At 35.3% G+C, this 56,788-nt stretch overlaps 3 protein-coding genes across 7 annotated transcripts; 1 reads left to right on the top strand and 2 right to left on the bottom strand.

Annotated features, from left to right (window-relative positions):
• Window positions 1-530: 530 nt before the first annotated feature.
• On the bottom strand, window positions 531-10,385 carry LOC128232645 (solute carrier family 40 member 1-like). Of its 5 annotated transcripts, none has more exons than XM_052946325.1 (9): window positions 10,370-10,385; window positions 9,588-9,626; window positions 9,011-9,081; window positions 8,360-8,519; window positions 7,498-7,743; window positions 6,778-6,996; window positions 5,616-6,317; window positions 4,741-5,232; window positions 531-4,154 (listed from the first exon to the last, which is right to left on the bottom strand). In XM_052946325.1, exons 2-9 carry the CDS (start codon window positions 9,589-9,591, stop codon window positions 3,805-3,807), a joined length of 2,244 nt encoding a protein of 747 aa, XP_052802285.1. In that variant the 5' UTR covers window positions 9,592-9,626; window positions 10,370-10,385; the 3' UTR covers window positions 531-3,804. The 5 variants fall into 5 exon arrangements, with proteins under 5 accessions (XP_052802285.1, XP_052802283.1, XP_052802282.1 ...); XM_052946323.1 differs by having other exon boundaries at window positions 10,125-10,370; XM_052946322.1 differs by lacking the exon at window positions 10,370-10,385 and adding an exon at window positions 10,263-10,366.
• A 6,818-nt stretch (window positions 10,386-17,203) lies between these two features.
• Window positions 17,204-24,234, top strand: LOC128232054 (isocitrate dehydrogenase [NADP] cytoplasmic-like). Its single transcript, XM_052945390.1, has 11 exons — window positions 17,204-17,315; window positions 17,404-17,443; window positions 17,969-18,075; window positions 18,476-18,562; window positions 18,788-18,948; window positions 19,375-19,521; window positions 20,229-20,296; window positions 20,770-20,990; window positions 21,298-21,438; window positions 21,793-21,955; window positions 22,377-24,234. The coding sequence occupies exons 1-11, from the start codon at window positions 17,300-17,302 to the stop codon at window positions 22,459-22,461; spliced, it is 1,236 nt and encodes a 411-aa protein (XP_052801350.1). The 5' UTR covers window positions 17,204-17,299; the 3' UTR covers window positions 22,462-24,234.
• Window positions 24,235-25,165: 931 nt separating this feature from the next.
• On the bottom strand, window positions 25,166-56,441 carry LOC128231320 (uncharacterized). The gene is made up of 9 exons (XM_052943978.1): window positions 56,112-56,441; window positions 52,186-52,374; window positions 36,435-38,035; window positions 36,038-36,086; window positions 35,385-35,482; window positions 34,694-34,819; window positions 33,470-33,615; window positions 29,864-30,018; window positions 25,166-29,629 (listed from the first exon to the last, which is right to left on the bottom strand). Exons 1-9 carry the CDS (start codon window positions 56,152-56,154, stop codon window positions 28,872-28,874), a joined length of 3,165 nt encoding a protein of 1,054 aa, XP_052799938.1. The 5' UTR covers window positions 56,155-56,441; the 3' UTR covers window positions 25,166-28,871.
• Window positions 56,442-56,788: the final 347 nt, after the last annotated feature.

Genomic DNA, 56,788 nt, shown 5'->3' with positions numbered 1-56,788 from the left:
TCTTGATAGGTGCGTGAAAACTGTTTTATGGTGACATTTGAAGCGAGAAATAATAGGTTTCCATGATGCTACAGACGACAGTCTTCAACAAGGGAGGTAATTTCAATGTGGTGGCCATTAAAAAGGAGTTCCATACGGGCATTTTATCTTCGCCCGTGGGCAAGATAAGAATTTCTAGCATGGTTAAATTATTGGATCTACTTATCTGAGGTGGGAGAAAATGATATCTAAGAAATTATAATTTTTCCTCATCTCTGACTGATACTGCCACCTATGCTACATAGATATGCACCTCTCATTTAAGCTCACAATCAATTGATATGATGCTTTAAGCTAGTACCGTCGAGAATTTACTACATTTTTAACCACACATATTGAACCTAAGACCAACTGTATTTCTTTTGTTGGGAGTTATCACGGGACTAGTAAATATTTGCATTTGTTCAACAGTTACCATTATGAGTATTTATATCAGGTAATTCAATGTCTTGTCAATTGACAGTTTTAATACAATAAAAGAAGCATCCAAGAGATTTTTACTTTTTATTGTTGTTTCAAAAAAAGTGACATTTCAAATTCTGAATGACCCAGTGTAGTTATTAACAAAATTATGATATTTGTACAACCTCCATGTGCAAATGAACAAATATGGAATAGATAACAGATGATATAGCAGTAATGTATAAAGGTAATAGCATTTGCAATATTACAGCAGTATATCAGGTTTGTTCTCCGACTTAAAATGACCAGTACCAAAATAGGGGGTGAAAGATATTTATGCAGTTGATAACATAACTATTTGGGGAGTAGATCTCGGACAAAAACAGAAACATGTCAAGCACATTATATATATTAAACAGGTTCTTGTACTTTTTGTGCAAAAATACAGCTATATACGGGCAACATAAAAGGTACATATGACATTAAGGAACATCATGTTAAATGATCACATTGTAATAAATGAGTTGAGTTAAACAATATTATTTCCATGGCAATTGAATACTGCAAACCATCTGAAATGTTCAGATATAAAAAAATGAAAACTACTACTGTCAAATAAAGTTTTTGATCCCATTTTTATACCCTATTCAGAACTAAAGGAAACACAGACATAATGCTCTTCCATGCAATTGAAAAACAGAATAACATAGAGTTGAACAATATGTGGAACTGCAACACTTCCATGCAGCATGGTGAATCTCCATGGCAAATTTTTTGAAAATCCTATAATGCATGGTCAAGATACTGCCCGGACAAATTCAGTCCAGACAGACAGAGGCACACACGCACGCAAATACAAGAAATCACCATTGTGACAACTATGTCTAGCTCAAAGCAAGTTGGCTCGATTAAAAGTGTAATAATGCTTTTAAAGTGTTTGAGATACATCTCTCCCCCTGGTAGGGCTAATAAATTGACCTGAAAAGACAATTATAAAACTCATATTGGTCATGTTTGAGGTGAATATCATAAATTTATACGAAACATGCATTACAAACATAAGGCAAAAACGTTTTCGAGTGATCCTTCCATTCTATTCATTCTACATCTGTTCATAAATAGATTCAATTCCTATTACATAGTTAACTGGGACCAATTACAAATCCCACTCCCAGATGGAAGTGGTTGAAATGAACACAAGCCCGCATAAGGCTTGTTAAGAAATTTGATGCCAAGCAATAATACATGTATACGAATTCGGGCTTGTCCATCCAAGAGTCTAATTTTGATGACTGAGATGGTTAATGAATAGTTATTGAATTGATACAAAGTATTGAGTGATGCATCTAAATAATGAGACTCACAGTTTATTTTGTAGAGATTTTTAAAATAAGAAAAAGTTAAACTTGCAGATGTGCACTAAACAGCAAACAACAAAACGTCAATGTTAAAGTCATGTACAAAGACCCGTGTTATCTGTGAGAATTTTAACATGAGAAAAGTAAACTTGTACATGGTAAACGATTAGAAAATTACTATAAAGATCAACTTCTGTACAGTGAGATTTTAAATGTAAGTAAAATATACAAAACATCACATAAGGCTGAACATTTCAGAGAAGTACAACCTCTGTATAATCATATATATATATATCCAATATACTAAAATGTTCAAGAACAGAAATCTATAAGGGAAGTTATTTCATACATAAGAAATTAAGTATTAAGTAAAACTTCTATTGATTCATATGTGCTCACCGGTATATTAAATGACATTCAACAACTTTTCTGATATAAACATGTTCATGTCATAGGCTCAGAGCAGGATGCAGCAAGTCCAGATATCAAACCCGGGACCCCCTGCTGGCAAGTCAAATGCTCTACTACATGAGCTAACTCACCCAGATAACTCGCATACTTTCTGACCTGTGTGAGTCAGTATCTGACATACATTCTATACTACATAATATTTTAAAAATTGTTTCTAATGAAATCTTGTTCGTCAAATCCTGAAGTTCTACAAGAAGAAGCACCATATTGTTAACATGATGGCAAAGCAACATATTGTTAACATGATAACAAAGGCAACCTGTTGTTAACATGATAACAAAGAGTCATATTTTTAATATGATAACAAAGCAACCTATTGTTAACATGATAACAAAGTGTCATATTTTTAATATGATAACAAAGCAACCTATTGTTAACATGAAAACAAGTGTCATATTTTTAACATTATAACAAAGCAACCTATTGTCAACATGATAACAAAGCACCATATTGTTAACAATACAACATAGCAACATATTGTTAACATGATGAAAATCACCATATTGTTAACATGAAAACAAAGTGTCATATTTTTAACATGATAGCAAAGCAACCTATTGTCAACATAATAACAAAGCACCATATTGTTAACAATACAACAAAGCAACATATTGTTAACATGATAAAAATCACCATATTGTTTACATGATAACAAAGCACCCTATTGTAAACATTATTACAAAGCAACTTAACAAACGAGTAATACGCTCAGGATATGAATGAATACTTTTTAAAATCTAACAACAGCTAAAAACAAACACATTCTACTGTGTATAAATATTCAAATTGCAATGAAACATTACAGAGATCGTTGTCAAACATCACAGTCAAGGTACAGGGTTATCTCTTCTTTATTAAACATGCGCTTGCAAATGGTTTAAAATCAAAGTTCTTAAATAAATAGTTTGATAAGTTGAAATGAACAAATAACATAAACCAATATCACATTTCAATGAATGAGTATGAAGTAAAAAATAATTTTATTTACAGTTTTTACATGTAAAAATCTTGAAAGAAAACATATTCCAATAATTTGTCATGAACACAACAAGAGTGCCACACAGTGGAGGTCAACTCTCAACATTCTTTTTATCTAAAGCGAACAAAGGGCATAGATTGACAATTATAAAAACCAGCTTTTATAGAGTATTGCAATGCATATGTGTATTGCCTGCTGTATCATTTTCTAATAAAACATAATCTTAAAAGCTTTTTGAGTTTAGGATTAAAAAATGCATTTTTTTTTAAAACAGACCAGCTAAAAAGACTTAAATTCAATTATTAAATTTTCTATGAATATTTTTTCAGGCTGTCGAAAACAATTCAAAATCAATCATTTAACAGGTGATACAACATGTCATGATTTGTAAAATAAACTTAATCAAATTTATGTATAAAATTATAGAAGCAAAACCAACAAAATATACATAAAATCATAGAAAAAAAGAAAAACAACAAATGTTCAAGTCACTGCAGGCTGAGCGTTCTCTTCATCTGCTTCTATGACATGAATATTCCGTCTGTTACCATTGTGTCAAGTCACTGCAGGCTGAACGTTCTCTTCATCTGCTTCTATGACATGAATATTCTGTCTGTTACCATTGTGTCCCTGACACTGCTTTATACGGTCAAAATGGAACAAATGTCCTCGCACCTTGTACGAGTACCGAGCATAAAGTACCCAGCCCAAACAAATAAAAGCGAAGGAAACCAGGATGAGATAACCAAATTGTTCCTGGTGAGGAATGGCGATAACTAGAACAAACTTGACAATGTCCATGAGCTTGTTGAGAGATGTCTGGACGCCATTCATGATGCCGCGCTCCGTCTCACGAACGTTCTCAAGAAACAGCTGGGAGATGGTCAGGTCAGCCATCCATAAACCTGCAGGGAAAGATGTGTACACATTACATGAGCACTGCAGAGCAAACGCCAAAACTTGTCTGTCTTTTTTTTTCCTTTTTCAATTAAACAAGGGGCATTATTCTACAATTTCTTATTTTTTCATTATTCTCGCTAACTATGTACATATTTTCTCAGACAACATCTGTACCAAGTGTCATTTTATTGTGCACATTTTTTTTCAGTTATGGCCAAGGATCGAGGAAATTGCACTACTGCTGCCAACAAAGTAAACAAGGCTTTGGTAACACTTCAACTCTTTTTCTTCAAAGAACAGATAAGCTTATAGAAAATAATACATATTGCAAACTTGTCACTTTGTAAAATACATATCCTACAATAATTTTCAATATAATTCCAAAGACAATGTAAACTTTTGAAAAGTCCTTTTTGGAAATAACTCAAATGACCTTTATTTCATCTGTGACAAATTTTAAAATTTGTTTGATCATAAACCATGTTTTTAAGCTCAGCAAACATTCTTCAGATGTCTGGTCTGTAAATTGTGCCAATTTAAACCCCTGTTCTCCTTCCATAACATTGTTGTTTAGGTACTAACAGTACTTACCACATCTTGCTCCAATGATCCCAGACATCAATAGAATAATGGAAATGTAGGAATGTGGACCAGTATGACACGTCTCTGAAACTACCTCTCTGTCTGTACTATTCATATCAACAGAGAGGTTCTTCACTTCCCCAGAAAGACTCGTATTATCTTGTAATGGCGTATAGATCACAGATGTGGTATTAGTCATGGGTACTGAATTATTTGAAATGGTATTGACAGAATTCACATCAGTATGACTGCAGTTTTTCGTTGTGTCACGCTTGATCAAAGAAAAAGTGGGGTCAAATGGCGATCCCGGGGCCCACACTGAGGCGACGCACAGACACAGGAAGCTGATCTCAAATAGGTAACTGAAGAGGCCGGTTCTTTGCAGGCCTATACGTCGGTGGAAGATCGGGTACAGGACAGTTCCCAGAATACCTGTCACGGAGCCTGCAGCCATCATAACCCCCATGATGGACTCATTGATGCCCTGGGTGTACCCATAACCTGTAAAATTTGGTAGATTGTAATTAACTATAAAGAAAAAATCATGAAAGTGACCACTTTTATAAACACTGTGAGCACATGATAAATTCAAGCATATTCAAGCATATTTTTTGCTTATGTTGGTTTATACTAATTTATTTTAGCTAGATTGTGAAGAAAGCTGATAGCTAATAGAATCACTCCTGAGTCCGTTTCCTGGGCAGAAACCAGTACTGTGTCCTTTTTGAGAGGCTATGAGAAAGTACCCCTGGTGGGGATCCAACCAACAACCTCTTGGGTGAGAGGTGGACACCTATACCACTAGACCACTCTTACCCTTTTGCTGATGTTCACATGCATGTAATACTTTTACAATCAGTTATCATCATTACCACAAAACTCACCAACAGTGATATTGTCAAATCCCAACACAGTCATGTAGAGACAGGCCAGCCCTAGACCAGCAAAGGCAACCTGATAGCGCATGTACACTCGCCAACCCCGGTACAGCACAAGAATACCAGAAAACATCCTCGTACAACCTTGGTCCTTTTTTGGTTTCTTAGAGGGTTGGGTTGGTCTATAAACAACTGTAATATCCCTCTCATCAGCTGGCTGTAGATGATCTTGCTCACTGGGTTCTGACTGACTAGCTATGTTACCAACGTCTTGCTCACTGGGTTCTGACTGACTAGTTAAGTTCACCATGTCTTGCTTACTGGGTTTTAGTTGACTAGTAATGTTATCCACATCCTGCTCACTGGTTTCTGACTTACTGGTCAAGTTCACCATATCTTGCTCACTGGCTTCTGGTTGACTAGTTGCTTTACCTAAATTTTGCTCACTGGTTTCTGACTGACTAGTTATGTTCACCATGTCATGCTCACGGGGTTCTGGTTGATCATATAAGTTACCCATGCCTTGCTCACTGGGTTCTGAAAGACTAGTTAATTTATTCATGTCTTTGGGGCTAGTCAGGTTATTGATGGGGCCATCATTCATGGTTGGTTTGCCATCAGTAGCTTCTGTATCCATATGTCCATTTGTCTGTATCTCAATTTCCAGGTGCTTTGCAGGTAGACAGACCATCTCCTCTCCATCCATGTCTGCAACAATCATTTCATGTGCATGTTGCAATTGTTGTTTGCAAGTTTGTTTTTGATAATGCTGAATGAAAAATTGAATATCATGCAGACTTAAACAGTTGACAGAGAGTCTGAGATATAACCAGCAGTCCATGATGACCAGGACTAGACAATTGTTTATATACTATTACCAACTGTTCTTAGTTTACTTAATAGACTCTGATTGCATAATTTTTGTGCAAACATTCTGAATGGAATCATTGAGGCCTGTCTAAGGATAAGCCTGTCTTTAAAAAGATTTTAGTCGAACTTAGTCATAAATTGAAATAATCTTATTGTCATAACTTCATTATTTGGATATAAGTTTGTGTGAATTTAACTTTATTTAGCATAAAAAATGAACACACTCGTCATGGTTAAGGAGGTAAAACAAAGAAACTTGTCGCCAATTGTGATGTTTATACAGATGAAAGGGACATACCTTCTTCAAGAGGAACATCAGATTTCTCCTTGGCCAGTGCAGGACATAGGTTGTACACTTTCTTCAGGAGGAAATATTCCAGAAACACTGACACAAAGTTCCATCCAGCAATGAACAGGGCACCAACTCCCGGTGATGCGAAGTACATAATCTGGCCAGTGGCTATTGGGGCCACAAGCTTGCTGATCAGGTCTATTCTACGCAGGCTAGCAGTCATTGCTGTAATAAATTGATTAAAAATAATTGGGTACTGTTTAATACCTTTTTGCAATATCAATCATAATATACAGTCATTGAAATTAGACTTTTGGATGAACAAGCCCGAACTCTTGTTTTATTGCATGGAATCATATTTATGAACAAGCCCTGCTAAATAAAATTCAGAATTTGAGCAAGCCCGGAAGACATTTTACCAGAGCAGGGCTTGCGGGCTTGTGCTAATTTCGACCACTGAGAACATTTTTGAAATTCTGTCAATACAGAATTTTAAAGCCGTTATCAGATTTCGTTTTCAAATTATTATTCAATTTACTGAGAATAGTGTCTTAATGTATGTGAACACTCCTGTTACCAGTAACACTGACCTTAATAGCAGGTAGAACATTTACAGTCAGTCTGGTAGTGTAAAGTTAGGGCTCAGAACAAATAGAAAAGATCTTCTCATTACATTTACCGGTTTTACACAATTAAACTAAACTATTGGCACAAACATGGACCTACTTGCCAGCATGTCTTTGTCTCTAGCACAGATCTCCACAATCCAGTCCTTCTGGACAGCGATACTGGTCCCCATACTGGCCAGGGTTGACACGATAGCCACAAGAATGATCACTGCGTAGCTCAGGTAGAGAAGGGCATCGCCTGGCAATGCCCCCTCGATTTTTGTTTTTAGAGTGATGACAGTAAAGATGATGCCAGCACACACGATCACACTGCTGTTCTGTATCACCAGACTGGTGCGGGCAGCTGTAATAGGATATAAATTAGAATATCTACATTCCCCCAGTCGATTATATAAAGTAAAGTTGCTATTATTGGTTTTTGTTTTATACTCACCTATTTATATGAAAGCCTTTCTTTAACAATTACTAATCAGTTGCAGAAGATTTTACTAATTTTTTTATATCAAATATTTTTTTAAGAGTATATATAGGGTGGATTGCATTTTTGTGTGTGTTCATGCAGTAAGGACGCAGGAGGCCACGCTTTCAAATTTCCCAAGAATCCATAACACTCTTCATGGAATTTGCTTGCATACCCTCCTGCATTCATAAAGCATGAACAAACAATAAAATGTGATCAATCCTTAAGTAACTATCTTGTATGGTCTTGAATGCCCGGTTCCTTTATTAATTATTGTTTTAGAAATTGGTAGGTCATCCCGCATGTTTAATACATTATTAGTTCGTGCACTTATTATATTTAAAAAGTTTAAACAACATCACAGTTGTTGGTATAATGGATCATATTTATAATTTAGGCAAAAGATGTCAATAAATATAAATTCAAATAATCTAAAATAACTCCAGTAAGCTTTAGTATAAATATATTACAATGACTTTGTATACCAGTTAATGCACACCTTTAAGCCTGGGAGTTTTGTCCACCCAGTCACCAACAAGTGCCCCAAACAGCAGCACAGCCCCACCCATGGAGAGGCCATAGATAGCTGTCACCCTCAAATCATCAGGCGAAATGATGACCATAAACAGCCCCACACCAAAAGCCCACATGCGATCACCCTGTATAGAAATTCAAGGCAATAATTGTTATGGTTGATGGTTTTCAGGTCCAGGATATATTGCTCAAAGAATGCAATTGTTTATATCTATCACTAATGAATCATCATTGAAAAAAAATTGAGGATAAAATTCATTATTATTTTTAAAATAGACCACAGAAAAACTCATATAATTATGTCAGGCACTGATCCTTTTATCAAAATAATGTTCTACATAATTGCAACTGAAAAGTTTCAGATGTTTTTTGCCAAAAGAATATAATGTTGTGGTTAATGTTAAATGTAAACTGTATTACTCTCAAAAAACAAAGGTGTCACATGGCTTATATTTCCAATAATATTAAACATATATTTTTTTATCAAAAAATGAAAAGGGTAGGGACATAAAAATAAGGTAAATCAGGTAAACATTACCAAGCAGTGCAACCACAACATTAATTTTTTCGGCCTTATTTCAATATTACTTCAGACAGATTTTTAATAAAAACCTACCCATGTTGAGAGGGCATGGCTCAGGTAAACAAACCACCGAACCTTTCTGGGAAGGGCTCCTGAGGGGGTACCTGAAAGTTTAATCACATCAAAGAATTAAGATAAAGTTCTATCTTAGGTTCACTCAAGAAAGTGATAACAATTACTTATATACAATGTCAACCAAATGTTTACAATAGCCTTGAAACTCTTCTGGTCAAAACATGGTGAAGTTGAGAAAAATTGAGAGAGAAATTTTCACAAAAAGGGAGAAGTTAAATACTCCTCCAAAGGCAGTCCTCAGCTTGATTCCTGCTTGATCATTTTAATTGCAGATCAGCACCAAAGATGGCTTCAGGTTTTGACTTGTACACAGAAAAGTTATTGAGAAAACTGATAAAATGATAAATTGTTCAACTTCTAAATCTTTGTATGGCAGCCAAAGGTACTTTTTAACCTTTGGTATTGTGTTATAAAAAACATGCTATTATATTCCACTCATTATGAGTATGTCACAGGAAAAGAAGACAATAGCAATAAATGCTGTACATGTAGCAGTTTTAATAATCTATAGTGAGTAATCAATTCACACTCTTACCCATGTCATAATATAGTTTAAGCCAGGTGTAATCACATTCTGAAAATAAAATAAAACATAGCACAATAAAGTCAATTATCATTATCAATTCTAATTGTTTTAATTCTTATAAATAACCATGATTTGGGATGAATAGTATATTTTTTTTAAAAGGTGTGCATTAGTCTTGTTGATATATTTCTAACTAATGCTAAGCCTACATGTAATTAACACTCAACAGTGTATTACATTACATTATGACAGTCAAACTCAGACATAAGATTCAATAATTCATACATAATTTTACATTTTCCTTTTGGTAGATTTGCTAAAGGCATCTCATGATCTGTACACATTTAAAGACAATTCAACAAATAACATTATTGTACACCAGAGCAATGATGCTAGACATACGTTTATCAGTATCAAACCTCTGACAATTGAAAATGACAAATTACAGAACGTTTCAGTATCACAGACACAGAACACCAGACTTGCAGTGGCAAAGCAGGGTGAAGATGCAATTCAGTCATTAAACAGTTAGGAGAATTATCTCACTGTGTTACCAAAACGCCAAGTCAAAATGGTATTTCTGTGTTAATAAACTGTCCATTATATCCGAAATTTTACATTTGTCCGAAAAACACAAACTCACGTCAATACATATACTTTTATTATTCAAAACTTGATATATACTCAAAACAACAGCCATTGGTTAAGAAAATAATATAAAAAAATGTACGAGGAAATTATTATTATCAAACAGTAATGCAATTAGTTGTATTCTGTGAAAATATGTTTACTTATTTTTTGTTGACAATTTAGTAGCAGACAACAGTTTTTTGGATATCAAGCTCATTACTACTAATCTCCAAATCGCATACGCAGTGATTTCCCTTTACCAGCTGATTTAAAACAAAATATCATGATATCAAAAGTACAACCAATGGATTCTATACTTATTATGTATAACTTAGATTAATTACACTGACATTCTTTAGAATTATCAATATTTCGAAAACAGAAAATAATCCTAGGTGACGCATCCAAAATGTCTTCAATTGATACATGTACATGCTTTTGAATCTTAAAAGTTATACTAGTTTATGTTCTTATTTTTTAATAAAAAAGCAATGTCTTCATTGAAACGTAATGAACAATATTATATAAAATTACAATAAAATATTCGTAGTTATTTTGAAACTAGTACTTCTTCGCATCTCATTAAGCATACTACACTAAGTCAATATCGTTGTGCCTTGATTTTCGTTTTCCACTCAACTGTATTAGTTTGTCGAAACACTGCAACTAAAACTTGATAATGTTATATCAATGTACAAATAATTCCCTAATCAGTGTTCTACTAATAATAATGCCGGTGCTCATAAGTATCCATAAGCCCAAAGTTATACAGAAGAAAGAAGCACTGGAAATAGAGTTATAGCTATCGTCCTCCAATACACCTAATGAATAGGAGGTATCATGCAAACAAACTCGAGCAGTTATCTCAGCATCCGTAGTTAAATGAACAGTAAATTCTCCATCAAAAAGAAATTTATCTTCATCTATGAGGTATAAAATTCTATTTTCCGAAAGCAGCTCTATTTCACTCGAAGCGAGCTCTAGTTGTTCGCAAAAGTAATGTTTTGTTAACTGGATGAAATCCTTTTCAAAAAGAGATGATGTTTGATAAAGGGAAAGAGTTTTGGACGATAGCATCCCTGGAAGCAGGTCTTTTTCGTTAAAACTGTTCATCCAAACGAATTCAAACTTTAGGAAATCATCGCTCTTCCGTTGTAATGAGTCTGTAAGAAATGGTAGATGCTTTGCAGTGCAGGTTATAACACCAGTACCAAGCACAACAGTCCATTCTTCTCGCAGAGCTTGGCGTACGGAATTTTTTAAACGCTGAAAATCTGTTTTCTTCCCTTCAAGTTCCAGGACAACATAAAACACAGTGTTTTCAGAAGGTGCAACCTCATCATCGATATACACTGACGATACGCTCCATTCAGGAAGAGGTTTAATGATGTCAAATTTATTTCTATAAACGTTTTTATTTGTAATAGATTTCATCCAAATGCTACGATGCGAAAACGAGGTTGCGTTAAGTATAACGAACAACATGAACCTGGTTTTAAGCCAGACTTGCATGAACGCCTCACATCGCTGATAGCCTCTGTACTCTTCTCCAATAGGACAGTGAACTGATTTGCATATTCTAGAGCCCTGTAAAATAAATATGACCATATATCTATACACGAATTGCATGTGAAATAAACCAGTATTATTATATAACAGGGTTATTACTATACAATAAACATCCAAATATAATTAACACACACTCATATACATGTACCGTTCAAACAACTCCAATGACAGACATATAACACATGCAAAAATCGTTGATCAGAATACTATTCATAATTTTGGAAATGTGTACTTCCAATAAATATCCTTACATTTGAATGCTCTCGACATGCTTCCCGGGTGGCCAGAGATGTGAAATGGCCATGTTTTCCAGAAAGGATTGTTGTGAACATTGTTACTCCAGTACGAATGTTAAATGTCGGGTCGGGACACATTTTATACCTTGAAAAGTATTTGGCCACGTGATCACCTGAACACAAGTAGCAAAACACATTTTTGTACACATCAGTCCCATGAAAAAACAACGAATAAAAGTTACTTTCGCATGCACGTACTATTTCACTGATGTTAAGATGGATGTCGCTCGATATTTCGCTGGGAAACACTTCGCATTTGTTAATTGGGTTTTGAGAACATTGTTTTATCTGCAAATCGAAGTTGATATCATTGATGTAGAAAAACGCAAAACATTCAGGAATCAAGTAATTGTTTTGCAAACCTCTGTTCAATTGGTTGATTCCAAAGGAGTTATGTTTGAAACTACACACAATGTACGTATCCCAGCGTTCAAAATCAGAGTCCTCCAACCCGTTGCACTGAGCGCATTGTTTGTTAAGGTAAATCCGTTTGTCCGAGTATGAAAATACAGGATTAAGATATCCCCATGCTGATTCATTATAATCTCTGCAATCCAGTATCCCATTTGTGTCCATCTGAGGGCATTTGGTCACCATTCTGTAGGCCGGTAGACGATTATTTCCGTCGTGTGCCAGTTGGCGGGAGTTTGTATAGACACACAGTTCCGAGGGTCCCCATTCACGCCCTTCTTTCCTAAAACAGCATTCTCCTTCGGTACATTCGTCATGACAGGCACAATCTGCAAAACGACATACATTTGACAACTTAACTTGATAGATATAAAGTATGTTTTGTTACTGAAAATGTTTTTGCATAATAAATAACTTTTACGTCCAGTAAATTATGTTTGAATATAAAAAAAAAACCAATGCATGGCTCAATAATAACAAACGATATTATACTACTCGATCGTACCTGCACAACAAGGCACATAGTCCACCAGCTTTCGTCGTTGTGCTTTTATATCCGTTTTGTTTTTGCCACACACATCTGCGTATGGACAAAGATACTCTTTATTTGCTTGCAATACATCTACAAGTTCTTGTTTTGACATATACGTATCTTCTTTAAGCAAAACTGCAAATGTGCTTGTATGGATATTGAAACAGCAAAGTAAAATGAAAACCGTTTGACTGAACGGTGCCATAATAACTTTTTGTCTGATTACAGATATCCGAATCAGAATTTAGTTCACGCCGGAAAATATCCGGTAATCTTTCATTATGGACACAGCCTAGCGGGTTGTTAGTGGGTAGTTATAAGACTTCAGCCATCTGTCTTCACAACTCTCTCTATAACGATTAATTCAAGAAATATTTCCAATATATATTATCGGTCATTACCAGGAGTATTTATTCAGAAGACGTAGTAAATATTATATCCGATGATTGGCCGCCTTTTCCCCAGACCGTGTTTAGACTTTAATTAATGAGAACTCAATCCCTACATGAGTCAGATTAATTAGTGTACGTGGAGTTCACGGCGTACACTACAGTGAAATTATGATACCATTACTGGACACAATGGGAATGTCCGAGAAACGACTTCGGGGATCGGTATCCAACTATTCGGGCTAAGGCGCCCATATGTACCCACAAATTTCGGGGGAAACAAGTTGGTAAAATCTCACTGCGGCCGCAAGGGAACTGGGTAACCTGCGGGGCATTTGTGTTCTTTCATTGTCACAGTGCGTATCGGGAGATTTTAGTGCGGAGTGAAAAGTTTCCGATGTGTCGTAGAAACTTAAACAGGCCATAAGCTCGTAGAAACGACGAAGGAAGAACCGCCCAGGCAACGCACAGGCCACTTGTTGTACGGATGCCGTACGATTTAAGGACGAAATTTCGGGCCCCTCAAATATTTCCCAGACTATCGTATACGTACTGTAGAATGTCTGCGCGAGTCTCTAACGTGCCCCGTACCATGTGCAATAATCGGCAAAAAAGGCAGTGACAAGGACCATTCTGACACACGGACAACAAGCGGACCCAGCACAACATGTGCAGTTTATGATAATGATGCTGAGTATTATATTACTGTTACTTACGCCCAAGTTTTGTTGTTCCTGCTTTCTACATAGCTACTAAATAAGTAAATCACAGTGTACTTTTACTTCTTTGTATGGCTTCTCGTACTTCTGTGACACTCAGTTCTCCCGTTATTTTAATAAGATTTATTTGCTGATAAGTCAAACTCATCAGAACAGAACTCCAACTGGATTTTCCAATCGGAAGAATCTGCTCGATGTCACTTATAGTACTCTCAGTGTAGTATGATAGTAACTTTGGTGTTGGTGCTGTTCTCTCTGTCGTTGTACGTCTGTTGCAATAGGAGTGCTGGTCTTCTGCAAATCTTCCTTGGTTTATCCAGTATTTTATTGCAGAATTTATTGAACAATGTGAATAAGCATATGGATACAGAAATTCATAACATGCATACACAATGGGGAGTGGTGAAATGCATAAACAGAGAGTAAATCACAGAATTGAGTTGAGAATTAACCATAATTGCAGCTCTTTCTTTTGGTCGAGACACATGTACACGTATTGGCTCGCCTCGACCATTACTCTAGATATTACCCCAGATAAACATCCAATCAGGTAGACAAATTTCCGATTAAATAATTATATTTAGATATTCAAAAACACATATTTCAGGTGTGGACTGTCGAGTCAAAAATAGAAACTGAAATAGAAGTTTCATGTATTTTCTGCCTATGTTAATGTATAATATTGGTTAACGTCTATAAATGCATCTCTGTATACACACGACTGACCCACTCGACTGCAGGGTAACGGAATATACGTATTTTTCACCATCGTCGGCATCAACGGTACAGTTTCCGTAACACTTTAAAAGTGAGCGTAGTAGTGTATCGAGTTATCCGGGGGTCGGTATAAAACTCAGCGATTAATGCAGCCAATATTAACATATATATATATAGGGAAAACGCAGCAGTTGCGCAGCCAATATAGACATATAGGGAAAAGATTTCAATAGCCCTATTACGGGGTTCAAGTGTCATTTATTAAACAAATTAACTTTGGATTCATTTATTAAGTGTCATTCTTAACAAGAATAACATAATGACAGAGATATTTGAGAAATGTACACTATTTTTTGAACAAATATAAACAAATGACGGAGGTATTTTTGCATTTGCAAAATTAATTAAACAAACTAACTTTGAATTCTATTACAAAGACACTCATAACTCTTTTATTAAGAATCTTAATGGAAATGCAAATTGAAACGATCTAGATCTGTCTATCATTAAGAAGATACTTCTTTTACCGTTTGACTTCTTTTACTTTTGCTAAATAATGCTGTCTTCGTAAAAACTTACAGAAATTAGTATGGACATGAACGAGCATGTAATAATATTTATACAACAGTATTAACAAAGTATGATAACAAACATTATATTTCAAGAGTTTTATATTATAAAACAACACGTATAGTAACACAAATATCACAACAGATTAGTGTTATACAACTATAGTTAGATACCTGTTGATTTACCTGCATGGTATATTAATATGTCACATATCGAAACATTTTTTTGCCAAAAATACAGATATACAAAGGTAATGCCACAAATTGACATTATATTTATAAACAGATGAAGTAATGAATATGAAAATAAAACGTACTGAAAAATATGATACATAACAAAGAAAACTTTATTATATGAAAGGCGTAGTACACATGGCGCAATTACGAAAGAAATTGGGATGAAAAAATCTCTCGGGGCTTACATGTATCGTATAAATAAGTATTGAAATAATAAATAACGTATATCAGTTTATATTTAATGATGTATATTTAACTCATTTCTGTTAAATTGGTTTACTTACAAAGACCACCCATATACTCGGCATTTGCTAGCGAAACGTCAAATGGCGCATTTACACAATATTTGTTGTACCATCTGTTGCTTTGTTTATTTGAGTTTATCAAGGTCTGCCCGCGCCCATTGGCTGCATTATGGCTTGACCCCGCCGTAACGCTTTTTCACATGTATGCGGGGCAGATGGAAAACACCGACCATTACCCAGTGTGTGTATACCACGTGATAAATTGTGTCATAAATGCTACGTCGGAAGGCAATATTTTTATTTGAAAAAATACTTTAAACAAAGATAACTTCACTATTTCTTCACCATTTTAAATGAAACATAGCGCAGTCAACGCCGCTTACGGAGCCCCACCTTCGGTCTTTTACCAGAATTTGATTGCGAGTTTAGTTTCTTAAAACACTTCGACAAACTTTTTCACAATACGGCTGTCTGACGGAGCACTGTCAACACATTATTTTGAAAACAGGTTTGTCGAAGTGTTTGATGAAACTAATGGCCTCATCAAATTTCGGAAATAATACAAATGCGGGGCTCTTTAAGCGGCATAGACTGCCCTTTGTTTCATTTAAAATAGTGTTGTAAATGAAATGTTATCTTTGATTTAAGTCTTCATTTTAAGCAAATGTTTGCCTTCCGACGTAGCATATATGACGTAATTTATCACGTGGTATACACACACTGTTACCAGCCACGCAGCGTTTCCGGAGTCGATTTTTTTTTCATTCGCCCCGGATACATGTGTACGATTTTTTTCCTTAAGTGCAATTTAAACGGCGTAAGTTTATTTTAGATATTCCATCGAATTGTGCGTGCAAAGTTGATTATTGACGCCAGCGCCATAACCGCCAGTAATTTGATGCAAACGTCAAATAGTTCCCGATCGACGTCGCCGTTTTGGTGTTTTTATTTAATGTTGCAATAGTATTTTTGTTGATGCACATTGTTCTGACTCTGCTCTTCTAAATCGTTCCGTATTTTTTAAATTAGTATAATTAGCTTGGAAAATATTCTGAAGATGAGCGAAGATGCACGTGAATCGTCTTACCCGGGGTGAGTAAGACAGCATTTTCATGGTCCGGTAAAAACGCAGATCCGTTATGCAAGAATGGGTCAGTGGTATCCGACGATGTATCTTTTTTAGATACCGTAGATTATAATTATAACCCACACGGCATATAATGAAAACTGTTGTCTGCCCCTTAGACTTTCGGGATTTTCCGACTGATGACGTGTTGCTTCATGAATTCTATTTTTATCGATGTTGGCAATCTCGACCAATAAAAATCACGAGTCAAAGGTTATCGGTGTCCTCCTTTCACGTTTGTATGCGTTACAGCTGGTTTAGAAAATTAAGCACGTCTCAAAATGGGCAAAATAAACGGTAAATCCGCTACTGATAATTTTTATATTGTGCTACATTTGAAGAACTGTTTCATGTGTAGACAATGACCATTTTTCTTTTCTTGCAGGTGGTCCCGTTGTGGAAATGCAGGGAGATGAAATGACCAGGTATGTAAGCTCATTTGACAAAATCTCAAATTTGAAAGATAAACGGGTAATTTTCCGCTGCCTTGAGGGTTCCTAATGTTCGATATTGTTATCTTAAAGCGGGAAAGTAACTGCAGACTAGGGATTTTAGGGAAACTATGGTATAAGCACTGTAGTACTTACTCGGTCTACTTTGTGACCTGAAAAACAGGTGATTGACCTACTTTAACAAAAATGACTCAAATATTCCACACCATGATGAGAGTTTAATATATTATTGAGGACGAGACTCAAAGAAATCTGGATCATTTTGTGTGTGTCTAAACTTGAGTTTTTAAAAAAACAAACATCATTTAGAAAATATAGCAAGGCCACTAACTCTACCTTTGGTGTAATTGTCCAGTTGTGCTCCCCGATTGAAAAAAAAAGACAATTGTTGGCATCTACTTGTGAATTTGCTGAATCTGGGCCCAATAACAAATTATACTCCCAGTTCCAATGAATGAGGTTACTGTTTTCTTATACACTCTTTTTATTCTTCTACAGGGTGATTTGGGACTTGATTAAGCAGAAGCTGATCCTGCCTTTTGTTGAACTTGAGTTGCACACCTATGACCTTGGCATTGAGAACCGAGACGCGACAGATGACCAAGGTAAACAACTTTGTTATTTCTTATTATTTGCATACAAGTTATTCCCCTTACTGGCTAGTACTGTTACTTAGTGTTTACTGAGTGATTGACAAGTGGACAAGTTAAGAAATGATGCAATTAAATATCTCTCAACAGAATGAAAACTAAATTAGTGATAAAAAGGTAGGCAACTTAACAATGATTTTGCTAAAGTTTTGTATAGTCATTCTAAAACGCCGTCCAGGCTCAACATCATTAAAAAACTTCATTTTAGAATGACTTAAGTTTTGTATAAAGTAACTTTGCTAGCGAGATTCAGAAGACTTCTTCTCCCAAACTTCTTGTAATCTAGTCTTTGCAGATTTGGGGGTAAATTATATTGTACATGTATCCCTATATTGTTGAAATTTATTAATTTCAGTTACTATTGATGCAGCAAATGCCATCAAGAAGTATAATGTTGGGATTAAGTGTGCCACAATCACTCCTGATGAAAAGAGAGTTGAAGGTAATTACAATTCATTTGCATTATCTTCAACAGAGAAATAACAAGCAAGAAAAAAAATGTTTGAACAATGATCAGGCAAGCAAATTGCAGTTTAATTCAGACACAAATCTCAAATTCTAGACTGTAGATTGTTTTTAAATAAAACTCATATTAGTAAGAGCATGCTTGTTTTTTGTTTTTTTTAAATAATACACTTACACTAAATATTTTAATTGATTGCTTCAGAGTTCAGTCTTAAGAAGATGTGGAAGTCTCCCAATGGAACAATCAGGAATATTCTGCGAGGAACCGTGTTCCGTGAGGCCATCATCTGTAAAAACATCCCCAAATTGGTTCCAGGCTGGACGAAGAGTATCATTATTGGTCGTCACGCATATGGGGATCAGGTGAGTGTAGTTATATTAATGTGTACTATGTACTGGAGATGATTATCTGTAAAAAATAAAAAAAACACACCATCCCCTGACTAGTTTTTGGCTGGACTATTAAAGAGCATTTATATCATCGGTTGTCATGCATACGAAGTCCAAGTTAATGTAGTGATTCTAATGTGTTCTGGTGTGAAGTGGGTTTTTATCCATTGTCAGAGTAAGCATTCTGTTGCTTGCTCAGATCGTCTTGGATTTCATATATTACATACCTGATATGGTCAAGCATATTGTTTCAACTTAAAGAACAAAATCAGTATCTTAATTTTTCCTTACTATTATCATTTCTGTACTTTGCAGATATGAACTTCAAAAATGAAAAGAAATTCTCTTCTAAACACATGTCAGTTCTTGAAGATTCATTTTATTGAGTCGCTATTTCAGTACAAGGCAACAGACTTTGTAGTTCCTGGAGCGGGTAAACTGGAGATCAAGTTCACTCCAGACAATGGTGGTGAGCCAATGGAATACACCGTGTTCCAGTATGAGGGAGAAGGGGGCGTAGCCCTCGCTATGTACAACACTGATGAGGTAATGTATATGTATAATAGATATTTTATTCTTAATTTTAATTTGATTTTTCAACATAATTGATATATTTGGTGAAATGATTCATTCTCTATACTAAGCAAACCTTTCTAACTGTTTGCTTTTAAATGTACAAATGAATATGCACTTCTTTGTATTTCTATCAATAATTGATTGCTATTACATGTACTAATGTATATGCACTTCTTTGGATTTCTATAAATAAAAAAATGCATATCACTTTGTTACATTTATACATATAGGATCTACCATGTGTTGCTATTTAATACAAATATTTATGTGACAATTTTAGGACATTTATTGAGCCGAAGCTTTCGGTAGCTATAGTTTTCCATTATAAGTTTCATAAAACCTTATTTTTAATGGCAACAAATGTTAAATTCTTTAATCACATGATTCATTTGTCACCAAAAATGAAGATTTTATTCAATTTTGGTAAAAAGTTTGACACTATATTAGTCTCTGAAAAGACGTCAATTTGGAGTTTAGTTTAATTCAAGAAAATACTTAATGTCTGTATAAAATCCAACAAGGAATATCAATAAAACTCATGTGATAAATGCATCTTCATAAAGTTCATGTAACATTTTTATACAATTAACAACTTTTAATAAAGGGATTTCTACTTTAATATCATTATTCAAAATACATTGGCAATTTTGTTAATTCCATATTTATTGGTATTGCAGAGTATCAAAGAGTTTGCTGTTTGTTCATTCGAGTATGCTTTGGGGAAAGGCTGGCCTTTGTACCTAAGGTATGTATCGAAAAGTTTTTGATCTTCAAAGCTTGCCAAATCAATTGTTGACGTAACATGCGTTCAGAAATTACTTCATTGAGTTTTTGCCCAAGAGCGCACACTAATGCTTGATATATACAGCCAAATGAGTCAAATGTTATTCCTTTAGTTAACATAGTGGGATATCAATAATTTCACACTGATAAATTTCTATAAACCACCTAAAAGCTAGTAAGCATGTAATAAATGCATTTATTAACAAGGCAGATAAGAATTACGAAGCACTTAAGCAAAAAAAAATCTAATTGTACCGGTAATTGCATTGTGTAGGCAGTATAGGAATCATTCTTTAATGTATGTTGCGTTCTGTCAGAACTCAGTCTAGACTTACATTCGAAACATAAAACATAAATCTGTCAATGTATTCAAACTGTACCCTATTTTGCGAGCTGTATATGAACAATAATTACTTACAATGAACATGTTTTCAGCACGAAAAACACCATTCTGAAGAAGTATGATGGTCGATTTAAAGACCTGTTCGAGGAGATTTATGTCCGCGATTACAAGACGAAGTTTGAGGCGCAGAACATCTGGTACGAGCATCGTCTGATTGATGACATGGTGGCATATGCAATGAAGTCTGAGGGTGGATTTGTTTGGGCTTGCAAGAACTATGATGGAGACGTGCAGTCTGATTCCGTAGCTCAAGGTATGTTTGTTGATGGTTCAAAGCACCGTTTTATTAGCTCAATTAACTCTTTAAATGAAACTGAATGCCTCATATTGAAATTCAATTATAGGTTATTGGGTTAACAAATGATGTCATGGCTATTGTTTAGAGAATACTATTTACATTTGAAAGATGAATATAGAGGAAAAGTACATCTTTATTTCATAAATTTAGCTGAGATATTTTGTCAATCGCTATTCTTCAATTTAGGAATTACATAATTCTCTGAACCATCATTTGCTGTTTAGCATTAATAAAATGAAGTAAAGTAACATTACTCCTTCAGGATTTGGCTCTCTGGGCATGATGACAAGCGTGCTTATCTGCCCTGATGGTAAGACAATAGAGTCAGAGGCGGCCCATGGAACTGTGACCCGACACTACCGCATGCACCAGCAGGGAAAGGAGACATCCACCAATCCAATAGGTACACCCGACAGTCTATACAGTTACTTTGTATATTACTTTGTATATGAATATCAATGATTGTACAATTTGTTGGAGTTTGATATCGGGAGACTGTCGAACCGTCAAAAGAAGTAAGTTGCAGTTATATATTTATGACTGAATTATGAGAAGGAGGCTTTGAACCATATACTTAGTCTTGCTTCAGTGATCTAATTGAAAATAGATATTTTTGTGATGAGACATGTTGAATAATATTTCAACTTTTGATCAGTACTTGTATTTTGACTTGTCGTTGGTGTCCAGTACATGTGCATGACAGCTTTGATGTAGTTCATGAAACACAAAGTTAAAGTCTTGTTAATAAACTATTCAGCTTCCATCTTTGCGTGGACTCGCGGCCTGGCCCACCGTGCCAAACTGGATAACAACAAGGAGCTAGGACAGTTTGCTGACAGCCTGGAGGCCGTGTGTATTGAGACAATCGAGGCGGGAGGGATGACCAAGGACCTTGCAATCTGTATCAAGGGCATGGCCAGGTAAGTGCTGAGAATTATTGATATGTATACTTCATTTTTTATCAATCAATTAAGATTATTCATATGAATTAAGACATAATGCGGCACTTCCTTAAAAAACGCATCTCAATATCAGATATATCACAACAGCGGTACTCTTGATTATTGCAGAGTCTGAATCAATTTTTATGTGGTTAATGCGCAGCTTACATCATTTTGAGAAAATAATACTGGTATGAAAAAAATATATGAATAAATTTGAAGGATATTTTGTTTCTTTGATTGTATTCATGCAAGCATATCAGCAAACAGATTTATTGATATACATGTGTAGGAACATATTTAGAATGAGGGATTTTAAAAAAAGAAGAAATATGAAGCAGTATCACTCTGTACAAAACAGTTTGCTCTATGATCAATGCTGTTCCGTGTGTGATTTCAGTGTGACTCGGCCTGACTACTTGAACACGTTTGAGTTTCTGGACAAACTAGCCGAGAACCTTGTTAAGAAGATGGGACAGAGTTGACTAAATACTGCCCGTCTATAATCAGTACAAATCGGGACCACCTGCCTACCAGATAAAAGGCCCTTAGACGTTTAACAAAATCTTCCTGCGTTTTACTAACCTCCAATCAAAAATATATAATAGAAAGCTTTATTCCACACCATTGTGATTTTGGCATACCCTTGACCAGTTGTGATGCTTTAAATGTTTGTCTGTCTGTCTGTTTTCTTTAAGTTTGTAAGCATTCAGTTATGCATTTGTAATCCATATCTGTTTGTTAATGCGAAAATCTGTTTTTACGTGATACAAATTTATATAAAAATATAATTATATACTTATTCAGTATTTAAAACATGACTTTTGATACATTGTTGTACTACACAATGGTTTCACTTCAGTCTTTGTTCATAAATTATTGTGTGTGATATTTAAGCATATTGCAATTTACAAGTCAGTTTTTCCTTATTGTTAAATTTTTCATGTACCTTTTTCTAAACTATGTCCTTATAAATTTTGATGTTGTTTTTGGATTTACACATCGAGAGATGAAAGTTGAAAGGTCCCATCTGCTTCTTTATTTAATGCCACTTTGGCCTTTTTTGCTTAATTCCTTGACATGCACATGCATCACTGTTGATTCATTACTTTTATACTTTCAATTTTATCTTTTATAGTTATTGAAGTCATGACTGTGATTATTTTAGCACTTTTTAGCACTTCTTGTTCAGGTAGAATAGACCATGTTTTCCGTTTAAATAATTGTTTACCCTGTTTCCTATATTTTATTCTTGTCTGTTTGTCCTTTTTAATCTGTACATTTTGTATCTTAATTCTTATAAACAAAGAAATCTGACCTACAACTAAGCTATTTTTATCAAGGCAAAAAATCTGTGTTCTATTTTCGATAAAATCTTAACATTTTTTGGTATGCGCATAAACACCTTTCGATTGTAAACAAATAATATGGTGTCATCAGCCTCAGGCATTTTAAATTCACATATTTGTGTTTTGAATACCTTTTAATAGGTTCACTGTGGCATTTTCAATGTTTTACCAGATGTTTGCTCATGCTTCGACTTACATGACAAGTGATCTCGCTGTACAACGCATTCTTCATAAACATAACATGTAATCCAGTGTTCAAATGATAAGATAAAGAGGGAGTATGTTTACATAGAGTGTTTGTATCTACAAAATGAATCCATGTACGTGGTGTATGGTAAAAGTAAACAGTTTAGTTATACATGCAGAATTAAATGTTTTTTTTAAATAAGAGATCAGTTCAATTCTTTTAAAGAAAAGTGTGCATGTTTGTTAAGGTGGAATAATTAGCTTTATATTTCAGAAATACAAAATGTGTCATATATTTTATTCATATTCAGATCATTCTCATCCAACAGAGCATTAATGCTATGCATACATTCGATTTATCATTGTCAACCTCTAAGGAATGAGAAGGGTTCAGATAGGTTTGTTTCATTTTTTAACTGGAAATAAGATTGTCAGCTTTTTCTTTTAAATACTTGATTCAGATAAAAAACAATGATGTCAGCCAAATCATGCTTCAGAATAACCACAAAAATTTACCATTCAGTCTCATTAAAAAGAATTACTACCGGTTGCATGCATTATCATACAAGTTAAAGGTATTAAATTTCAAGTTCCTAAACCTTTGAGGGCAATCCCAGTGTGAGAAGTTTTGCTATGAATATAACAATGTGTATGACAGCATAATTATTACCAGCGTATCCTGTATTGAATATGGTTTTGAATAAAATTTGGCATTTAAATAAATGTGTTGCAGTTTGTATATCTACATATTTGGAACAAGTGGAAAGGCTCTGACTCATCAATATGGTCAAAAAGCTCAGTAAGTCCTTCAAGTTTGTGGAAGGTTTACAAGAATGTCAAACTACTAAGGTATATTACATTTTGGGTCAAGAGTTAATTTATATTTTGAGGAAACCTGAAAAAAAAATATCAAGCTCCACACTGCATCTGAACCAATTTTATAAAAATAAAGTATTTGAAATGCCTGTATGAATAGCCCTTGGTGTGCGATTTCCACTCTACCTGAAGTATACTTCTGTTCATTTTTTATCAAACTTGGTCACAATATTCAATGACATGATATCAAGAGGTTGTTTTCCAACGAGATACCTTCTGTCTATCCAGAGTCATGGACTTTGTTCAATTGATCTTGTCAGCTCTCTAATATTAGCCGTTTTCACACAACCTGCTCAAAATGTTTATATGCATATTTCGGAGGATTTCATTACCCAGCCAGATGTTTGTTAGTCTGTTAGTTTGTTCTGGTATACCAACCTTTTTAAAAATTGGACCAAATTGAAATATAAGCTGAACCCTGAAATATAACCTGCATCCCACCAACCAATTTAATGGCGACCCTAATATATCTTTCCTCCTTTCCAAAACTGCAAAAATAGTAAGATATAACACAGAAACTTGTTTTGAGAATTGTTTTTTTTTTGGAATTAGAATACCAATTATTTGACCATTATTTATATTTTGGCAGTCAATAGCACATGGTTGCATATTCCAATGGATAACTATGACCATCAACATCCGACATGTGAGAAGGCATCGCTTGATTACCGTCCATTGAACTGAACGCGATCTGTAACAACTCGCTGTTTCTCTAAAACTTATTCAAACCTTTCAAACATGCATGTCCATAGTTCATTGTTCACAACAACAACAACAATTACAGTTCTTAAGCATATATTTACGTTTAAGATGATGATGCATACATAACAAATAAATTTAAATGTCTTAAATGTATAACATACAAGAGCACAACTTCATTTCACATAAAAAGGAATACTAGTACTTGCATGTAAATATAACAATGCACATGCTTCATACATGTACATGTACATGGATATCCTGTAGCATTTATCATTGTAAATTCGCAATGATGTTTGCATACAAATTTTTCGCATATTTGCATAAAAAATATTCGAAAAATCACCCCTGTACAGAACTTCATTGTAGTATTTAAACAGAATAGGTCAGAAAAATACAGAAAAGACATGAATGAAAATGAGCTGTGACAAACAATTTGGGGCCTCATCAACATACAATGATTTTTTTATATTATTTAATATTTCTTTGAAAGGAATTCTATAACTGCTTTATATCAATAACCTTAATCATGTTTCAGTGGAAACCAAATTTATAAAACCCAAATTGTTTAAAATGAATGATCAAATCTGCACGTCATTTTCACTTTACAACAATTTTGTGTTATGATAAACCTTAAATTAAAAGGCAACTGTAACAATGATATGTTAATAATGCATCAAATTATGAATATTTTTAATTGCGACGTTGTATGGGCAACTTTAAAATAAGCTGACAAAATGTGCACTGCACTGTAATGCTTGTGAAAACATTACCTTGCAATATTAAAGATATCATTTTCAACATTGCATCCTGACTGTCACTTAATTGCAATATATAATTAAACATGAAAATCAAAGCATGTCTGAAGGCCAAAATCTGTGTGTCACGACTCAAATAATAAAGTATCTTTATGCTGTTTTCTCTTTCCAAAAGACCCATCAAATAATTAAAATAAAAGATAAATACAAGTGGAACATGTTGCAAATATATAATTTAAACAGAAAATATTTGCATAAAATGTTCAAAACAGATCTTGCACAATGGGTAAATTATCAAAATTATTTATTTTAAACAACAAAAACGTATCACAAACTACAACAATGGGGGAATAACTTATGCTAAATACTAACAGAAATAACATGATTTCAAAAACTTCAACAAAAACAAAAAAAATATTTGAAACTTCAAATAAATTTCCCTGTAGGTTTACCATGCTTCATGATGCCATTAACATAAACTAAACTCAAGAAAGATTTCCATACTGCAAATGGATGCCAGTGGTTATCTGGTAAGCTTCTCACCAAGGCGACCAGGGTTCGATTCCTGGCCTGGGCGCATGTGAGTTTGGCTTGTGGTCAACAAGCTGGACAAGTGGGTTTCCTCCGGTATCCCAAACAACACAACACCACACTCATACATAACATCGTGCCAACTTGAGTGATTAATATAATGTTGTAATATCTTGTTTCACAATCGTTGTAAAATAAATATGTTTAAAAGAACCAGATGCCAATACTTGTCCATCTGGCTCAGTAAATCAGGGGACATAACTCAACAATTATTACTGCCTGAGTAATGTGCCTTGCTTTTGTCTCTGGCAACATGTGGGATTGCTACACATGCTTCTGGCACAGTAAAAAAGGGGACATAACTCCACAATTTTTACTGCCTTGAATTAAGGGCCTTGTTATTGTCTCTGGCAACATGTGGGATTGCTACACATGCTTCTGGCACAGTAAAACAGGGGACATAACTCCACAATTATTACTGCCTTGAGTTATGGGCCTTGTTATTGTCTCTGGCAACATGTGGGATTGCTACACATGCATGTTTCTGTATAACTTCTCACCAACAGTAACATGTGTACCACATACCACCATGTAAATATCTTAATATCTTAATATCTAGTAATGGCCTATGTAAATATTTCAGCACAACAACAACACTGCTGTACCAAATAATAAACCAAGGCTATAACAATACCCGATTTTTTTTTCAAAACAAGCTTAAAAATTACTAAAACATATTCCCAAAATGACAATACATCATTGATATACACAGAAGAGTCATATGCTCTAGAGGCAGCTTGGTTTGTGATAATGCTGGTTCTGTGTTTCATTTGAGTAACAGGATTTGTAGCACCATGACAGCTGTATTCAGAGTGTTTCGTCTGCTATTTATTTTTTGATGAGCAAGGAGTATAACTAATAATAATCAAAGCCAGAGTTATGGGTCTTGCGCTACATGTGCATATGTCAAAACAATTGACAATTTTTCATTTGAATATTTAAAACATTTTTACTGGTTCCAGCAACGGTTAATGTTTCTGCATGACAATGCTGCTGCTGTTGACATATACGATATCAATGCTATGATAATAATTCATTCTTTTCAAACAAGCCAATATTCGCAGCTTCTCTATAATTATGCACCTGTCATTATTTTGGCCGCCCGAGGGGGCGGCGGGCATACACGGGGCTTTAGACAGAACACCATTCTTGAAAGGCGGGAATTTGACAAACTTATTGAATCCGGGTCCCGGGAAATAGACTTTGGCCGGTTTTTACATCCCGGGAACTGGGAATTTCGACGCCACAAAATAAAAAAGGGGAGTAACCGCGAAAAGTCGAAAGACGACAGCGATATTTTTATTCGTTTTTTTTTCTAGTAGCAGACAGCGCATGCATGATGGATGACCAATCGAATTTTTCTGTCGAGAAAATTGTGGGATGGGGCGAGAAGATTGCCCCAGAAATAGGAACAATATTCAAAGGTATACAGGGATTGTATTCTCCATTTATTTTCACCTATACCCAGACATAGTATGCATGGGGCCGAGCGTTTTTCATGTTTGTCATCTGTTTTCGCGAATTAGACCCATTTATTTTGCGAGTCTGAGAGGCGTCACATGAAACTCACGATATGTCGTATTAATAATACTAAATCCACAAAAGAACGTTCACTATACCTGTAGAATATAAATGATTACAGCAGAAAACTTCTAAAAATAAGCATGCATCCAAAAATGAAAGTAGAATTGATAAGGTACTGTCTCACCCCCCCCCCCCCCCCCCACGGGCGGGCAAAATTATTATGACAGGTGCATTACAGCTCATTTGTATAATAACTATTGCTTATTCTACATGCAGTTCATCCATGTATATTTTATCTGCAGACTATCATAAATACTGGAAGTTGACGTCCCAGATGTAAGTTTCAAATGTATTGCACATTTAATCAAACTAGAAAACAGTAACAGAAATTGAATGTAGATCAAACATTGTTCCATTAACAGAAGGTTACATATACAATACTGCATTTGTATAAAAAGATAAATAAAGAACGAACACGTTTCAAAGTAACAACGCGGTCATTATGTACTTTCAAAATCAGACAAAAGACAGGAATCTCCTCACTAACCTACAGAATATGGTTATGATACTAAATGAGGCCACAATAGTTTGGCATTTCCCTTCTATTTTAGGTGTGATTAGATTGGAAGCCTTTTATTTGTTTTACTTCCAAACCACTTAATTCTGTAATATAAAATGAAAACCCCCCAAATATTTGGACTGCTAGAACGGCTTGAATAAATTTTGATCACAAGTATTTTTGTGCGACAGTCCGGAAACAACAACTAGTTTTTAATAGTGGCCTAACTGAATATTTTGCTATTCAAAAAAATGAGAAGCCAAAAAATGGAGATGAAGATGAACATGCCTTCGTACCAGCATCAAACCATGTCAAATTGTTCTAATCAAACAGTTTCAACTCCAGAGAGTCTGTTAACTGCCATATGTGTACTCAATGAGGTATTCTGGGTAGGCCTGTGACGAGTCAAATATCACGAATATCTTCGGTGAATCGACATTGTCTACACACGAGTCAAAGCACTTTCCAAAGGGATCGTTTTGGAACCGAGGTGGTGGTTTACGTAGTTTAGGCAAACCCTCGGTGTACCGTCCAATCAGCACCTTAGCAAAGAACATTTTTGCCGAGTTGCGTTCTGGCTCCTGATTGCTTTCTATGTTGGTTGCCAGAGCTGTGGAGGCTAGGCCAGAAATTTGTCTTATCTGTAAAGGCTTTGGTACAACCGGTAAAGGTTTCTTAGTGCAGGACATTAATGTTCTATTTGCCATGTATGTGATCCCACTGCTGGGTCCTGGTTGACCAGGTTGAACAGGTATGGGCTGTAGGGAACGCAGGGATCCAAGCCCTAAACTGGTTGGGGTAGGAACATTGCCTAGAGATCCTGGTCCCGCCCCCAGGGTGTGACCAGGCTGGCTCCCCGGCCCCTGGATATGCTGACTGTGAGCGGGGAACGGGTTGCTTGAAAGGTTGATAGGACTAGATGATACAAGATTTTGGGCACTGGTGGCAGGGCTGCCTGCATTTTGGTTCATATTCAGGTACAAGGAGTTTGAATGTGATGGGATGGAAAACAACATTGGCTGGTACATCGTCATGGAGGAGCGAATTGACTGGGGTCTTTGAAGATCTGTGTATCGGTGAGAGTAGGAAGCATTCACAGCAAAGTAAGAGCCTGAAAACATATGTTTTTAAATTAGGAAACAACTGAATTGTGGCGATAACGGTCCTTTTTTCAAATAAAGCTTGTGATATCTAACATGTTTTCAAGATGATCTTTATCCTGATTTTTGTTGTTCAATATACATCCATACAATGAAGCTCTCTATTCTTAGTACAGTGTAAGGAAGAAACCTGTCAAAACAGTGATTACAAAATTACACAACTAAATAGAATAAATAACACCTACCCTGCCCATACATAGTGCCATGTTTGCCACACACCCGCCAGTCAAAGCCCTTCCGGGAGATGGCCTCAACAACGTTCAAGTTTGTCCCATGGAATAGATTCCCCTCTACCACGCTCTCGAAACCCTCGTTGTCCCGAACCATCTCAGAGCGCTTACTGCAGGGGGAAAAGTACACAAAATACTGTTACATTGTTATGGATTCTTGACAGAATGCTTAAACTCAAAATGCTTACGGTTGTTAATGATCTCCTATATTGAGTTTATTATTGAGTTTATAAGTAAAGTTTGACAAAAGTCTGGATAATTGTTCAGATGCAGTTTTGTTTGCTGCAACATTGGACTATCTAGTGCCCAAAACAGTGAACAGAATGATACAGATACACATGTAAGATAGTTCTGAGTCAAATATACCAGATATCAAGGGTGGGTCAAATATACCATATATTGAGGGTGAAAGAGTCAAATATACCATATATCGAGGGTAAAAAGTCAAATATACCAGATATAGAGGGTGAAAAAGTCAAATATACCATATATCGAGGGTAAAAAGTCAAATATACCATCTATCGAGGGTAAAAAGTCAAATATACCAGATATAGAGGGTAAAAAGTCAAATATACCATATATCGAGGGTGAAAGAGTCAAATATACCATCTATCGAGGGTAAAAAGTCAAATATACCAGATATAGAGGGTAAAAAGTCAAATATACCATCTATCGAGGGTAAAAAGTCAAATATACCATCTATCGAGGGTAAAAAGTCAAATATACCAGATATAGAGGGTAAAAAGTCAAATATACCATATATCGTGGGTGAAAGAGTCAAATATACCATCTATCGAGGGTAAAAAGTCAAATATACCAGATATAGAGGGTGAAAAAGTCAAATATACCATATATCGAGGGTAAAAAGTCAAATATACCAGATATAGAGGGTGAAAAAGTCAAATATACCATATATCGAGGGTGAAAAAGTCAAATATACCATATATCGAGGGTGAAAAAGTCAAATATACCATATATCGAGGGTAAAAAGTCAAATATACCAGATATAGAGGGTGAAAAAGTCAAATATACCATATATCGAGGGTGAAAAAGTCAAATATACCATATATCGAGGGTGAAAGAGTCAAATATACCAGATATCGAGGGTGAAAAAGTCAAATATACCATATATCGAGGGTGAAAGAGTCAAATATACCATATATCGAGGGTGAAAGAGTCAAATATACCATATATCGAGGGTGAAAGAGTCAAATATACCAGATATAGAGGGTGAAAAAGTCAAATATACCATATATCGAGGGTGAAAGAGTCAAATATACCATATATCGAGGGTGAAAAAGTCAAATATACCATATATCGAGGGTGAAAGAGTCAAATATACCATATATCGAGGGTGAAAGAGTCAAATATACCAGATATAGAGGGTGAAAAAGTCAAATATACCATATATCGAGGGTGAAAGAGTCAAATATACCAGATATAGAGGGTGAAAAAGTCAAATATACCATATATCGAGGGTAAAAAGTCAAATATACCATATATCGAGGGTGAAAGAGTCAAATATACCAGATATAGAGGGTGAAAAAGTCAAATATACCATATATCGAGGGTGAAAGAGTCAAATATACCATATATCGAGGGTGAAAGAGTCAAATATACCATATATCGAGGGTGAAAAGTCAAATATACCAGATATAGAGGGTGAAAAAGTCAAATATACCATATATCGAGGGTGAAAGAGTCAAATATACCATATATCGAGGGTGAAAGAGTCAAATATACCATATATCGAGGGTGAAAGAGTCAAATATACCATCTATCGAGGGTAAAAAGTCAAATATACCAGATATAGAGGGTGAAAAAGTCAAATATACCATATATCGAGGGTAAAAAGTCAAATATACCAGATATAGAGGGTGAAAAAGTCAAATATACCATATATCGAGGGTGAAAGAGTCAAATATACCATATATCGAGGGTGAAAGAGTCAAATATACCATATATCGAGGGTGAAAGAGTCAAATATACCATATATCGAGGGTGAAAGAGTCAAATATACCATATATCGAGGGTGAAAGAGTCAAATATACCAGATATAGAGGGTGAAAAAGTCAAATATACCATATATCGAGGGTAAAAAGTCAAATATACCAGATATAGAGGGTGAAAAAGTCAAATATACCATATATCGAGGGTGAAAGAGTCAAATATACCATATATCGAGGGTGAAAGAGTCAAATATACCATATATCGAGGGTGAAAAAGTCAAATATACCATATATCGAGGGTGAACGAGTCAAATATACCATATATCGAGGGTGAAAGAGTCAATTATACCATATATCGAGGGTGAAAGAGTCAAATATACCATATATCGAGGGTGAAAGAGTCAAATATACCATATATCGAGGGTTAAAGAGTTAAATATACAATATATCAAGGGGGAAAGCCAAAAGGCATTAAATATAAAAGCATTTAGAACTGTTCCTCTCTGACATTTTAATGTTTAACATACCATTTTAAAAACATCACTATAACTGCTCACTGCTGAATGTAGTATACTGGTATTATCATTTCCATAGGTTCATGCAAAGGAGTAAGTTCTGTTAGCCAGAGTTATTCTGAAATTCTGTCTGTGTGCTGGCGATGTTTGTGCATGTCCTACTGTTCATTCTGTTTCACTCTTGGTTTATGACTGGTGTTGAACAGCTATGTTTCAAAGATAAATTGCCATATAACATGAGCTGATGATACATGTAATTAGACTTTCAAAAATCCCATTTATTAACTTATCTGTATTGTAAAGGTCACCATGACCTTGTCCTATCAATAAGGTCATCTATTGAGAATGACCAATGTCCATTTAAAGTTTGAAGACTCTAAACCAATTGTTGTTCAAAGTTATTTATGGGATAGCGACCACAATCGTTCTAGTAACAGTCACCATCACCTTGTCCTATTGATCAATTAGGTCATCTTTTGAGCAGGTCCAATGTCCATTCAAAGTTTGAAGACTCTACACCAATTATTGTTCAAAAGTTAATAATGGGAAACAATAGCAACCATAATTGTTCTAGTAATGGTTACCATGACCTTGACTGTGGACCTATTGAAACTAATATCAACAGGGGTCATCTACTGACCATGACCAAGTTTGAAAACTCGACACCAAATTGTTCAAAAGCACCTGATCAAAAACAAAAGCGCTTGATAATTTATCTATTTAAGGTAACCTTGACCTTTGTTCTATTGACCCCAAAATAATAGAGGTCATCTACTGGGTAGACCAATGTGCATACCAAGAATGAAGACTCTAAGTAAGACTCACAAACAAAGTTATTCCTGTGTCTGTTATTCTTCGCAGGTGACACAATGAACATGTACATCAAGCAGTAAATCAAGACGGCCTATTTTATTCTTCCCTGATGAATTACATTCAAGTTGTAAGAATAGGTCAGTTAAGTTTATATCAATACACTCAAAATACGCCTTCTAACATTTTCCAATTTTCTTTGTTTGCACCTTTTAATTTTGGCCAATTTTACAAGTATTTTCCTAGATTTTTGAGCGCATGACATTAAAACATTCTACAGTACATACACAGTGTAATATTTCCACTGTATGGGATTCTGTATACGGTAAACAGCTGTGACCTCCACGTTGTGGTCGACCATTGATTCGAAGAACCGCAGCGTAACTTCCTCATACTCGGGACTTCCAACCTCAAGCATGACCTGCACATAGCCCTGGAAAATAGAAACAGATAAATGAGAACTTGTTATACACGGGTGAGAATGGCTTTCAGCAAAAACTTATAGCGAAATTCCTTGAAACAAGTTTCTATTTTACGAACGATTACAAGCTTTAGTTATAAAAAATAACTGTAACTGAAGATATTCAGTTTCCACTGTTTTTCTTTTTTAGTATCAGTGGCCTTCTTCTTGACCTCAGGGGCCACATGCAATGCAATCCCATTGAAGGTCTCCAAAAACTCTTATTTTTCAAGTTTGGTCACAAAATGTCATCCCAAACTAAATATATTCCGTTTCAAAGGTTTGGTTATAATATTTAACTGTAACTGAAGATACTCAGTAACAACCCTATGGGCCCTAAATGCAATCCCATGAAAAGAACTCATCCTAATTAAAAGTTTAGTCTCAATGTGTTAACCCAAACTAAACATAATAAGTTTCAACTGTTTTTCTATTTTAAGTAACCGTGACCTTAACCTTGACCTAAGAGGCCCAAAAGGCAATCCCATGAAAACTCTTCATAAACTCTTCCTACTTACCAAGTTTGGTTACAATATGTCAACCTAAACTAAACAATCATTTTCAACTGTTTTTCTACTATTAGTAACAATGACCTTGACCTTGACCCTGACCCTTGTGCCTCCGAACACAATCCAATGAAAGGTCTCCATAAACTTTTCCTACATACCAAGTTTGGTCACAATATGGCAATCCAAACTGAAGTAATTTAGTTTCATAGGTGAGTTCTTACGCCGCCCACTGACCCAAAAACGCCCACCCTTCCGAAAAATGATGTACTGGGTATGTCATTCTATAAACCAGGTTTCACTATGTGTAAACGTGGTTAAAAACAAAGGTTTTATACAATTTAATCAGTCAAAACATGACCTTCAATACATGCAGTGTGTGTAGGAGTGTAGGAAGGTGCTATGCTTGAGTTGTGTTTATTTACCAAACGTTTTTAACTTTTATTTTGAGTTATTTTGGTAACATTTTAATGTTTGAAGATGCAAACAGTGAATTCAAAGCTACACTTTGCAATTCCCTAGTATTGAACTAAAGAAAGGCTTACTTTTTTGTTAACATCTATTTCGTTCATGGGATCCCAGTGTCCAGGGCAGTCCTCAAATTGTCTGTCAGGCGTGGTCTCGAGGGCGGGCAGACTTCCTTCCCCAATCTCCATCTCCTCTTCCGCAGCCTGTAAGTAAAACAACAATAAACCATAACAAGTAACATGCATTTACACTTTACCTTAAAGAACATGTGTATTGCATCCCCAGAATTTTTGCCAAGATTTGGCTGTAGATTTAGAAAAAAAGCATTCCTTATTGCATCAGAAATAACTGAACTAGAATAATATATTAATGACTCTTTTACACTAAATATCCACCTTGAGCAATGAGTCTCCTCCGATGTGAAAAGTCACATTTATGATTTAAATATCTCTTTTTGTTCATGTTTTTCTCCAAAACATCTTAACGCTTCTTTAACCATGTTTTTTCTCTAACTGTTCCACGTAACTACATTATGTAAGTTTTATCTTGATAAAGTACATAGCTGTTTGCTTTAAAATAACCGTATACACATACCATGTTAATGAATACAACATACCTACATAATTGAATGACAAGGCCAGTGTTCCTAGGATGATGTTCAGTATGCAACTTCAGTTATCAGAACTCAGAATATCAGGCTTTTCTAAAGTGATTACCCAAAAAATTATAAATTAAACAAAACACTGATGAAACAACCCCATAATGTACCTTTAAGATCATGTCAGAAATGCAGTCGACGTAATCTTTGTCCAGTTTGTCCTCAAGTATCTCCACCACCATGGCAGGCAGAGACTTACGTAGCTCATCTAAAAAACAATCATAGTATTTACTCACAATTCCATTCACTTATCACAATTATTAAAGAATAGGCCTTAAAAGATACCAGTTATCTTTTGTAACATTACAAAAAAACAAAACTACCATTGCTGTGGATTAGAAGTATACAGGGAAAACTGTATACCGGTACTGGTTAAAACCAAAATGATGCCAAACCACATATTGACAACTGTTAAACTAATGGAGAGATTTTCTTGTTAGATGATCAGTTTTTTGATAAACAAAGGCATGTGGAATGGATGCAATATATTCTTCTGTCAAACAAAGTAATCGTAGGTATAACAAAGATGAGGATTTTGTTTATACATCAATACATGTATCAGTATTTTCATCTTCATATTAAGGCTCATTAAATCTGCATCAAAAGTGCCCTTTCTGACCTAGCACCCTGTCCTTTTCAATTCCTGGCTGGAGCACTATAAACAAGTTGAGGAGATAAGGTGGAAGAAATCATGAAAACAATAAAGGTATACAAGAAGTACATCTACTGATGGTTGATATATACAAGTAGGAAAAATACTTACAAATGGGGTAGTAGTTGTTGCAAGCATCATTCAAACATTTCACAGATTCCTGAAAAATAAGTTTGAGTCCATAATTCTTCATTATGAATGGAGAAGATTGTAATTACCAAGCTAAACATACATGAATTATGTTAGTATCAAGAAATTCCTCTATCCGAGTATTTAAAAATATAAAAGCAGTTTAATCAGCAAATATGTCTTGACAAAAACACGTCAATACCGTAATTTTTCCTTGAAAAACAAGAAAAACCTGAAAATTCAATGATGGTTTATGAATAAAGAAACTGTCTGTCTTACCTATATGTGTATGCTAAATGTTCATGCTATAAAATCTGATAGTCGGCAATTTAGATGCAATTAAGTAAATCAGATTTATACAACTCTTCACTGTACTAACCTTGGCCTTCCCAGTGAGAACGAGTTTCACGCGGTCCTCAAGGCAGCATGAACACGTGTGATGGCCAACTCCACACTGTGACGATTTCTCCCCGTTCAGATTCACTCCACACTTGGCACAGGTGTAGCATCGACGCTGCTTCTTCGGGGGAAGGCTGTGTGGATGGGTAGGGGAGGGAATTCTCGGCAAATCGTCTGACATTCTCCTCGGACCGAATATTGACTGCGCTGTCTGATTGGATTTTGAAGAGTTGGAATCTGAGTACCATGATTGTTGGCGCGAGGTTCTTCCCAACCTTGCACCAGAAACATATCCTGATACTCCAGATGTGGATAGAGACCGTTTTAAAGTCATGGATTGTTTCGAAAGAGGTAACGTAAGTGGATTGTACAATGGTGGGAAAGACTGGTGCCCTGCGCTGCTGGTTGGACTGGTACCCGTCTGTGAAATACTGCTGCTAGTCAATGTGCTGGAATCCATAAACATGGAAGGATACCGGAAGTATGTCGAACCCTGCACTGATGTTGTGGGTGTGTAGCCACCAAAACTGGGCATGCATGCAAGGGTAGGAGTTGTTTGGCCGTTTGAGGAGTCCCCTGGATAATGGCTGACAAAACGTGATCCATTGTTTGGCGGAATATTATTTGCAGTTGGGACAGATGTGTTTTGATTATCTTTATTATTGTCTGGCGCAAATAAGTCCAAGTAGGACAATAAGTTGCGACAAGATGCAAACAGATCTGATGAAAGACTCGAGGGCTGTTGATTGCTTCCCAGGGTGCTAACTCCTGGTGCGGAATGACCGTGCGGGGCAGTTGCACTCACATTAGTTACAACACTAGAACTCACAGGCAGCTGGTCAGGCTTAGTAGTCAACACATCTGGTGTCTGGTATGGCACACTATTCCCTATGCTTGATACCACAACCAAGGAGTTGCTGCTAGTTACAGCAATGCATCCTGGTGCAGATACTGTGTCCCAGGTGCATTTAGTTGCTTGATCAAATGAACTGTATGTAATTGGCATATTACTGGCGATACTATTGCTCACACTAGCCACACTAGTCATTGATGTATCACTACTGGAATTTGTGCATAGTATACTCGAATCAGTTGCAGAATTTGACCGAAGGTAATCAGGTTTGTCATTTTTCAGATCAAGATTTGGCCAGCTGTGAAAGGGATGTTTATCTCCAGCCACTGAAGAGGTGGAAGAGGTAACAATTAGTTGGTGGTCGCTGGAAGTGTTCAACCCTGCCTGGGGCATCACGTCTGCACAAGAAGCAGCAGCCGGGGGCCATGTGTCTACTATCTGTTGTAATCCACCACCAGAGTTTACCGGAGTGTTGGAATGCGAGCCAGATACAGTCCCACAATTGTCACCACTAGCCTTGCTACTGGGACCATCAGATCTCGTAGACAAATCCAGTGCCATGTTGGCATCCCCAGACTGAGGGTAAATGGTACAGTCTGTCCCGCCATTCCCCATCCCCTGTGTGTCCAGCAGGGTGGAAGAACTACTCAAGGACTTTGTACCGTCATCATCAATGCTCAATCTGTTGGTACATGTTGCTAGACTGTCACTCCTCTGCAGTCCCAGACCTGCAAACACAACACAGGAAAATGAAATACAAGGAGTTAATGTGGAAACCCAGTAAACCAAACGAACAATTTGACAAATGTGTATAGAAACAAGTGCTGTCACAGTATGTGATGATTGCCCCTGAAAGACATTGACATTGACTAATGAACAAGGTCAGTACATGAAAAAGTTGAAGCCCAGACCACCTATACTACCGGGTAGTAGTCCTTATTTTCAGCATTCCAGTGTGAACAAACAGTATGGGCCAAATTCAGAACAAGCACTCTCACTTACACTCCAACCAAATTCATGTTAGTGACACTCAAGTGATAACCAAGTATTCACATGCCTTGCTAACTCTCCACTTTATCAAGTGACCAATACACTACATATACATGTATATATTCATGATCATATGGGATTATCTGTTTGATTGTGGGGGTGTTTACAGTATACAATGTAAACATATGTTTATTTGAGATGTGGGCATCTTTTTGTTAGAAAAAGCGACAACAAACATACTAGTATATCATTTTGAAACTGAAGTTTAAATCTTAACAGAAATAGTAAAAACAAATTAAACATTTTGGAGTGTAAAAAACTGAGGCAAAATGCTCTTTAATGCATGATTTTTGTTGTTGCTGTTTTAAATATGTAGCCTTTTACCATTATAACATATGTTTTAAATATGTATTTGTATACATGTAAATCTTGCTTTTGTAATCTGCATGAAGCAGATCTAAGCATTTGAAAATAAAAGTTGTAAACTCTTTATCAAAAAATATAGCCCAGGGTAAGAATAAGCAAATGAATCTACTTCTTATGGGGAAGAAGGAAGAAGAAGAAAAAAACACACTACTACTTCTAATGATAATATATGACAATCATAAAATATGTACTGATATGTACATGCATGGTAGTCCATAAATTATTGTATAACAAGAGTTTTTATTTCAATGTGTGTGCAGTCGATACAGCCAACAATGCCTGGTATGCCTCCAATGTTCTTGAACCTTCTCTCAGGGTTTCTAGACGGACATTCCCTGTTAAGAATTGTATGACGTCCCCCATGTCGCGATGCTATGCATGACGGATAACACAGTAACTTCAATACAACTGACTGTAGGCTGGAAAATACATATCAGTCCTCAAACCACGCTTTGAAACGAACCTGCGGCATTGAACCTTAAAGCTGCCATAAAATGCAATAACCAAGTTTGCTGGGGTTTCAAAATCAGAACGTGTCAAAACAATAGGATTGGTGATTGGTGCACGCTTTTGAAAATTTGATTTTTTTTTTTATAGAAGTCCACGTTATTGAAGTACTCCAATGGATTATTCCGATCTATTAAATATTGTCTAAGAATGAGGATTTCCCTTATTTGTTGCAAATCTCAGATATATTCTGTTTTTCCACTTGTCATGTCCATTTTACACTTACACTCATTCAATTCATTTTCACAAGCAGTCCTCAAGGACAGTTCAAGTGGCCTAGCCGAGCGCACACAAATGTCCCACCCATGCAAATACACTTGAATCTGACTCAAATCTGTGAATACCAAAGACCTTGCACTCAAGTATATCTGAACCAATATGTAATTACAGGGGATTAACTCATTAAGTGTCAGTGAGAGTGGTTCTTCTGAGTTCCGCCCCAGAACATGTGGCATGTGACTTGGTGTCGTCTTGGTATGTCAAACTCATGTGGGAAGTTATTTTTAAATCTGCCTGTACTAGAGAAAGTTACAGCTTCGACCACCTAAACTCTTGGTCCTTACATGCAGCATTCAATTTCAAACAAACACTAAAAGGGACCTTGACCTTAAAGGTAGGGACACAGTTCTTGTTATTACTAAATCTGTCCATGCAAGAGAAAGAAATTGAGCCGGACGGACAGACTGTCAGATAGTGGGATTTTAATATGCCCACCTTTGGGGGCATAAGAATTAATGATGAAGACCCATATTCACACTTGTCTAAGCTACCTAGTTTTTGACACAAGGTGACCCATATTCATACTGGACCTAAATATCATGCTCATATTCTGACTGAGTTTCAAAACAAATGGATAAACACTGTTGAATTTTTGAACGAAAAAAGGAACTTTGGGTCTTATTTTTTTTAAATAAATATTCAGTTGCATTAAGTTGGATAAACACTTTTGAATTTATGAACACAATTTGTTCTTGATCTGACCTAGTGACCCAATGTTTTACCCATGATTACCCGCATTAAAAATGGTTATACATTTCTGCTGAGAAATATTCTGACAGAGTTTCTTGGTTGAACACTGGTGAATTTGTGACAGGAATAAGAAACTTACCACAAAATTGTGTCTAAATATTTGACCTTATGATCTAGTTCTTGACCAGAGATGACCCATATTCACACTGGTCATAAATATCATGCTGACACATATTTTGAAAAAGTTTCATTATGATCAGATCAAAACTGTTGTATTTTTGACACAGAAAAAAATTCAACAAAAACTCTTACTGACATCTGCCTGCCAGCCCAATTTTGTGCCAATTTATAAAGCTTATTTTATAAGAAGAAAATACAATATCAGGGATATTTGCCTGTCAAAACAAATGCTCTATCAAAGTGCTCTATCTAGTTCTTTTTCTAAACAAGCTTCAATGAGTAATTAAGTATCATAAAGTTATATGTAAGTGAAACCATCCAGAACCATACTAAACAGACTCTTATCAGATTTAAATGCATTTAATGATTATGGTTTTGACTGAAAAGACCATTTTAATACCAAAAGGAAACATTGCAATGCAATGAAACAAGGTTTTCAATGAATGACAGAAGAACGTCAGCTTGTGTTGTGAGAATTGTAAAGATATTCATATTCAACCGTTTTTCTTTTTTTGGCAAGTGACATTGACCTTGACCCTAGCGGCCCAAAGTGTAATGCTATGAAAGGAATCCATAAACTTTTCCTATATATAGCAAATTTGGTAACAATAAGTCACCCCCATAATAAAGATATTCAGTTTCAACCATTTTTCTACTTTTAGTAACAGTGACCTTGACCCCAGGGCCCCTCAGGGCCCCAAACAGCTATCCAAAGAAAGGTCTCCATAAACTCTTCCTACGTACCAAGTTTGGTCAAAATATGTTAACCCAAACTCAACATATTTAGTTTCAAACAGTTTCCTTTTTAATAACAATGACCTTGACCTTGACAAAAGGCCCTAAGCACAATCTCATGTAAGGTCTCATTAAACACATCCTATATACCAAGTTTGGTAACGAAATGTCAACCTTAACTGAAAATATTTTATTCTATTTTTAGCCACAGTGACATTGACCCTAGGTGCCACAAACACAATCCCATGAAAGGTCTTCAAGTTTGGTCACAATATCCCAACCCAAAGTAAAGAAATTCAGTTTCAACTGTTTTTTCTATTTTAAGAAACAATTACCTTGACCTTGATTTTAGGAGCCCCAAAGCAATCCAATGAAGGATCTCATCTTATATACTTAGTAAGGTCACAATATATCAACCCAAACTAAAGATATTCAGTTTTAACTGTTTATTTTTGTGTTTTTTTAGTTACATTGATCTTGACCTTGACCTAAGGGACCCCAAAAGCAATCGCATTGAAGTTTCCATAATTTCATACTATATACCAAGTTTTGTCACCAAATGTCAACTCAAACTAAAGATATACAGTTTTAACTGTTTTCTAATTGAGTAACAGTGACCTTGACCCTAGGGGCTCCAAACACAATTCGATGAAAGGTATTCATAAACTTTTCCTAGTTGTTACAATGACCTTCACCTTGACCCAAGGGACCCCAAAAACAATCTGATGAAAAATCTCCATAAACTCTTCTTTCATACCAAGTTTGGACACAATAATTATAATAATTGGGTTTCCATGAAAACCTGGTTAAACGGCCATGTCAGCTAATACATGACTTATGATTCATTCATTTTGACAATTTTCCAACCTGATTGTCAAATTACAGGAATACAAATCTGTCAGCAGGAAAATTACATTTAAGCTGTAATGGGATCTTATGCTTAATTTGCTGTATCAAGTCTTTACTGGAAAATAATCGAGAACATGAATATCAAGAGCTCATATATCCAATTATTCCAAGAATTATAAGAGAAATCAGTTTGAAGTATAAAGAATTCATGCCTTGTACATGTTTTATTTCAGTAACTCACAATATAGGCTACTTGAAACACCAAACTCACAGCAATGAACTTTTCTGGAGCAAAAACAAATACAATCTTACTCTGTGTTTGAGTTGGGTTTTAACTACCAAGTTATGGAAGGCAGCTGCACCCTGTCTTTTTTGGTAGCACCCTTCTGCCCTTATGGAGACCAGAATTGGCAATCTTCTTTGGATTAAATGCTTAAGACTGTCAAATATTTCTTTAGTTTTGATCAAAACTGATAATAAGATTATAAATACATACAAACATTACATAATGGCAATCAAAACCTAATATTATTTCAAATCAACACAATTCCTAAAATTTCCAAAAGTTCTTTATGGCCCTGAACAATGTGCCCTTTTCACCCGTAGCACCCTGTTCCAGCTCTGCAGCAAAGTGTCCTTAAACGTAAATGCTAAAAGCAAATGTCTCATAACCAGCCGCAATTTGCCTTAAACACAAACTCATAAACTACATTATAAAACCAATTTATGACTAGGCCTTAAAAAACAAAAATATTTGATTCGGGTTACCCGACACTTCCTAGGATATAGGTGCCGACTCTACCATTTTTATAGTCAGTTTGAAAAAAAATTAAGTGTGTTCTAACATGTAATTTAAAACCATGCTTGATATAGATGATTACTTTAACACCATGCTCCAATGATGAAATAACTTTCGTATATAAAGCCTCAAGCCTACCTACCCTACCTGTTTTTGAAAAGGATGCACAATGTAACCCTAACCAAACCATTTTTTGGGGCCGTACTGTTTCTTGTCAGAGGCTTGCTAAATAATTAAATCAGCAATCACTCCATAATTCCATTGAAGAAAAAAGACTAAATGTGCAAAATTTAGTTAAGATTAAAGTTCCTCCTTATGCTTTGGATGTTAAACATTTAAAAAAAATAATATTGCCACTCAACTACATAATAAATATTAAAACAATTTATGAATCAATAGTACAACCTACATTTTCAGCCAGTGAAATTGCAGATAGGCATTCATTAAGTACTAGGCTTAATCAACTTCCCAAGTGTTTAAACTAAAGGTCGCCTACTGCAACTCATCCTATATACACTCCCTGTGCCCATATTGCGCTGAATCAATCATCCAATCAGCCAGAGGTTGTATTCTAACTCTGTAAGATAACCTGCAGTGAAATCTAAATAATAAAGAGGGGCTTGTTCGCTTCTCGATTACTAAGACCATTTTTAACCATTAAGATTTTACTTCATGCCATCTAACTATTACATATACAATGAAACTGACCTAGCTAATTTCGCTATCTTATATCTGGCCATATAGCTGTTTATATCATTTGTATATGGCTAAAGGCAAAATGCTGATTTGCCAATAAAACTTGAAACTTGAATTTTAAAAGTACTGTTAGTTCACTGACGAACAATGTTTAATGGGAACAAGTATTTAAATAGCTTTGATAACACATTTCTGACTGCCTAAAACAAACTTCAAGTGCATGCTTTCTTTTTTTACTAGCTAAATGCAAAACAGAAATTTGTATGCTGAATTCTCATTTGCATCTTATTGAAAATGAAAGCAACACCATTCAAGAATCAATAATTTTAGTTTAATAACACATAATTATCAAGTAAATGCACCCATCTTAATATTGATTCAAGTTCCTTCTGAAAGATCTGTCATCGAAATAAGGCTTTTGTATGAACATCCCAAATTCATATACTATTGCTTGGCATCAAAAATTTGAAAAAAACAACAACCTTGCTTGGTAAAAGCCAGAATGTGCTGATTCTGACTACTGATAGATAATTAATTTTCCAACGATCTGACGATCATTTATTCAAAACCTTAACATGGTTCATTGGTTGTGATGGTGTAGAAACCATGACCACGCTCTTGACTGTGAACTGGCAATAAGACAAAATTTCATATCTCGTTAAATTGGTTTATACCTGTAAATCCGGTTTTCCTCGTTCAATTAAAAGCTTGCATAATAAAGGAAACACCAATACACTTAGTCATTTTAGATTATGAACAATTTATTCAGTTAATCAAACGATAAAATTTCAGTGAAAATCCTGCTTATCAGATTAAAACTTTTAATTGTACTGGTAATAATAAACTGCAGAAAGTGTTTAAAAGCACCAGCTGGTCCTTGATTGGATCAATATAGCAGAAGGATGTAATGTTATCTGGCTCAGTTGCTAGATTGGTGGTAAAGAAAAAATGTAGTCGTTTGGACATGAATATATTTAACCTCATCTCATTGTATCAGTCATATCATTAAGGCACCGGCTGTTGCAATTTATCATGGTATGACTTAACAAAACAGACACTTTGCTGTTGCAATTTATCATGGTATCGGCTAAAACACGGTATTTGTCCATTTTATATTTTTTGGTTGTTATACATAGATTGAAGGAAAGTGTGTGATTTCAAACTTAATTCTTTGCAGCCAAAGCATGTAACCTAGTCAACTCCTGCTGGCCTCCAAATTTCAAGTGAAAATATCAATTTGTATTCGAGTAACAGCAAAAAACATATCCCAAAAATGGCCATTTTCAAGCGTTATGCTGTCTCATTTGATTTTTTTATATATTCAAACTGTTATATATCTATTTTGCATGATGATTTGGAAAAAATGCATTACCTCAGCTTATAGAAAATTTCAAGTGCTAAATTTTGGTGGGTAAATCAAGAAAATAGACAAATTATTACAGAAAATATGACTTATTAACATAAAGTGGTGCTTTTGCCAATTTTTCAAAATCACAATAAGTATCCCTTGTTATATGCATGAAAAACATTGAAAATTCACCCATTTACAAGTGATAACTGTTTTGTAAGACTGATTATTAATCAAACTTCCAATTTTTTGTTGCTTTGGGCATTCATGATTCACATTCTTAAAAAGAAGGAGGTTCACCTGTAAGATTTTCAGGGTTAAAAAATCTGTAGAGTCCGTAACCATGGGTTTGTATCTACATATGTATTAATGACAGAAATGTGGCATTCCACAAATAAAAACCTCTGTATGAGTATGTTTAATGGCTGAAATATTTTTGGAATATTTTGATTTTAAGTTGCATTTTTTTACATATTTAATGTTACGGACACTACAAAATCTGCCTTCAAATTTTGATTTGAAATTTCCATTGTTTTCAATAGCATATTTCCTTATATTTTTTCATGGTAAAAGCAATTTTTTTATTGTGCAATATTGCATCATCTTTTAACTATTGGAAAATACCAATAAAACGGCTGATGCAACAATATTTGTGATGAATTATTGCATCATCCAAAACAACCGCCTTTCTAAGAAATACAACAGTCCAGCTGTAATGATGGAATCAGCTAAGAAAATGGCTTATTTTGGGGAATAGTCGGTCAGATTCCAGCAAGAAGTCCTTTCAAATGGAAAACACTAAAGGTGTTGGTTCCAGTGATGCTCTAGGTATGTATTATCCTTATCTAAACATTCCATGCTATGTTACGTAGGGTCCGTAACCAAAACCATATGTCTGTACATGATGCCCTGAATTAATGCAATTGTCCACATGAAATGCACATGTTGTGATGCTTATTTGTTGAAATTGCCATGCCCAACATATAACAAACTAAAATGGTCTTAACAGGTTGTTTAATGGAAATCCTATGACAGTATGACACACAATTTCATTTTGTGTAGCCTATTACGGAGCCGAGATGAAATATTTTTACATAAAGATTGGCGTGTATGCCAATGAATACAATCAGTGTTATAATATACAGATCACAGACACAGTGGATACTTGTTAAATGTACAGAATTGAAGCTTAAGTAATATTTGATTTGTACTTGTACTCAGGTTACAACAACTCTACAAAATACGGCCACTTGTTTCTAAGTCTAGTGTAAGTATGTTCAAAAACATTTTTATGAACAGAAACAATACAATTGAACCATATAGGGACATTTATACCTTTTGAGGTTTTTCTTTTCACAAAACCTGTCTTTATATGAAGATTTATATACCATATATATTAATATTCTAAGGTATACATTGAACCCAACCGTTTAAGGTTAATTAATATTCAGAATGTCTTTTTACAGAAGAGAGCCGAAAATCATCACTGCGATCCCGGAAACTTGAAAAAAATGCTGAAATGAATGCTGAAAAGAATGAAGACATAGAAAAGAAGCAAAAGGAGAAAAACAGGCTGAAAGTCAAGGCATGGAGAATGCGTCAGAAAACAGAAAACTCCACAAAATATTCTGAAATCAAAAAGAAAGACACAGAAAGAAAGAAGGAAGCTCGAATGAAAGTGAAACTCATGGCCAATTCAGATCCTGAATTAAAAGCCTCCTTAAGAAAGAAAAAAGCTGAAGAAATGAAAAGATACAGACAGAGAAAAAAGATGAAAACAACATGTTCTTCTGAAGATCCTGGTGTTAAAAAGAGTAAGAAACCGGCTCTGGAAGAAAAAAAGAAAAAAGCTGTGAAGCGAACACAAGCCTGGAGAATGCGAATTAAACTTAAGTCTCCTACAATTCCAATTGTTAACACAGTTGATGAAAATGACAGTCATGGAGAAAGCAGACAGAACAAAAGTAACTTATCCCGTGCAACAATATACAGACGAGCGCAAATGGTGAAAGGCATTCTGCCTAGGACACCAAAGAAGAAAGCCGCCATTTTAAAGAAGCTTATTGAGTCACCTTCAACATCCAAAGTACTTTCTGACCAAGGAGTAACAATGACACCAGCTTGTAAGAAGAAACTTGAAGTAGCAGATGCTATAGTGAATTCCTTGAAAGAAAGTATTTCCGAAGTAAACATTGGTGTTCGAAAAGACAGAGAAAAGAAACATGCATATGATGTAATACATGAATCAGTACTAAGGAAATACAAAAAGATCACAGTTAGTAAATATTTCAATGTGTCTTACAAGACAAGGAAGATGAGAAATGAATGGTGGAAAAAGAAACAGAGAAAAACAAGATGTGATGTGATAAGTGATCATGTGAAACAATCAGTGAAAGAGTTCTACCTGAGTGCTGAAATTAGCAGAGAGGTGCCATCCAAACGTGATGTTGTTAGAATCAAAACTCAGACTGGTATGAAAGAAACACTACAGAAACATGTGATGACAATGACACTAGAAGAAGCACACAAGTTATACAAAACAAGAAACCCCAATCATAAAATAGGACTTACATCATTCAGCAAACTAAAACCAGTTAATGTAAAGAAAGTGTCCGAGACAAGCAGACGGTCATGCCTGTGCCAGACTTGTTGTAATGTAGCCCTGAAAGTAGAAGCACTTACAACATTGAAACGAGTTGTAAAAGAGACTGACATGACAGAAGACATTAAGATTGATAAGAAGAGTCTGAGTGATGCAACATTCTGCAGCTATGAACAAGAGCCATCTTTAAAATGTGTGTCAAGAAATTGTGAAAAATGTGGAGTACAAGGCCTTCAAAAGTATTTGGCGACTATGGAAGAAAAGAACAGAGATGGGATGGTGTCATGGTATCAATGGGAAAGCATTGAAATAAAGAAATATGACAAAGTAAAGCGCTGCGTTTCTTGTGTGCCCAAAGAAGCTGATTTCAAAGTGTTTTTGACAGCTTTAGAGAAAGACATGATGGTGTACCCAGAGCATGCATTTAGAGCATCCTGGCAACAGAAACAAATGGGTGTATGTGTAGAGAAATTAACAAAGGGATCTGTAGCCATGGTAATGGATTTCAGTGAGAACTATGCATGTGTCTTCCAAAGTGAAGTGCAGTCAGGGTTCTTTGATAGAAACCAGATAACTGTACATCCAATGATGTGCTACTATAAAGAAAGTCTTGATGACAAAGATGTTACAGTAAAACATGCCATCATTGGAATAAGTGAAGAAACCAAACATGATGCGGATTTAGCAATTGTCTTTGAGAATCAAGCCATTAAATTACTAGAAAGCAGAGGGGTGAAGATTGGTGAACTCCACGAGTGGACTGATGGGTGTGCAGCCCAGTACAAGGGGAAAAAGGCGTTTGCTGATATCAGTCTCAGAAAGCAGCCCAAAATGACTCGAAACTACTTTGAAACGTCTCATGGAAAGAATGTCTGTGATGGGTTGGGTGCAACTGTAAAGAATGCTTGTTATCGTGCTGTAATAAGTAACAGGAAAGTTCTTGGTAATGCTGAAGACGTTTACCAATTTTGTCAAGAAACTCTGAATATGGAAGTAGTGGACACTGTAAAAAGCACTCTGTCGAGAAGAGAATTTGTATTTGTTGAAAATGTGAATAGAAACCGACCAGAAACAAATGTACAAACATTAACTGGAACACGGAAGCTGCACTCTGTTAAGTCTGTTGGTACTATGAGCTGAACTCAAGGAAACTTAGTTGTTACTGTGATGCTTGTGTGAATGGTGTAACATCAAAATGTGAGAATGTAGACATAGTTAATAAGTGGGAGAAAAGAAACCTTGATGTTATTAGTAAAGTCCAAGAAAAACTAAATGTAAAGAAGAAACAACCATCTAACTAGGAGCAGCCTAAAGCAACCTGCAAAGAACAAACAAAAGGACAGAAACAAATAACTTTGAAAAGAATATCGGAGACCAAGCAACCAAAAGCCAAGAGGAGAAAAATAGAAGAGACAGCAGCAACAACATCCCAACAAGATACAGCCTTTCAACCTGGTGATTTTGTTACCGTTGGGCTCAAACCGAGAAAAGGACCCATAAGTGTTTACGTTGCTGAAATTACAAGTAAATCTGAAACAGAATATGGGCTTAAATATATGAAGAAAGCTGGAAACGCATATGTGTGGCCTGAGAAGTCAGACGTTTCTCAGGAGCCAACAGAACATATCATTTCAAAGCTAGAAGCTCCTGAACTTGTCAATGAAAGAGGTCATTTTAAATTCAATACACAGGAACTCAGCAAAGTTAAAGTTAATCTGTTGAAAATACACAAACATGTGTATTTCAAATAGAAAATGTTGAGCATGTGTTGGTTCTTACAATGTGTAGAGTCCGTAACCGTAGTGCAGTCTATTTCTATCTCATACAAAAAATATGTTCTATTGATATAAACAGCAGAAACTGACTATACTTGATAGGAAAAGTGTTTATTTTAGAAAAACAATGTGCTTGGGGCACTTGGTTCTACAAACTTTAAAAGTTACAGTTAAAGTTGTGTGATCATTTTTGTCAATTTTTAGAGTTCATCGCAACTGGGATGAAATATGTTTTTTTTTATGCTTATCTCAAGCAGAGATTTTATGCGTTTGTTTGTTAACATTCTAATTGTTAGTTTTCTGTGTTAACCTGAATAATACAGACTTGTTTCCATTAAAATCTTTGTTGTTATATGCCTGTTGTAGTGTCTGTAACCTTACACTGACCTGTATGTAAAAGTCGCCAAAAAAATAAATTTATAAAAGCGACTGTAGGAAAACAAATATCATTTCCAATGACTGAAACTTTAAACTAAAAATGGACAAAATTTCATGGCCCTGCATGGAAGTTCATTTTTCCACCTTGGTGAGACACTTAGGTGGACAAATACCGTGTTTTAGCCGTATGACTTAACAAAACAGACACTTTTTAGAAAAGGATGTTATATACTTAGAGTTATTTGTTTACATTAGGTTGACAATAAATATAGATTTATCCATTGAATCAACATAAACACACAATCTTTTTAACAGCTTCATTTCAGCATAATGTTCAGTCTTGCCTTAAACATCACGATTTTCAAGCAAACTACATCAATAATCAACAATGTTCGAAGAAACTATTTTCAAATTAAGTGCAATCATCTGTAGTATTGTCACATGATACTATTATAGTAGTACGTCAGCTGTGCATGTGAGGCCTTCTATTTTAATCATGATTGTGTAACTAACATTGTTCTGAATTTCTAAGTTCAAATGAACTCATTCTTACAAAACATCAAGGATGGGTGCTCTCAATGGAGGGTCCTCATCACGAGCTCTGAGCCTCACATGGGGAAGATAAATTGCAGCAGAACTAAGGTGATGTTCACAGTACCAGGCTGGCTTACATTCAACTGTGACACTCCCCCCCCCCCCCCATTTCCTCTATGTTGCAAGCTTTCAATATCTTAGACTTTTAAACATTTGCAATAAATGCATCCGGGCAAAAACTTTTTATTAAAAGTTGCTATTTGACAATTTGAGAGAGTCCTTTTAATATAATACCCTTGAAGTGTGTCTAAATTTCTTGCATTAAATAAATCATAACAGGTTTATAGCATATACAAAAATAACGATATTCATATCACAGCACAGATATGACTAAATGCAGTATAGAAGAACAAAAGCAATAATATTGATAAAATGTCAAATAAAATTCCTAATAAACCAAAATTCTATATAATTATATCGATTTATGAACATTCAATTAGACTTTAATTAATTTTACAGTCATTTGTAATTAGTGATGTAATGATTATCGAGAAGAATCGAATAATCATAAATGACAATATATGACCGGAACAACCAATGTTGTTGGTCTAGAATCAATGTCACTGTCCCATACTATATCATATGCTGTGTATTCGCAATATAACAAATAAAATACCATAATTGAGGCATATTTTCTTGCCCCAATTTCTTGAAACTTCTTAAGCTTGACAGGTTTAAGAAGCTTATTTCAATTAGCCAAAATACATACTTAAAATCCATTTTGAAAAGTGGAAAATAGTTTATTGTATTTATCATACAGATAATTCCTATGTAAAGTCTAAAAACTGTTAAAGGAGTAAAAGGTATGCAGAGAAATGAACATCAAAAATAGTGAACTCAACTTTATACTGTCGTAAGGGACTTAAGAACTTTAAAAAAAATTGGGACTGGGGTTAAAATACCAGGAGGTTACCAAGAAACATCAATATATAGAAGGTTTTGGTACCTCATTTGGTACATCCTACCTATGCAATAAGTTTCATGTGCTAAATATTTACTTCAGGTACTTTTTGTCATCCCATAGTGTGGGTGGGGGGTGGGGGTCACATGGGTATTGCCTCCACATCAAAATAGCAGAGTTCCTCTTCTTACCACACAGTAAATGGAGACCAATAAAATTGAATTACGTTTTGAAAAAAATGTTGATTTTGATCTCTTGTCACGTTATCTCTTCCTTCTGCATACTTTGCATACTTAAAAGATTTCACGGTGTTATTATATACTTAAGAAATCATACACAAAACATTAATTTGAAAGTATGACATAAAACTGTCTCAACCATACACAAAGGCATGGTATCAGCTAATCTCTATCCAGCTACCATTGACAAGCCAAATAAATAAGTCACACATCACAAAAATATACGCCTGTATTCATGTATGTACAAATTTGTACTTCTGAGAAGTAAATACCTTATGTAATGAAAAACATAAATGAACAGAATTACATCATTTCGATTATTTTCTAACAGTCAATCGAAATACTCCTACTTCATTTGGATAAAAGAATCTGTTTTGAGTCTGATTTTTCAACACATTAATCAGCAATCATCGAAACTGAATAAAATTGATTATGATAATGAACGGGATACATATGAAAGACAACAACATCCTGTCTGTTAATGTGAAATGATATCTGATGAACTTCTGTTGAGTTTATTGTTCACAGAAAAGAAAACAACTTGTTTTCAATACAGTCTGAACTCCACAAGCATTAGACATTTATGATCATACACATAGCATAATTATCGAGCATAAAAAAAGCTCATTTGATTTCTCAGTTTCCGTTAAACAAAGCCACTACATACAACAAAGATTTTTTTTATATAATGTGCACTTTACTAGTACATTGTATCTTATAAAAAAATTCCAAACAGTTAGAATCTTTTTAAGGGTATTCAGATATTGCTTGATTATAAGGTATTGGGAATTTCTCTAGCAAATTTTATCTACATCTTCTCCATTAAAAAGTTTAAAAAAACTTTGAAAATAGTTATAAACATACTGTTGTGAGAATGCCTTCAACTGTACCTGAGCCATTATTTTGTGTTTTATCTGGGCTGTGTCGACCTGTGCTACCTTTCCCCACGGTAGAGACAGAAGGGGAAGAGTCAGTGGGTGTAACCGGCACAGCTTTTGTCTCTGACAGGAAGATGACATCATCACTGTCCACCTCTATCTCTTCCTTTATCAGCACAACATCGTCATTGTCCGAATCATCTGGAAGGCATAGAAAAATTGATGTCTTTGATAATTAATATGAGGAAGGCAAAACATATACCAATGTACCTGAACTTCAGGCGGAATTTACCAAATGGGAACCCACTTTATAATCACTACATGATGTATGGACATTGTTAAAGCATGTTCATGTTTATAGCACCTGTGAAAAGGCTGCAGCTAGTCTTGGTCTCAAACCATTGAAGCCAACCTTACAGAGTGCATGCGTCACCAGCTTGTTTTTACCTGAGGCTGTTTTCAATAACAATCTTAGATTTACCTAATTTGAATGACTTTAAAATTAATAGGGCCATACACGTAATGGAGTCACTGAGGCATATCTAAGAATAAGAACTATAATTATTGAATAGAGCCTCTGGCAACTGACTGCCGCGATTATCAGGATAGCTCAGAGGAATAGCTTTCCCTGCGGGTACAGAAGGTCACAGTTCAAACTCGGCCGTGACAATCTGAAAGACATTAAAATATGGTAGGGGTAGCTTCCTTGTCTAGGGCTTGGCATTTTTAGAGTTGTACTGGGAAAATGGTATACTCAGTACTAATGAAATGCATGAAAGTTATAGCAAGTGTTTCTCTTGTATCTCTCTCTCTGCGTCCATTTCTTCAAGTCTTCTAATAACTGGATTTGACTATGTATTGCACTTCTATCTTACGTCACTTCTGGCATTTTGCACAATTTATGCCATTTATGCCATGATGGCATCACGGCCAAATCATAATGCAGTATACAGGTGCGAGCAGACCTTAATAAACTCAAACAAACATCCCTGGCCACTTAACACCTTTCTTCTTTTTTGTGACCAGTCCTCTGCTGTACATAATATTCAACCACTCAGACTGGAAACTTGTCCCTAAAGATACTGAAGGACCTGTGCAGACAGTGATAAAGTAAACACTGAGGTTTTAAGTTGCAAAATAATGCCATACAGCTCATTATCAAATTCACATACAACCAGGTGAAGAAGTATGTTATCAGGCTGGGGTTTAATCATTTATTGCTCTAAATGCACGAGCTCCACTGGCAATAGTGGTGTCATAGTGATAACTTGCATATAATTGAGTTATCTGGGCCAATTTGCTCAGTTGGTTGAACACCTGACTAACAAGCAGTCTAACATGTAGCCATGGCAACAATACTTAGCAGTTTAAAGGAAATGTTTTATGAGATTTTTTTTCCACTACAACTGGCATTTTATAAGTAGTGGAAACATTGGTACACGGTTGTTATGCAGAGTTCCCTCAAACATACATGCCATATTTCTGAGAGGCTTCCCAGGGGATTTTGGTCTGAATTCCAGGGGATTTTGATATTACACCAGGGGATTTTTTAGCGACGAAAATTTGCGCAATTTCTGCATTTATAATATAAGAATAAATACAGAAATACACTCAAATTGCATTTATTTTTGGACTCAGTGATCATGGTCCTTCATGGAATTTCGCACTCATAATATTATTGATGCTTTCCACTGTCACCCTTGAGCAAGTTTTGAAAAAAAAAAAAAAACACATTTTTTTTCTTTAATTCCAAGGGATATATATCCCCCGGCGGGAAACCAGGGGATGGGTCGAAATTCCGGGGGATTTTTCCCCCCACCGGGGGTTATGGCATGTATGCTCAAATCATAAAATATAAAAATCCCTGACATATTCCTATTTTCCCTGACCAAACTATTGGTGTTCATAGAAACTTAAGTGGTCATCTATGACAATTTAATAAAAAGTGCCAATAAAAGATTAGTTTAAATATTTGGATTAACCAGAAAAGAAGATACTGCCTTAGCCTTATTTACTTCTTTGTCTTAGAATTAACATAGATATGCCAAAGTCTTTCAACATGACCTGTGCAATTTTTTATTCTGGGGTAAGAAAGTGCTGTATCTTACGTGCACATCTTCGCCCATTTTTAATTTTTCCTTTTAAATTTAACTGTTTGTTACACATCTCTTCCACTGTAATACAGGCTTTACTATATGGATTTGACACTCGTCAGTTTCAAGGAAATGAGGACAGTCTCATGCATTCCTGGATTTTACTCATCACTGATTCAAATATTTCAGGCCCTTCTACTTGATTTATCCTAATATATTTTTATTTATCAATGTTCACAGCTTATTGCCAAAGACTTTGAAACAAGTCACAGCTTATAATTGCCAATGACATTGAAACAAGTTAATCTACAAATATATTTCATCAGGTGCTCACGAACTTGTCTTCAGTATTAAACAGTAAAAACTATGCATGCATCATTCTGTTCAATATATTAGGAGCGTTTGATTTAAAAGTAGTAACAACAAAGCTGCAAAATCATGGTTTCCTTGTGCACAAACATGTATAGCATACCAGTGTTAAGGATATTGATTTTTCTGTAAGCCTATCCAAATTTTACATGTTTTCCATGTGAACAAGTAGTTTAATGCATTCTAAAGGCAAAATGGTTTTTCACCCCTACTGAAATATGGCTGAATCTGGTGAAAAAAACTGAGAAGAGCAATGAGTGTTTTCAAGGCACTTTTAGTATTTAATTGTGTCCTTTAATTCAGGGGTGATTTTCCAGTCTGTGGGGTAAATGTCACAGTGTCACATTGGTAACTTGCACAGATCAGAAAGTACCATTATGTCAGTTATTGAAACTTAGGATGGATGCTTTCTTGTATCTGAAAGGCTTTCATTACATTTTGAAGGTCAAAACTCTCGGGGTCATAATTACTTTCCATGCTTCAAACACATGTCGAAGGGAAACATGAGTAACATGAAAATGTTTATTCAATCGCCATGTACTATTCTAATCAGGAAGACAAATTCTTGTTACAACGGTTGTGTTCCTATATTTTTCAAAATTATTACTTGAATATAAATCAATACATCCACCCAATTGTTCTGAATGAGTAAAATATATATTTAATTTAAAAGTTTGATACGGGTTGTTGTCAGCCCGATGACATTAGCGACATGTGTTTTCTCATACTTGAATGATATTGGGCAACAGTTATGCACATTTATTTTGGGGAAATTGAAAAATTTATATGAGCGGTTCAATGTCAAAGACTTAACTGAAATTTTACCGAAAGGAAACTAGATCGATTCTTATCCACAGTAGGCTTGTAACATTTAATTTTATTTTTACCAGCCAGAGAAAATTATTTTGCTGTCAAACTTGTGCCAATTTAACCATTGCGTGAACACAACACATTATTGTTTGTGTACACTGCTTTTTAACGCTTTCAGTGACCAGTATACAGATCCTTATATGTACATGCAAGCAAGGTATTTCAGGGTTCAATCCCCAAATTGTGTATACTTTTCTGAGTCTGTGACACTGCTTGATCAATTAAACAGTTAGCTTATTCATCTTTCTCTCAAATCAGGAACAGTCAGGTACCAGTCGTGAAACTTGACATGAGTAAATATCCTCATGCAGGCAGGTTTTCCGGTGTCAGTACATTATGTGAAGTGTCTATTAGTAGTCAGGAGTTCAATTTGGTGCAAAATGATAACTCAGTGGTCAGTTATGAAATAAATTCAAGTTTTGTCCAATAAATAAATAAATGGCTTTAACAATATCATTGAATTATACTATTCCTATTCAAAGAAACAAAGGTATTGACATTATGTCCCCAAATACGACCTTACCCATCACACGCAAAATATTGTTTTTCAGAATCTAAAAATACGTAAAAAAATAAAACTTTCAACGATAAGAAAGATACACTTACCGTCTGAACAAATGACAATCGGGTCGTCCTGGGCTTCAGCCATCTCTCAACTTGATATTCACGCTAAATTTGGCCATAATGTCAGCAGAATTTTCAGGAAATTCACCATTTTTCGGACTTACTGTTTGTTGTTTTTTCTAGGAACAGAGCATTTCCTATTTTGGTCACGTGACCTGCAACAGAGTAGCCTCCCTTACTTCTAAACCGAAAGCGAAAGTAGGTAACTAGGTTAAGAATGTACGTGATGTTTACCCAGTCTTTGGAAACACAACATAATAACAATACAAAACAAAAACAAAACAATTCCATTTGTTTTCCATGTGCCTTGCCGATAGTGTTTTGCTTTGTTAAGTAAGATTAATACGTAAAATTAACGTGCCGAAAAAAAACGTAAAGCCCACGTAAATACCAGCATGCCTGATTTAACTGTCACTGATTGTAAACATTTCGAGTCCTTGACTGCTCTCATTTGTATTAAATTTCATCAACGTACTTTTTATGGATAGGAGTTTGAGAGAATAAATACACATGACATATATTTGTGTCACAAATTAAAGTACGGACTTCAGTGCACATTTATGTCGACGCTAATTGTCCGTCCATCACACTCTTGAACAACTTTAGAACTATTGATGGGATTGCCATTAAAGTTGGAATTAAGATAGATGGCACTGTGA

This window comes from Mya arenaria, chromosome 4, assembly GCF_026914265.1.
Source record: "Mya arenaria isolate MELC-2E11 chromosome 4, ASM2691426v1".
Lineage (NCBI taxonomy): Eukaryota > Metazoa > Mollusca > Bivalvia > Myida > Myidae > Mya > Mya arenaria.
This window is presented reverse-complemented; position numbering and strand designations above follow the sequence as displayed.

Coding starts and splice junctions, on each gene's coding strand:
- LOC128232054 (XM_052945390.1), top strand. Junction 18,076..18,475: donor AGACGCGACAGATGACCAAG/GTAAACAACTTT, acceptor TATTAATTTCAG/TTACTATTGATGCAGCAAAT. Junction 21,439..21,792: donor GACATCCACCAATCCAATAG/GTACACCCGACA, acceptor TAAACTATTCAG/CTTCCATCTTTGCGTGGACT.
- LOC128231320 (XM_052943978.1), bottom strand. CDS start 56,154: ATGGCTGAAGCCCAGGACGACCCGATTGTCATTTGTTCAGACG. Junction 35,483..36,037: donor CAACAACTACTACCCCATTT/GTAAGTATTTTT, acceptor ATTGTTTTTTAG/ATGAGCTACGTAAGTCTCTG. Junction 34,820..35,384: donor TTTCTGACATGATCTTAAAG/GTACATTATGGG, acceptor TTTTACTTACAG/GCTGCGGAAGAGGAGATGGA.
- LOC128232645 (XM_052946321.1), bottom strand. CDS start 9,669: ATGATAATTGACTTTATTGTGCTATGTTTTATTTTATTTTCAGAATGT. Junction 7,744..8,359: donor CAAAACTCCCAGGCTTAAAG/GTGTGCATTAAC, acceptor ATCCTATTACAG/CTGCCCGCACCAGTCTGGTG. Junction 6,318..6,777: donor TGATGTTCCTCTTGAAGAAG/GTATGTCCCTTT, acceptor TGATTGTTGCAG/ACATGGATGGAGAGGAGATG.